General features: G+C 42.4%; 3 protein-coding genes and 1 long non-coding RNA gene across 6 annotated transcripts in view; 2 read left to right on the forward strand and 2 right to left on the reverse strand.

Moving 5' to 3' along the window:
• Window positions 1–507: 507 nt before the first annotated feature.
• Window positions 508–19,081, forward strand: st6galnac6 (ST6 (alpha-N-acetyl-neuraminyl-2,3-beta-galactosyl-1,3)-N-acetylgalactosaminide alpha-2,6-sialyltransferase 6). 3 transcript variants are annotated; one of them, XM_047044896.1, is made up of 8 exons: window positions 509–1,959; window positions 2,046–2,364; window positions 14,929–15,042; window positions 15,530–15,617; window positions 15,783–15,983; window positions 16,862–17,271; window positions 17,516–17,623; window positions 18,010–19,081. In XM_047044896.1, exons 4-8 carry the CDS (start codon window positions 15,594–15,596, stop codon window positions 18,194–18,196), a joined length of 930 nt encoding a protein of 309 aa, XP_046900852.1. In that variant the 5' UTR covers window positions 509–1,959; window positions 2,046–2,364; window positions 14,929–15,042; window positions 15,530–15,593; the 3' UTR covers window positions 18,197–19,081. The 3 variants fall into 3 exon arrangements, with proteins under 3 accessions (XP_046900855.1, XP_046900852.1, XP_046900853.1); XM_047044899.1 differs by having other exon boundaries at window positions 508–2,364; window positions 15,786–15,983; XM_047044897.1 differs by having other exon boundaries at window positions 509–2,364; window positions 14,975–15,042.
• A 138-nt stretch (window positions 19,082–19,219) lies between these two features.
• On the reverse strand, window positions 19,220–33,646 carry spout1 (SPOUT domain containing methyltransferase 1). Its single transcript, XM_047044895.1, has 12 exons — window positions 33,520–33,646; window positions 33,394–33,433; window positions 32,919–33,041; window positions 32,541–32,700; window positions 32,360–32,449; window positions 32,204–32,253; window positions 30,921–31,051; window positions 30,567–30,639; window positions 30,351–30,449; window positions 30,119–30,221; window positions 26,700–26,847; window positions 19,220–19,683 (listed from the first exon to the last, which is right to left on the reverse strand). Exons 1-12 carry the CDS (start codon window positions 33,571–33,573, stop codon window positions 19,615–19,617), a joined length of 1,140 nt encoding a protein of 379 aa, XP_046900851.1. The 5' UTR covers window positions 33,574–33,646; the 3' UTR covers window positions 19,220–19,614.
• A 6,193-nt stretch (window positions 33,647–39,839) lies between these two features.
• On the forward strand, window positions 39,840–42,655 carry LOC124484475. Its single transcript, XR_006957961.1, has 3 exons — window positions 39,840–40,328; window positions 41,969–41,999; window positions 42,483–42,655. It is a non-coding gene; the product is annotated as an uncharacterized LOC124484475 (long non-coding RNA).
• A 22,105-nt stretch (window positions 42,656–64,760) lies between these two features.
• st6galnac4 (ST6 (alpha-N-acetyl-neuraminyl-2,3-beta-galactosyl-1,3)-N-acetylgalactosaminide alpha-2,6-sialyltransferase 4) overlaps window positions 64,761–71,920 on the reverse strand; it is an 11,727-nt gene continuing 4,567 nt past the window's right edge. The window contains exons 2-7 of the mRNA XM_047045791.1: window positions 67,444–67,584; window positions 67,122–67,214; window positions 66,505–66,648; window positions 65,887–66,296; window positions 65,666–65,773; window positions 64,761–65,528 (exon numbers count right to left, since the gene is read on the reverse strand). Coding sequence (XP_046901747.1) covers window positions 65,312–65,528; window positions 65,666–65,773; window positions 65,887–66,296; window positions 66,505–66,648; window positions 67,122–67,133 — 891 coding nt within the window. The 5' untranslated portion in view covers window positions 67,134–67,214; window positions 67,444–67,584 and the 3' untranslated portion in view covers window positions 64,761–65,311. The remainder of the gene's footprint in view (window positions 65,529–65,665; window positions 65,774–65,886; window positions 66,297–66,504; window positions 66,649–67,121; window positions 67,215–67,443; window positions 67,585–71,920) is intronic.

Below are 71,920 nucleotides of genomic sequence, written 5' to 3' on the forward strand. Positions count from 1 at the left end.
TCACACCTTCACAAATTAACAACAACTAACATATCATTTCTGCATTAGGCATGTAGCAACGCTAGTGCTAAACAACTATTTAACTGGTCGGCTCCATGACGCCGGGTAAGTAGCTAGCTCTTGAGACTTCTCACCAAAAGAACGAAGGGGAAACTTCGAGTACTGTAAGTCGCTCTGGATAAGAGCGTCTGCTAAATGGCTAAATGTAAATGTGAGTAAGGTACCTAGCGAAAAGTAGCCTCAACTTTCCTCGACTTTTAGCTACGGCACTAATGCTGAAGGCTCGCTGATATAGCTGTCGGTCTTACTAGAACGGCATATGTATGCATTGTTGCTAACGTGTGCTGACGTTGTGACTGTGTGCATATGTGGGAAAGACGCATGAGTGACAGAGAGACGGAGGGAGAGCAGGGGAAAGGAAATGCAGCTGAACGAATACGCTGCGTGTTTTAACCTAAATAGCGATAAAAAAAATGTTTTACGAAACGCAATGTGTGGCGGCCGGTGTTGATTCTGTGGCGCACCGCCACACATTAGTCTATGTGTGGGAAACACTGCCTATGCCAATGCCACACAGAGTTTCTTCAATGATCCTTGTGATTCTAAACTGCTCAACATTGTCCGTGTTAGTGACATGAGCAGAGCTAGACGTCGACTGATCAGCAAACAGAAGTTGCATCGTAAAGTTGTCTGTCTGCAAGCCAACCCTGGTAAAGCTGACACAGGGTATATTTTGTTTCCCATGCTGCATCATATAGAACGCAAGTAACTGAATTGTAAATATGTAACTAAAACTAATGTTCCTCAGGGCTTTTCTAATAACTATCATTGTCAGGGTGTGCAGGTTGTATACAATTTTTGTTCTGAGTGTGGAGGGGAAAATGCTACCCTTATGTGGATTGAGAGCAATACATTCAGAGAATGACTAAGTTGCCTAAAGTTAGTTTTTGCAGTTGCCTGAATCTCAGCATATTTTGTTCTAGTTGTTGTACAGGTCTCATGATGTGGGTCAGGGCAGTTTGGACAGAGCCAAAGGGAGAAAAAGAGGGAGTCATCCCGAGGTTTGGGTGAAAGATAACATGGTTTACTGGCCAACAGGAGCTAATGTAACCAAACCAGCCGAAGAAATGCGACAACCAGCAAGCAGCTGGCTAAAGTTTCCACTGCTGAAAATCTAAATAAACTCATAAGTTTACATAAATAATTTTAAAGCTAAATCTGAGTTTTTCTACTACTCAAATCAAGTTAGTTATCATAAGCCTGCTTGTTCCATTTACCTTAGAGAAGCGAGAAGAGTGTGAAGCATTCGACCAAACAACAACTGCAGAGCTAAGTGAGGAAGAATGCACTCCTGTTAGGAGGGTGAAGAAGAAAAAATACCCAGGGTTTATCTTAGGTATACAATAACTGCACATAACCCACACAAAGCGCCAGAGATCCCACACACCATGCCAGAGATACCACATACCGCACCAGAGATCCCACACACCGCGCCATAGATCCCACACTCCGCGCCATAGATCCCACACTCCGCCCCATAGATCCCACAGTCCGCGCCATAGATTCCACACTCCGCGCCATAGATCCCACACTCCGCGCCATAGATCCCACACTTCGCGCCAGAGATCCCACAAACCGCGCCAGAAATCCCACACACCATGCCAGAGATCCCACACTCCCCGCCAGAGAACCCCCTCTCCACACCAGAGATCCCACACAATGCGCCAGAGATCCCACACACTGCGCCAGAGATCCCACACACCGCGCCACAGAGCCCACACACCGCGCCAGAGATCCCACACACCGCGCCAGAGATCCCACACACCGCACCAGACATCCCTCTTTCCGCACCACAGTTCTACACACCAGCACTCCCAGTCTACTCATCGGTGGTCCCACATTCCACATGAGGAAACCAGCACAAAGAGGGTGGTGAACCATTCCCATTATATAATGGAAGTTAGTATCCCTCCTTATTTTCATACTAACAGTGGTGTTTTTGCAAATGGGACTAATGTTTATTTTCATTCCGATTTGTCCTTCAGAGTTCCAAAGACGGGTCCTCTATCTGCTGGCCGATATTTGTGAAAAGCTGTCCCAGGTGGGCCAAAACTGTGAGCCCCCAGACTCTCAGTTCCACCTGGTGAAGATGAACAGCAGGCGTGAGCTCAAGAATCTGGAAGGGCAACTGGCTGATAAAGGAAAGAAAAATCAGTTTAACTATGCTAGGCCAATATTAATACTGTTCCTATCGTATTCAATGTTTTCTGTGTTCCTGATAGGTATTTTTTATTATCAGATGTCTCAGTCGGTCAAGATAGGGGGTGCAGATCTTGAGGACTGTGTGAAGAATATGATGAAAAGGTAAATTAATCCATAATATAGTTTCTCTCAGTCACTTTGGTGCCTTTCTCATATCAGAATTTAAAATTTCAAAACTTCACATCTAGTCACATCATAAAAGCTCTGTTAAATAGTCACATTTAGGTATTAAGTATTTGCCTGAGTCATTATTTGAAGTATTGAATAAATTGTCATATGCAGTTTGTCTTTAATAATTTTTCCATTTCTATTACACATTTCTAGAATTAATTGCTGTTTTGTAAATCAGTATACTCTTCTTGTATGACAATTAAGTATATGATCTGCCGACAAACTGCAGTACAAACTTAACTGTAAAATCAACTGTTCATTCAAATGGCACTGACATGTTGATTGGCATAAGTACTTGCTTTTGAGATATAAACTAAGCATTTTACAAAGCATTGTGTGTGGCATTTTGTACTGATTGGATCGAGCAATCTACTTCAGGCCATTGCACCAAAGTGACTGAGAAACTAAGACAGTCCTCCTCTGCTTTTCAAGTCAAGTCTTTTATTTGTCAGATGCACAGAACAACACAAGGTTAGACTGGGCACTGAAATTCTTAAGACAAGACAACGCAAGCACCTGACATAACATATAAGTACACGGAACAAATTTACATCTATGCTGAGCTTAGATAAGTGAACTTCCTGAATATACAGATAGCAATAAATAAACGACTATACTAACCCTAACACTAAAACTTCTAAAATTACAGATAACAATAAATAGTACGCTATACTAACCCTAATGCACAAGAAAAACCCGTTTCAACCCTATAACCTATCTAACCTAAGTGGAGTACAGTGCAATAGTGCAAATTTGCAGATCAGTGACTATGTCAATGACCAAACAGGAGCCTGGTGGCGAGGTACAGTGAGGTACAGTAGTGCAATGTTACTGAAAGAGCAACCAGTAGCTGAAAGTAACAGTGTATAAGTGACTGTGCAGTAAAAATGTCCATATCAGTGTCCATTGAGAAGCCTGATGACCCTTGGGTAGAAACTGTTGTCCAGTCTGCGTGTGCGCGACCGGATGCTGCGGTAACGCCTGCCAGAAGGCAACGGGGTAAAGAGACTGAAGGATGGGTGGGAACAGTCTCTTAGAATCCTGCTGGCTTTCCTTAGGCAACGTGTGTGGTAGGTGTCCTGTAGGGCTGGGAGCTTCCTGCCGATGATGAACTCAGCAGAACGGACCACACTTCGTAGGGCCTTGCGGTCCCGGTCTGTGCAGCTCCCATACCACACTGTGATACAACCAGTCAGAATGCTCTCTATAGTGCATCTGTAAAAGTTAGTGAGGATGACTGAGTCCATACCAAACTTCTTCAGTCTCCTCAGGAAGAAGAGGCGCTTGCGGGCCGCTTTGACCACCTTGTCCATGTGAACAGACCAGGTGAGGTCATTGCTGATGTTCACCCCGAGGAACTTGAAGCAGCTGACCTTCTCCACTTCCGATCCATTGATGAATAGGGGTGCATGCTCCTCCTCCTGCCGCCTCCTATAGTCCACAATCATCTCCTTGGTCTTGCTGATGTTAAGAGAGAAGTTGTTGTCCTGACACCATGATGTCAGGGTGTCAACCTCCTCTCTGTAGGCTGACTCGTCACTGTCAGAGATGAGGCCCACGATTGTTGTGTCGTCAGCAAACTTAACGAGGAGGTTGGAGCTGTGCGTTGCCGCACAGTCGTGGGTGAACAAGGAGAACAGGAGAGGGCTGAGCACACAGCCCTGGGGGGTGCCTGTGTTGGTGATCAGTACAGATGAGGTGCGGTCACCGATTCTCACCACCTGTGGCCTCCCCGTCAGGAAGTGGAAGATCCACTTGCAGAGGGAGGTGCTTAGTCCCAGGTCCACAAGCTTGGAGACCAGTCTGGAGGGGATGATGGTGTTGAATGCAGAGCTGTAGTCAATGAACAGCATCCTCACATATGTATTCCCCTTGTCCAGGTGGGAGAGAGCGGTGTGCATAGTCAGAGCGATGGCATCGTCTGTAGACCTGTTGGACCGGTATGCAAACTGCATAGGGTCCAGTGTGGGAGCAGATGAATGATTTGACTAGCCGCTCAAAGCACTTCATGATGACAGAGGTCAGTGCTATTGGGCGATAGTCGTTCAGACATGTGACCTTGGTGTTCTTGGGCACAGGGATGATGGTGGTCCTCTTGAAGCAGGTGGGGAGTACAGACAGGTTAAGGGAGAGGTTGAAGATGTCACTGAAGACCCCTGCCAGCCGGTCAGCGCAGCCCCTGAGGGCCCTACCTGATATGCCGTCTGGGCCAGGTGCCTTGCGAGGGTTGATCTTCTTAAAGCATAGCCTCACCTCGGCTACAGTTAGTGTAGGCACACCACTGGCTTGGCCTTCAGGTAGCTCCACTGCAGGGGGGTCACTGTCCCTCTCAAAGCGAGCGTAGAAGGAGTTCAGCTCGTATGGCAGTAGGACAGAGGACTGGGTCTCATTGTGGCCTCTCCCTTTGTAGTCTGTAATGGCTTTAAGTCCACTCCACATGCGCCTGGGGTCAGAGCCATGGTAGCTGGACTCCACCTTGGTCCTGTAAGCCCTTTTCGCTGCTTTGATGGCCTTCAGAAGGTCGTATCTGGCCTTCCTGTACTCATCAGGGTCCCCAGAATTAAAGGCGACAGTACGGGCTCTCAGCTTGGCCCGGACCGCGGCATCAACCCAAGGCTTCTGATTTGGGAAAGACCAGACAAACTTCTTGGGGACAACATCGTCAATGCAGTGCTGGATGTAGCTGGAAACAGTGTCTGAGTATTCATTAATGTCCCCATTTGCTGCCTCCTTGAACATCAGCCAGTCAGTGGTGTCAAAGCAGTCCTGGAGGGTCGCCACACACTCGTCACTCCATAGGTGAACTGACCTCTCAACCGGTCTGACCTGTTTGAGCTTTTGTTCATATGCGGGGAGGAGAATAATGGAGGTGTGATCAGCCTTACCAAAAGCAGGGCGGGGGAGGGGTTTGTAACTGCCCTTGAATGTTGTATAACAATGGTCAAGGATCTGGTCTCCACGTGTGAAGAAGTCAATGTGCTGATAGTACTTGGGCAGGACTTTCTTCATGTTAGCTCTGTTGAAATCACCAACAACAATGAAGGCAGCCTCTGGGTGCACATTTTCCAGACCATTGATAATCCCATACAGTTCATCCAAAGCAGCGGCCTTGTCTACCTGGGGGGGATGTAGACTGCACTCATGACGACCGCAGTGAATTCCCGAGGTAGATAGAAGGGTTTGATTTTTACAGTTAGCAGCTCAAGGACCGGAGAGCAGTGAGATGCTAATACCGCTACATCCGTAGCCCAGAGAGAGTTAACCATAACACAGACCCCTCCGCCCCTGCACTTCCCTGAATCAGCTGTTCTGTCCTGGCGGTATATGGTGAATCCCAACGGGTTAACCGCTGCGTCGGAGATCTCCGGAGACAGCCAGGTCTCGACGAAAGCCAGTACACAGCAGTTCCTGATGTCCCGTTGGAATTTGACACGAGCGTTAAGTTCATCCATTTTGTTGTCGATGGACTGAACGTTAGCTAGTAAGATGGTTGGAAGAGCAGGTTTGAAGCACCGTTTCCGAGTTCGAACAAGGACTCCAGCACGCCGGCCACGTTTCTTCTTTCTCCGTCTTGCGGGTAAACAGAGCGGCGAAACAACAAAGGGCCAGCTGTAGTCCGGGCTCGCACTCCGAAAAGTGGAATTAAAGTTTGTAAAATGATCCTTGCCAAGTGACAACTTAATGTCCAGAAGTGTCTGCCGGTCGTACTGACTAAACGACAATACACCGCGTTCCACATTATTATGCAAATTGTATTTAAGGGCCATAAACATTCATTTTTTGTTTTTTCAATTAAACTCATGGATGGTATTGTGTCTCAGGGCTATTTGGATGATTGAAATCAATCCCAGACACCTGTGATAATTAGTTTGCCAGGTGAGCCCAATCAAAGGAAAACTACTTAAGAAGGATGTTCCACATTATTAAGCAAGCTCCATGTTTCAGGCAAAATGGGGAAGAAAAAGGATCTCTCTGCTGCTGAAAAGCGGCAAATAGTGCAATACCTTGGTCAAGGTATCACAACATTGGATATTTCCAAAAGAATTGCGCGTGATCATCAGACGGTGAAGATATTTGTCACCGATTCACAGCACAAGCGGGTTCGTTCAGACAAAGGCAAAATAAGGAAGATTTCTGCTAAACAAATGCGTAGGGTTAAGAGAGCAGCCACTAACATGCCATTAAATAGCAGCAAACAGGTGTTTGAAGCCGCTGGTGCCTCTGGAGTCTCGCGAACTTCAAGATGTAGGATGCTCAAGAGGTTTGCAAGTGTCCTTAAACCTGTTATTCGGCCGCCCCTAAACCAAGCTCACAAGCAAAAAAGGTTGCAGTGGGCTCAGGACTACATGAAGACTAACTTTCAAACTGTTTTGTTTACGGATGAGTGCTGTGTAACCCTTGATGGTCCTGATGGATGGAGTAGTGGATGGTTGGTGAATGGCCACCATGTCCCAACAAGGCTGAGACGTCAAACAAGGAGGTGGCGGAGTCATGTTTTGGGCCTGAATCATGGGGAGACACTGGTAGGCCCCTTCAGGGTCCCTGACGGTGTGAAAATGACCTCGGCAAAGTATGTAGAGTTTCTGACTGACCACTTTCTTCTGTGGTACAAAAAGAAGAACCTTGCCTTCCGTAGCAAAATCATATTCATGCATGACAATGCACCATGTCATGCTGCAAAGAATACCTCTGGGGCATTGGCTGCTATGGGCATAAAAGGAGAGAAACTCATGGTGTGGCCCCCATCTTCCCCTGACCTTAACCCTATTGAGAACCTTTGGAGCATCATCAAGCAAAAGATCTATGTGGGTGGAAGGCAGTTCACATCCAAGCAGGTGCTCTGGGAGGCTATTATGGCATCCTGCAAAGACATTAAAGCAGAAACTATCAAAGAACTCACAAGTTCAATGGATGCAAGAATTGTGAAGTTGATATCAAAGAAGGGGTCCTATGTTAACATGTAACTTGACCTGTTAAGATGTTTTTGATTCAAACTTTTCTTGATTTCAGTAAATATGACCTCCTAATGCTGCAAATTCAACAAATGATTTTTTTTGTTCTTTACAACCTACAGAGTTTCAACAATCTTGAAATTCTGAAATTCTGCATTATAATTTGGAACACTACATTTTAAGTTTTTTATTTTTGAAAAAAATACTGTTATCATTAGGAGGTTTGTTCAATATAATTTGAATTATACTCTAACAGTTGATGACTTGAAAATGATACTGACTGACTGTGCATTACTATTTAGGAAAATCTGAGCAAAGTGTAATTTGCATAATAATGTGGAACGCGGTGTATAACATTGACAAAACAAGTAACGAACACTAAAAAGACAAACAAAAAGCTGGGTTTTTGCGGAGCTCTTGTCGACGCGGCCATCTCTTAGGCTCACCGGAAGCACATCGGGCTTGTAGGCACCGCCACCCTGGTCACTTAATTGTATTGTTCGTTCAGCCAAACAAATATTGGTTTCTGATTTACTTGATTGTTGTTTTTCCTTTTAAAGAGTTCTTACAAACAAGTTGATGGCTTTGATGAACATGGATGGCACAGGGCCAAGGAAAGCCTTTGGCAAAACAAGGCTTTGCCAAGTTATAATAGGTAATTGTGTAATACTTCATCACTTCGAGTATGGTTTTATCTAGATCCGTTCTGTCCAGTCCTCTGAGATGCTCAGCTTGAGTGTATGTACCAGAATCAGAATCAGAAAGGGATTTATTCGCCATGAAAGTTTGCACAGGCAAGGAATTTGCTTTGGCAGGAATGCATACAATAAACATATAGGAATCTTACATTTTAATATATATTTGGTATATATACCGATATTTGGTCTAACTATACTAAGGATACATAAACTAGCAATACTAAGTGGAATTCAATAAAAATAAAATATACAATAAAATAAAATATAAGTTGCCATAAAATAAAATATAAGTTGCCAATTTACAGTATAAAATACAAATATTACACAAATTGTGAAGTAGTGCAAATGCAATTGTTTTAAAACGTAACTGTTTGTGTGGCGTGAGGTTTTGGTCCTGATGGACTGCAGCCTTCTGCCGGAGGGGAGTGACTGAAACAGGGAGTGTCCAGGGTGGGAGGAGTCGGCCACAATCTTCTTCGCTCGCCTCAGGGTCCTCGAGGTGTGCAGATCCTCGAGGGAAGGCAGATTGCAGCCGATCACCTTCTCCGCAGAGTGGATGATACGCTGCAGCCTGCTCTTGTCCTTGGCAGTGGCAGCAGCGCACCAGATGGAGATGGTGAGGATGGACTCAATGATGGCTGTGTAGAAGTGCACCATCATTGACTTTGGCAGGTTGAATTTCTTCAGCTGCCGCAGGAAGTACATCCTCTGTTGTGCTTTCTTGGTGAGGGAGCTGATGTTCAGTTCCCACTTGAGGTCCTGGGAGCGGATAGTGCCCAGGAAGCGGAAGGACTCCAGTGTTGACTGGGGAGTCACACAGGCTGTGTTCTTTGTGAAGTCCACAACCATCTCCACTGTCTTGAGAGCATTGAGCTCTAGGTTGTTCTGGCTGCACCAGGTCACCAGGTTGTCCGCTTCCCACCTATAATCAGACTAGTCTCCACCAAAGATGAGCCCAATGAGGGTGGTGTCGTCCGCAAACTTCAGGAGTTTGACGGACGGATGACTGGAGGTGCAGCCGTTGGTGTACAGGGAGAAGAGCAGAGGAGAAAGGACGCAGCCCTGGGGAGATCCGGTGCTGATGGACCGGGAATCAGAGACTTGTGTTTCCAGCTTAACGCACTGCTTCCTGTCAGACAGGAAGTCTGTGATCCACCTGCAGGTGGAATCAGGCACGTTCAGCTGGGAGAGCTTGTCCTGAAGCAGGGCGGGGATGATGGTATTAAAGGCAGAGCTGAAGTCCACAAACAGGATCCTGGCGTAGGATGCTGGTGAGTCCAGGTGCTGTAGGGTGAAGTGGAGGGCCATATTAACTGCATCGTCCACAGACCTGTTTGCTCTGTAGGCAATAGCACATGGCATGTCTCCAGGGAGGTGTTGAAGATGTAGGTAAACACCGGAGACAGCTAGTCAGCGCAGTTCTTGAGGGTGGCTGGAGAGACAGAGTCTGGCCAAGCTACTTTGCGGGGGTTCTGACTGTTGAACAGTTTGTTCACTTCTCTCTCCTGAATGGAGAGGGTCGTCACTGTAGAGGGGGGAGGGGGAGGGGGGACGCCTCACGGGTGGAAAGGGGTTGTTCAGGACTGTCCAATTGTCTTTCAAATCTACAGTAGAACTCATTCAGGTCGTTGGCCAGGCGGGAGTCCTTAGTGGAGTGGGGAATCTGGCCTTGAAGTTGGTAATCTGCCTTAAGGCCGTTATATGGTACTCCGTACTTCACGATTACGGACACATGGGAAGGGCCTACACATAGATGGAACGCCCTGGAACGCCCTCTCCGTCATCTCCGGGGCCCTCGGAGACCTCTCCCGTGCATCGTTGAAATTCCTGTCGATCCGTCATGCCGTGTTGTACAGCAACGGATACCCCTTGGCCATGATTGGTCCGCTACGACATCATTTCCAAATGACATCATTTCCGACTTCGACAGAAAGGCGTTTTCTCTAAGGTCGTCTTCTTGAAAGACGTCTGTGATGAGAACTTCTTGGAGAGAAAGTTTATTCTGAGGTAGTTTATGCTCTACTCTAGCGAATTCAGAAACGTGAGTTTGTTGTCTGTGCACTGACTGCCACAGTTTAGTGACCTAGAGTAGTACATTGTAGTTTTGACTGTACATACAGTTTGTATGGATCTTTTTGTTTCCAATTATATCAGTCTTTTTGTTTATCATTTTTCACCTTGGATTATACACTTGGTGGTGGAGAAATGAATTCACAAAACCAGAACCTTGTCTATATTGTATCGTCTCGTCACATGATCAAATAGAGACTTGCCATTGCACAACAACATACATATTACCCAGCAATCATCATTGCTAATCACAAAAATACCAAAGAAAATAAGAACGTATTCATTTCATGGAATCGTTTTTTAATAGTTTCTATAGTGTATATAAGATAAGCATATCATTTTGTTATAGAGTGCTACTATTTTCCCCACAAATAATACCTACCATGATAGAGATAAGTTTGCTCTTTCAGGTGGTTATATAGCATTAGACAGTCTTTAATATAATATTATGTGACTGCACCTGCTGCACTCATCGTCTGACTAGTGACAGCTGGTAGGAGGGTCACACGTTTGATGAGAGGTGGGAGATAAACAACGACGATTTCTAACTTACAAAGACGCAACAAAGCAACGTTTTCGACAAAAAAACGCTTCTCCACCTACTGTTCTGGCGGTGAATTGTTTTCAGCACCCCCAGCCTTCGGAGAACCATAAAGGCAACAGAAATGCTAATTAATCCATCCTATCCGGCGGCCCGCCCATCCGTAACGGAGTCTGAGTACCATACTGGCACCTTAAGCCCTCTCCAGACAGAAGCAGAGTTGTTAGCAGAGAATTTATGTTCTAGTCTCTCCGAGTACAGTCGTTTAGCCTCTCTCACCGCCTTGCTAAACCTGTTCTTCGACTCCTTGAATCTGTCCTTGTCCCCACTCCTAAACGCAGCCTCTTTGTCCAGCCTCAGCTTTCTGAGTTTAGCTGTAAACCAGGGTTTGTCATTGTTGTAGCTCACCCTGGTGCGTGTTGGTATACAGCAGTCCTCACAGAAGCTGATGTGAGGTCGGCGTCTACATGCCCCCTCAGGCTAGCGCCAACGAGGCTCAACGTGTACTCGCCAACCAGATATTGTGCGTGGAGCATGAAAATCCAGATTCCTTGGTTATTGTGCTAGGCGACTTTAACAAAGACAATCTCACTCAAGAACTCCCCAAATACAGACAATTCATCAAATGCCCTACCAGAGAAGAGAACACTTTGGATCACTGCTACTCTACTATCAGTAAAGCATACCATGCGGTTCCCCGAGCAGCACTGGGTCACTCAGACCACGCCATGGTCCACCTGATTTCTGCATACAGGCAGAAGCTTAAACGCTGTAAGCCTGCTGTGAGAACATCAAAACAGTGGACCAGTGAGGCTATGGTGGAACTGCGGGCGTGCTTGGACTGTACTGACTGGGACATGTTCATGACTGCTACCAATAGTCTGGATGAGCTCACGGAGGCTGTGACATCATACATCAGCTTCTGTGAGGACTGCTGTATACCAACACGCACCAGGGTGAGCTACAACAACGACAAACCCTGGTTTACAGCTAAACTCAGAAGGCTGAGGCTGGACAAAGAGGCCGCGTTTAGGAGTGGGGACAGGGACAGATTCAAGGAGTCGAAGAACAGGTTTAGCAAAGCGGTGAGAGAGGCTAAACGACTGTACTCGCAGAGACTAGAACATAAATTATCTGCTAACGACTCTGCTTCTGTCTGGAGGGGCCTCAGGCAGATCACCAACTTCAAGCCCAGAGCCCCCCACTCCACTAACGACTCCCGCCTGGCCAACAACCTGAATGAGTTCTACTGTAGATTTGAAAGACAATTGGACAGTCCTGATCAACCCCTTTCCACCCGTGAGGCCTCCTCCCTCCCCCCGTCTACAGTGACGACCCTCTCCATTCAGGAGAGGGAAGTGAACAAACTGTTCAAGAGACAGAACCCCGGCAAAGCAGCTGGGCCGGACTCTGTCTCTCCAGCCACCCTCAAGAACTGCGCTGACCAGCTGTCTCCGGTGTTTACCTACATCTTCAACACCTCCCTGGAGACATGCCATGTGCCAGCCTGTCTCAAGTCCTCCACCATCATCCCTGTGCCCAAAAAGCCCAGGCCAACTGGACATAATGACTACAGACCCGTCGCCCTGACCTCTGTGGTAATTAAGTATTTTGAGCGCCTGGTGCTGGCACACCTTAAATCCATCACAGACCCTCTACTGGACCCCCTGCAGTTTGCCTACAGAGCCAACAGGTCTGTGGACGATGCAGTTAATATGGCTCTCCACTTCACCCTACAGCACCTGGACTCCCCAGCATCCTACGCCAGGATCCTGTTTGTGGACTTTAGCTCTGCCTTTAATACCATCATCCCCGCTCTGCTTCAGGACAAGCTCTCCCAGCTGAACATGCCTGACTCCACCTGCAGGTGGATCAGACTTCCTGTCTGACAGGAAGCAGTGCGTTAAGCTGGGAACACAAGTCTCTGATTCCCGGTCCATCAGCGCCGGATCTCCCCAGAGGTGCGTCCTTTCTCCTCTGCTCCTTTCCCTGTACACCAATAGCTGGTGCAGGGAGAAGAGTCCAGTCATCCGTCCTTCAAACTCCTGAAGTTTGCGGACGACACCACCCTCATTGGGCTCATCTCTGGTGGAGACGAGTCTGATTATAGGTGGGAAGCGGACAACCTGGTGACCTGGTGCAGCCAGAACAACCTAGAGCTCAATACTCACAAGACAGTGGAGATGGTTGTGGACTTCAGGAAGAACACAGCCCCACTCACCCCCATCACCCTGTGTGACTCCCTTATTGTATATTTTATTTTAATTGTATTCCACTTAGTATTGCTAGTTTATGTATCCTTAGTATAGTTAGACCATATATCTAAATTTAAGATTCCTATATGTGTATTGTATGCACCTTCCTGCCAAAGCAAATTCCTTGTCTGTGCAAACTTTCATGGCGAATAAATCCCTTTCTGATTCTGATTCTGGTATGATGTCACAGCCTCCCTGAGTTCATCCAGACTATTGGTAGCAGTCATGAACATGTCCCAGTCAGTACAGCCCAAGCACGCCCGCAGTTCCTCCATAGCCTCACTGGTCCATTGTTTCGATGTCCTCACAGCAGGCTTACAGCGCTTAAGCTTCTGCCTGTATGCAGGAAACTTAGTCTTTTGGTTAGGCTAGTAAAGAGGTGGACTAAAACCCTTTCTTCAACACATTTTTTATTCAATTAAACTCTTTGGTCCGGATTTGAGCGTTGGCGAAACTGGAGGTGTCAGAATAATTAGCTTAAAAGTTGTCGTGTGTGAGTCTGGCCAATAATGAAATAGCTGAAGAAAGGGTTTTACCCCGCCTCTTAACTAATGGAAAGACTACGTTTAATTATAAATAAAGTAAAATCAGCAAACAGTGCTTAAACGGCCGTGACTGACGCCAATGCAGCAAACCACAAGAAGCTGAAATGTCCGACTTCACAGAGCCGTTTTCAACTCCTCCATCGACTGCAGTGGCTACTCTCGCCGGCCGTTTCATGCAGACGCAGTCCATGTCGAACGCACCAACTGTCACGTACCACTCGCTCCACTGTCACGTACCACTCGCTACAGTACAGTACAGTTTTGGTTCTTACCGCTACTGTATGTATGTAGCTGACTATAAAACTTTATTGGCATGTTCCGTGATGTAATTAAACTGTAATTAACCCACCTGTGTCACTGATGCGTTCGCCTCTGGCTCCTCCTTGTTGAATGACTACAGAGAATGCGCCGCACTAAAATCTTTTGCCCGATTATTGTACAGTCGTAAGCAGAATTCTGATGACGATTCAGTGTTTCCCACACATAGACTAATTTGTGGCGGTGCGCCACAGAATCAACACCGGCCGCCACACATTGCGTTTCGTAAAACATTTTTTTATTATCGCTATTTAGGTTAAAACACGCAGCGTATTCGTTCAGCTGCATTTCCTTTCCCCTGCTCTCCCTCCGTCTCTCTGTCACTCATGCATCTTTCCCACATATGCACACAGTCACAACGTCAGCACACGTTAGCAACAATGCATACATATGCCGTTCTAGTAAGACCGACAGCCATATCAGCGAGCCTTCAGCATTAGTGCCGTAGCTAAAAGTCGAGGAAAGTTGAGGCTACTTTTCGCTAGGTACCTTACTCACATTTACATTTAGTCATTTAGCAGACGCTCTTATCCAGAGCGAGTTACAGTACTCGGAAGTTTCCCCTTCGTTCTTTTGGTGAGAAGTCTCAGGAGCTAGCTACTTACTCGGCGTCATGGAGCCGACCAGTTAAATAGTTGTTTAGCACTAGCGTTGCTACATGCATAATGCAGAAATGATATGTTAGTTGTTGTTAATTTGTGAAGGTGTGAATCATTTTGGATTAATATTTAATGTAACAAATTATTAACAAATTAACTGTGTAACGAATTATTAACGAAGCAATTATTACGACCCCCCCCCCCCCCCCCCCCCCCCCCCCCCCCCGCCACAATTAGATTTCTAATCTGTGGGAAACACTGCGATTTGCAGTCGCAGAAAACGATTTGCATCCGTAAAAAAGTGTTGTATTATGCTAATGATTTTTCAAAAACTGCTCCTGCAAATCGTTTTCTGATCCTGCTAATCTTATTCTGCGACTGCAAATTATTGTTGACCCTAATTTGACTCCATAAAAATTCCCTTAAATTTGAGCTTGATAAGTCAAAAAACATAACAAACATAATAGCATCAGGCCACTATAGTTTTTTTTGGCCCACTATGTTTTTTTCACTGCAGTGAGGCTGTTTTGATGACGTAAGCGATTTCCCTCCTACATGACAAGATGGGTGAGCAGCCGACAGATCAGATTTCAAGAATGCGTGGAATACGTACAAATGCATCGCTGAATAGGTAAGCGATGCCATCGATTATGAAGTAACTAGATTTTAAACGTTTTTTTCTTCATACATAGTATAAAGAAATGATAGAATAAATTGAGAATAAAGCTATTAATTCTTAATTGAGCTACATGACCAGCGAGACCGATAGAGAATCTGCGTCAGTGTTCTACTTCAGCAATACAACTACAATCTTTAGCGTTTTGGACCGTTTAAAAAATGCTAAGATTCGGGGAGTTTGGATTTTGTACGCAATACTTAAGAATATGCACGTTTATTTTGTATATCCAATGTGTTAGTCAGCAACGCCAATTTTCTTTTGTCAATCTACTGGCTACTTGGCTGTTCATGGCCTGTTATTGATGTAAAAATGCAGAAAAAGGTTCTGTAATAATATGACATGCCCAATGCCTGCTCAGCACAGTTTCTCAATAATAAATTATTTGATGTTACCCAATGTCTAAACGGGTTTATGTTCATAAGACCATATTTATTTTCAGGTGTGATGACACACTCACATATATTGGGATGTAGCTACATGTGATGTAAGCTTCATTTTCAAATATGGGGCAGAGGCTGGTTGATAAGGTAAGATGGACTTCTGGGAGTAGTTAATAGATCTATGTGTCTTTTTGACAGACAAGTTAAGATACTGTCTATTACTGTAGCCTACTATGAATATGATCAGTTGTGCCTCTGGGATTAAGTTCCTCCTCTGACAGTAATAGTATTTGCAATCGGTTATCTGCTCAGCAGGGGCAGCAGAGCCAGAGGATGGTGATCTTTGGGGCCATCTTCCTCCTGATGACCCTCCTTATCCTCTACAGCTCCAACAGCGGGAGTGAGATAATCTATGGACCCTTCCACGTGGCCACCAACCACCACTCCATCAAGATCACTGATTTGAGGAAATGGGCTGGAAAAGACGGCTATGTGGCCGTGTATGGGAATAAGGTAGGACAGAAAGCAATTTAGTTTTGTCTGTCTCTACTATTATATACTGTGGTGGGCTGCTAAATAACTAATTGAAGCATTGAAAGAGAATGCAACACCGTTGGTTGGGGTTGGAACTATTTTTAGAACATCCACAAGTACCATACTCAATCCTGCTCATGCTGCTGAGGTCAAATTATGTGACTAGTGGATTAGAAAGGGTTAGAAATTACAGAATGTAGACTGATAATGTTAGACCAAGTGGTGGTCTATTTATTTGTTAAATTTTTTGCTTGGTAGTAAAACATTACTACATTACGTAAAAAAAAACTAGTTAAATGTTTGATCATGCAAAAAGAAAATGCGAGAACCACACAAGGTTAATATCAGAGGCTTCTGTTATATTTTACATTTGGGGAATCGGAAACATCATCGGAAACAAATGAATAATTTGCTATTGGATTAGATTTGAGAGGGGTTTCTCCTCTTCCTCACACTTCATCTGGGGTAGACAGTAGACACAGGGGCCCAACCTCCATGTTCATGAGATAACCCTAACCTGCAGTAAGATTGGATAAATATGCCAGCATTTATATCTGATAGGCATGAGTTCTAAAAAAGTGTTGGCATAGTTACTGTGCACATGCCTGAGCTGAATGTGTTATGCAAGGTTATAAAACTGTAGTTTTCTGAGGCAAGAATACCCTACTGTTCCAGGTATGTCCTTATGTGTCCCTTCCAACCCTAATCCAACATACCTGATTCAAATAATTAGCTCTTCGACAAGCATAATTGTTTGATACAACTGGGGTTAGAGCAAAAATCTAAAGGATGAGGGTAGATCTTGGTTGGACCGCTCTGTTCTAAGTCGAGTTGTCCTCCATACCCCCTTTCTGTAGAACATGACCCTACACTGCCACCACTGTGCCCTGGTGACCAGCTCCAGCCACGTCCTCGGCACCCGTTCTGGACCGGAAATTGACCGCACAGAGTGTGTGATCCGCATGAACGACGCCCCTACCTTTGGGTATGAGGCCGACGTAGGGAATCGGACCTCTCTCAGGGTGGTGGCCCACTCTAGCGTGTTCCGAGTGGCCCGGCGGCCAGGAGAGTTCCTGAACCGGATGGGAAACACGGTAGTCATATTCTGGGGTCCGCCTACCAAGATAGGAAAAGAGGCCAAAGGCACCTTGTATCGTCTGATCCAGAGGGTCAGCATGACTTACAGTAACCTATCCAGCTTCGCCATTGCACCCAATAAAATGCGAAAGTTTGACAACTTATTTCAGAAGGAGACGGGACGAGACAGGTGAGGAAAAACAACAAAATAGGGACACTACGAAGATGATAAATCTGTATTAATTTATTTTTTATTAAACACAAATATACTGTATAGATACAATATAAATGCAGAGACAACACTTCTTCTTGTAATGTACTTGAAATCATGTTTTTCATCAAATCAAAATGTTCAGGGTAAAAACAAATATATTCTTCAAAGGAATACATTTAAAACATGAGTCACAGACAGGACTTTCTCTGGACTTTAACAGACAGAAGTCTCAGTCATGGCTAAGCACCGGGTGGTTCACCATGGTGATTGCCATAGAGATCTGTGACAACATTCAAGTCTATGGCATGGTCCCTTCTAGCCACTGTGGGTAAGTACATAGACAAAGGGACTTTTGGTATGCTAATGAGGGATGTTGTATGAATGAGAAGCAATTACAGAGCCATTTTTTGTGTGTGTGTGTAATCATGAGTTTGCTCTCTGAGCAATTGGTTAATCAGCCATACTGATCGTTATAAAATAATCCCGTCATGACAAGCAGCACTTTCATTTTACACTCAGCATAATCAGTCCCAGATTAGTGCTCCAGGCTATACTACATGTATCAATTGAGTGTCACTGGCGGGGGTTTTTGAAAGAACTACATGACAGATGTAGTTCTAGACCACCTCTAGAGGTTGGTGTCTTGAGAAATGCCATAATTGCCTATCTACAGAGTATTACCAATGTGTCAATTTTCTTTCTTTCCCCATCCAGACGGAAACCTCAGCCTAAGAAGATGCCCTACCACTATTACAAACCCAGAGGGCCAGACGAATGTGTAATGTACCTCCAGAATGAAAGGAGTCGGAGGGGCCCCCACCATCGTTTCATCACAGAGAAACACGTGTTCGCTCGCTGGGCTAAGCAGTACAACATCACCTTCACTCACCCCACCTGGTGAGAGGAGCCGGAACAAAGGGATAGGCAGTTATAATCCCCATTATGTAAAATAGCAGAGATGATCACACAAAAGTCTGGACATGCAGCTGTGGACTACTCGTGTTGAATCGAATTAGCTGTATTGCTTCTACCCCACAGCATGGGGGTAAGTGGCCATCTTTGTTGGGAACTACCTCCTGTGTGAGATCCTGTGATAAGAGCGTCTGCGAAATGACTAAATGTGTGAGACAATTAAGGTGTTCTTCCTTTTCAAACTTGTAATGTAAAAGCTCACTGTGTAAACAGATACTTTTAATGTTTTCATTCTCATGAAAGCTATAAAAACAAAGAGTACCAAGTTCAACTATTATTCACTGTATTCAACAAGGTAATGAAAGTTTGAAGAGAAATGAAGTGTTTTTGTAAATAGAATGAACAGGAATTCATACTGTATTTCATTTCAGAATGAATTTATATGTTTTCTAATGTTTTGTTTTTCCTGCCACAAAGCATTCAAAAATATATAAGAAATGATTCCCACTTATCTTGGTGGATTGTATAAACCAAGATGTCAATTTTTTTATAGTTAATGCCAGAGCCCGTCGGGTGTACTAATAGTATAATGTAACTGATATGCCAATCATGTGGAAACACAATGCCTGTTGATTATCAATTAACAATTTGGTGCAATATTAAGGCAGTGTTTAGCTGCAATATATTTAGTCTCACTCAGAAGCCCCATATCACCTTCTCCACTCACATACTGGTCCAAATCTTTCGAATATGGACCATAGATGATGTACTAAGACAAAAATAAGAGTTATGGCACTGTGTTTTATTTGCTCTGTCTCTAGATACTGTTTCAAGTTGTTTTAATTAAAGTTTGGAATGGGGCCTCGGGCATTTACACAACTGAATTTTAATGTTTTATTAGGTATTTGCTGTTTGAAATCACAAAATGGAAGCACAAACATGTTGCCTCATCAGCTTGACTTGTGACTTGCTGTGTAGCATCCCGGGGCATGCAAATATTGAACGGTACAACTGAGTGTTACATTATTTATTGGTGTATATGTGTTGTTATATTCTGTTATTCTTTATAAATGTTATGTACCAATGCATGTAACTTATTTACATATTATCCTTAAAAAGTCTTAAGCATAGTACTATTAATAGCGGGTCTTTCTGTGATACAAAATTCCATCCCCATCCCATGAACAAGAAATACAATGCAACATTTTTGGGCTTTAAGAAATACCACACTTCATGTATGAGATTGTTTTGACATGATAGGTATTCTGGTAATCTACAGGCCAAATGACAGTACATTTCAGAACACAATGTTAGCCAGTGCCCCTGGGGTCAGTTGCCAGTCATGACTCCCTTAGAGGAACTGTGACCAGGTTCATCTTATCGAGGAATTCAGTTGTCACCTTTCTGCTATGAACTGATTGTGAATGCAATGCTGATTTTCTGTCTCAGTCCAGCCATAGAGATTAAGATGGCTTCCTGTGGATACAGACATTGTGGATCAGAACAGCGGGACAGACAAGTTTAGATCACAAGACACAAGATGCCAGACAGACATTGGATCTATGAACTAACTAAAAGGTTTCCATAGTCACACAAAACATGAGAAAGTCAGAGAATTGACAGTGATTTCCAGGCCGGGAAAAGTAATAGAAATGTTAAATCTTGGTCATGGGAATGTCCATGTAAATTCATGAAATAATAACAGCATAGATAATAATCAAACATTGTATGTTATACTCACTTTTAATATGTCTTATAGTAAAGTTATAGAAACTATTTTTTAAGTCATGGATATCCTTTTCTTCCAAAATGTGACTCACTGGGAGTCAATAAAAAGCATTTTTGCAATGTATTCCAGTAGACTCGTCGTTAAAGATGGGGGAAATGACCTGGAAAAAACCTTTCAGAAGCAACAAGCCATTTGAAACAATTGTGTCAAAGTCTCGCTTTTTCAAAGCATTTGATACATCCTCTCCATAGGGACATCTGCTGGTCAGTTCATGGTATGGTGACTATCGAGAGTATGAAGGAATCAAGTGATGTCAAGTCCTCACAATAGTCATTGACAATTTGATTAAAGGTTGTGAGACATGTTTTGATGCATACATGCAGGGTTTTTCGTACATAGAGAAAATGTTGGCGCGCGCCAAAGCCGTTTTCCCGAGCGCCAATGACAAATCCCGAGCGCCAAAGGCAAAAAAAGTCAGTGATGACGAAAATAAAAAAAACCTGTGTTCATCACGCGTGCAATGCATGTCAGCGAATATGTTCTCAATAGTATGTTTCAAGTATGCTACAGCCGAACCCTCATTCTATTTTGATCAATAATAATCAAGTTGATAAGTGTGTGTTCTTGTCTGATCAATACGCAACTGTGAGGTGCGCGAATGGACAGAGCGGCCACTAAACTGTCGTTCCGCTGCGAGGGCCAGCCCGACGTGCACAAATAGTACACTTGTAGCCTACAAATGCAAATTACATTTCCACTCAAAATGCTGACAAAAGCTTGATTTAAGATTTCAAACGCAGCCTCCATTGGTATTCTTAACCTGGAATGATAACATATAGTGCAGTGTTTCCTCTATGGCTACATTTCTGCTGCCACAATATTAGAAATCAGGCTGTACAAAAGTTTAGTCCGTATATCAGCAGTGATTGTGCTTTCACACCTATTAGTCCGTTTGCCTGGTCCAATCAGTGGATGAGTTGCTACTTTGTTGCATTTATCATTGAGTCCGGTTAGTGTTCACACGGTCCTGTTTTAAGCGAACCAACGTTTGTAAAAATTAGTGCTGTCAGATTAACGCATTATTAACGGCGTTAACGCAAACCCAAATTAACGGCGTCAATTTTTTTATTGCGCGATTAACGCTCTTTTTGACCTAGCAAACTTTGTAGTTTTTTTTCACATTCTGTTGCAACAACCACTGACGTAAAAAAAACTACAATACCACACCGGATCTAGCTAGACCGGAAACAAAACAACAGGCACGCCACACCCACTTGTTTGGGCTTGCGAGCCGGCTAAACAGTCGTAGCAGAGCCCATTTACGGATATAAGACATTCTCTGGTAGTAGGCTAACATTATGTTTTGAGTTGATTGCCAGTGCCAGACGCCAAAATGGATGCCAATAAGATTCTGAATGGAAAGTTTACTTTTAAAAGGTTGCCAAATGGTTCCATTTACAAGACCAAAGTGATCAGTGTGTTCCGTCGTTGTGAACTGAGCCGGAGGGAATGAGCTATCATCGCAGCACGTCGTGGAGTCGAAAATATAATTTTGATGGCACACAGCCAAGCACACAGCTGATGCGAATTCTCCGCCTGCTCGTCAAAGCCAGGCGATTGCAATGTTGTTTTCAATTTAAAAAAAAACATTTGCACGAAGCAATCCAAACCACTTTTCCACGTCGATAAGAGCATTACAATTTGAAAAAAGAATGGATGAAAAAGAAATCAAGGGACATTTAAAATAGATACAAATGTGCGATTAATTGAGATTAATCGTGAGTTAACTATGACATTAATGCGATTAATCGCGATTAAATATTTTAATCGTTTGACAGCTCTAGTGAAAATACATTGACGTTTGTAAAAAAAAACAATGACACGCGGTCACACAGGTTGTTAATCTTTTGGACAGAAAATGATTTAGGGAAACTCACTTCCTTGTCACGAAACAACAATGGAGCAACAGCAGCATATTGTTATGACCACGTTTTTTGGGTTGCTCGTTGTTCTTTTACTCAAGATGATATACAGGTCATCAAACCATGGGAATTATTATTTTTCGTCCGCCGAGCTACCACTTTCCATAGAATATCACATACTTCTGTATTGCTGCCTAAGTTTTTTAACTTTCAAACGACATTAGTCCACTGTGCAAAAATAACCCTTTATTTCAGTAGGCCTATATCACTAAATAATTTAAATACCTCGCTATACTTATAATAGTCTCCACAACTATCTCTGCAATATGATCATCAGCCCATATTTGAAGACCTTTCACTTTATCAGTTCCCCACGATTTCCCTCAACTAACTTTGCTGTTAATGAGTGGTGCGGCTGTCTCTGTCAAATGTCGACATCCTTTTTCAACCCACAATGCACTACATTTTGGTTTGCTTCCTGGAATAGGTGAATAATATGTCCGATTACGTTCACAACTAAAGCGAACCGAATCATGGTTCACTTGGAACCGGACCGAGTCCCGTCTTTTTTAGGGGGACCATGGTCCGGTTGTTTGGTCCGTACCAGAGTTTGAATGCGTGTTCTCACCTATCCAAACGAACCGGACTTTCAGAGAAAACGGACCATGGTCCGATTGAAACGGATCAAACATGTCAGGTGTGAAAGCACGAGTGCATGTCGGAGAATAGCACGGACACGCGCTTCACACCGCAGTTGAGATTGCGCGTGTGCGTCCTTGAGAACTGTAAGTCGTATAACTTATGTTGTCAGTTCTTAAGCCCGATATTGTACAAGTCAATAGTTCTTGCAAATTTAAATCAAGTTAACTGGTGATTTTCGTTGTTTGTATTCTTCCCCTGCTAGCTAAATTGCACGTCTGTTGATTTGATAGTGATTGCTGCCCTTTCTCAGGTTTGTATTTTAGGTGCATTATTATGCTGAAGTAGTTTTAATTAATAAAAAGTGGGTATATTGTTAATATTTGCTACAGAATGCTTAGCCTATCAAGATCAAATGAAGCAGGCAGTGTACATGCTTCAGAGTGGCCTACCTTAATCGATAGGCTAGGCTACTGACCATTTACAATAAGTTGTTGCGTCAATTATTAATTGGCAGCATTTATGCCATTTAGAACATACTTTCAGACTTTATTGCTCTAGGGGAAATAGGACGAATATATGGGTGTGTGTGTGTGTGTGGGGGGGGGGGGGGGTGCAAAACACTTGGGAATAAATACATTGATTAGAAACAAGAAAAAAAAGAGGAGGGGAGCACCGAAGACCTATTTTGACCCAGGAAAAACCCTGTACATGTAATACATATGTTTTCATAAATCTTCTATTTTAACAACGTAACGTTTGGTCGGGAAGTTGGGTCTGGGGAAGCTCGGTTGGGGAAAACTATGTCCGAACCAGGGGCGTGTCCAGACATTTTTGATAGGGGTGGCACAAGGGGTGGCCCGCCTCTGACTGGGCATATAGCCTATCATATTTTAAGATATTGGGGTGGCCAATCAGATTTCAGGGGTGGCCCGTGCCACCCTAGGCCACTCGCTTAACACGCCACTGACCAATGAAATTGTCGGGCTTTATAGGATGATGGACAGATGATCAACAGTAACGTAATCAACCACATCACCAAAGAGCGCTTGGGTTGAATTAGTTTTTAACAAACAACAACAAGAGCAATATTACGTTACTCTGATTGGTTGTAGGTCTATCCAATTGAGCGAAGAGGCATTTGTTTTACAAGTTCGGTTGAAACACGCCCCATACTCACAGCCCAACGAGTTGTCAGACTCATATTCTGAGAAGAATTATGAGTATGACAACGTCAGGCTAGTATCGTTTAGTGGCAAGAGTGCTAACTTACAGAGCAAGAGGCTGAGGGATCAATACTACCTCCTTAATACACCTTAGAGCTAGCATTTGCTAAATGAATACATTATTATTGATATTGTAGTCCAGGGGCTGAAATGTTGGGACACTCGTGCAACTGGGAAAAGGATGTCCACATATGACGGCTGGCAAAAAAAAAATACTAGAGAGAGATGTGCTTGCATGAACAATGAAAGGTGTTGATTTCAGAACTGGTCAACTGGGAATGAATCAAAAGATTTTTATTTTAGAAAATAATTATCTACAGTGCTTGCACTCAAGCTATTCTTTTTGCTGACAAACTTACCAGCCTTTGAAAAAAGCATGGCACTGATGTTTCTGGTATTTGTAGTTAGATTTTACATAATTGGAATCGATTTGGGTAAATTGTTTTATGATCCAGTACTGTCATTCTCTCTCTGGCTCTGTCGATTAATGTATTTTATAGCATCCTTAAATACACTTTAATCACAATTAGGAAAGTGAGTATTTCGACCAAATCTTTTTTATGAATATTTTTCAATTCCAAGCTGTTTAAACTTGAATGCTTATTGGATTCAAGCATATCAGATCAACACCCTATAAGAAGTTGTGCATAATTATTAGTTTCTGCACAGCTTTCTGTTTGAAAGCTAACATGTATGAACGTTTCAGCACGCTGCTTCAGATTTCTACACAATGTAGAACACTTGTATTTGAGACAGTTGTACTACCAACGCACACCAAATTGATAGCCAATGAGAAGGGTTGCCGCACTCAGACAAAGAATAGACAAGGAAGTCAGCGATAGTAAATGAAACCTGTGTTTTTAGCTGCATGATTCATTTGTCACAATGCCAGCAACAAAGTTGTCTATGGCTTTACTGCAGCTACAATTCACGATATCTCTTACTAATTAAACGCCGCCCTCAAATAAAGGCCACCCTCAAATTAACACTGCACCAAAAATGAATTTATTTAATACTCAAAGAAATATGGTAACTGACTGAAAAGTCATGTTAATCTTTCAGAGGGATGCAGCACTTTTGAAATTGCTAAGATATTGGGGTGGGATCAGAGAACCAAACGTTTTGTTGGAAATAGTCAACAGGGTCGGAAGAAACGTGTTGAGAGAAAAAGACGCAAATTAACTGCCAGAGATTTGAGAAGAATCAAACGTGAAGCTACCAGGAACCAATTATCCTCCAATGCTGTCATATTCCAGAACTGCAACCTACCTGGAGTGTCCAGAAGTACAAGGTATTCAGTGCTCAGAGACATGAACAAGGTAAGGAAGGCTGAAACCCGACCACCACTGAACAAGACACACAAGTTGAAACGTCAAGACTGGGGCAATCTGAAGACAGATTTTTCAAAGGTTTTATGGACTGATGAGATGAGTGACACTTGACGGACCAGATGGATGGGCCCGTGGCTGGATCCAGTGTTTCCCACAGATTAGAAAACTAATTGTGGCGGGGAGGGGTGGGGGTTGTCAGACCGGGGGGGGGGGGGGGGGGAGCGTATAATTACGACCCCTTCGTTATTCCTTCGTTAATAATTCATTACACAGTTAATTTGTTAATAATTTGGTACATTAAATATTCATCCAAAATGATTCACACCTTCACAAATTAACAACAACTAACATATCATTTCTGCATTATGCATGTAGCAACGCTAGTGCTAAACAACTATTAAACTGGTCGGCTCCATGACGCCGAGTAAGTAGCTAGCTCTTGAGACTTCTCACCAAAAGAATGAAGGGGAAACTTCGAGTACTGTAAATCGCTCTGGATAAGAGCGTCTGCTAAATGACTAAATGTAAATGTGAGTAAGGTACCTAGCGAAAAGTAGCCTCAACTTTCCTCGACTTTTAGCTACGGCACTAATGCTGAAGGCTCGATGATATAGCTGTCGGTCTTACTAGAAAGGCATATGTATGCATTGTTGCTAACGTGTGCTGACGTTGTGTGCATATGTGGGAAAGACGCATGAGTGACAGAGAGACGGAGGGAGAGCAGGGGAAAGGAAATGCAGCTGAACGAATACGCTGCGTGTTTTAACCTAAATAGCGATAAAAAAATGTTTTACGAAACGCAATGTGTGGCGGCCGGTGTTGATTCTGTGGCGCACCGCCACAAATTAGTCTATGTGTGGGAAACACTGGGATCAGTTACGGGCACAGAGCTCTACTCCGACTCAGACACCAGCAAGGTGGGGTACTGGTATTATTAAAGATGAGCTAAGTTGGACCTTTTTGGGTTGAACATGGACTCAAAATCAACTCCCAAACTTACTGACAGTTTTTAGGAGACACTTTCTTCAAGCAGTGGTACAGGAAAAAGTCAGCATCTTTCAAAAAGACTAAAAAGACTCATCCAAGTACTCCACTGCGTGGCTAGTTTGTAAAGGCCTCAAGGATGAAAGAATAATGACATGGCCCCCTTCTCACCTGACCTAAACCCTTTCGAGAACTTGTGGAGCTTACTGAAACAAGATTTACAGTGAAGTAAAACAGTACCCCTCTCTGAACAGTGTCTAGGAGGCTGTGGTTGCTGCTGCACAAAACGTTGATCGTCAACAGATCAAGAAACTGACGGACTCCATGAATGGAAGGCTTATTACTGATATTGAAAAGAAGGGTGGCTATATTGGTCACTGATTTTTGGGGGAAATGTCAGAAATGTTTTTTTGTAAATTTTAGTTGTTTGTTTATCATTCTCACTTTAACAGATGGAAATAAACAAGTTTTTCTTTAGTTGCCCTATAATTGTGCACACAGATATTCTTCTAAGATAGCCAAGACCTCACTTTTACGCTACGCTCGACACGTTTACATCAATACCCATTGTATCGAAAGGTCTATATCGTTTGTGAGCACAGCTTTGAGCTCAACACCACTACTAGTCATCATCTCATCTCACACACACACACACACACACCTCTGTGCGTATGGTCCTACTGCCCTGTGAAGGACAGGTGTTCAGGTAGAGGTCAAACAACAGGCTGGGGTCTGTCACGTCCAGGTTCTGGTCTGCGTCCACACTCGCCTCCAGGCCCTGCAGCCCTCCAAATACCACCAGTAAGTGCCTGGAGGCAAGCAGAATTGTAGACAGCCATCAAAATAGACAAGCATTTCAGAACCAGCCTAAACACAAACCATAACATGTTGTTCGGACATACTTCTGGGGTTAAATGTACAGAGACGCGTACGCATAAAAATGGGCACAGAAACGTGTTCAGGTGTTTCTACACAGTTTCAAATTTATGAAACAAAACAAGGCTAGGAATCATGCTTACGGTAGTCATTTAACAGACGCTCTTATCCAGAGCGACTTACAGTAAGTACAGGGACATTCCCCTGAGGCAAGTAGGGTGAAGTGCCTTGCCCAAGGACACAATGTAATTTGGCATGGCCAGGAATCGAACCAACAACCCTTTGATTAATAGCCTGACTCCCTAACCGCTCAGCTTACCTTTGTGCACTTTAGAACCCATGCGTACGCTATGTTTTGAGATGTGATACGGTGACAAAGTGACTCAAAAAGGTGGAAAGAAAGTGCATGCATTACAAATGCAGGGTTCGTACAGATACTGTATAATGAAATTCCAGTACTTTCAAGGACTTTTCAAGCACTATTTTTTTTTTTTTCATGGACTACAATCAGAGATCTCATTTATCAAACATATATTTATTTACTTTAAATTAATCCTTATTAAAGCAACATATGTTATTTAATCAAGAGCAGTGAGAGATTTTCTGTTTTTATTTCGTTCTTTGATTAACATTAATGAGATGGACAGCAGTGGTTTTATTAGACGTCTGTCTCTTTAAGACCTGATGCACATGTCGTGGATCTGACACAAATCCAGTTGTTTTCTTCCAGCTCTTCACCTACATTTAAGACTTTGAAACTCATTAAAGACTGCTTACGAGGATACTAGCCAAAATGGTCTTTTGACAAATTTCTGTTTCGTCCTCAAGTAGGCCTAATTAATACGGTACTGACGCGCACTGTCTGAGAAGAAGCAGCTTTTCTCAGTGTTTGAGTCTAGTGTTTGTGCAAAGAATGCTGCTTCAGACAGCGCTTCTTCAGAACCGAATTGATCTATTCTTGATTCTACTCTTATCGTGCTTGAAAAACACTTAAATTAATTGAGAACATGATCCTATGCTATAACGCAAACCAAAGAATGCCAGAAAAAACGGATGGTGCTTTAATTAAATTAGCAGGAGGGGGATGGGCTGAGGCGTTAATTTTAAGCAAAAAGACTGTATATATATTAAATTTTTTTAATGAACACTTCCAAATTACTTTGTAAATTCATATATATTGTCTTTAAATAATTCAAGCACTTTTCAAGTACCTCGTCATTAATATGACTGTTTTCAAGGGTTTTCCAGGACTTTACTTTTCTAGCACTTTAAGCACCTTGTACGAACCCTGTAAATGACAGTATTAGTTGATCTACAATGGGAGTAAATTGTACGCCATCTATAAATTATGCCAATGATCTTGCTTTAGCCTATTTAGCCAGAAAGAAAACAATTGAATTTCGCGCCACAAATGAGCTATGCCAAATGTGATATTTGGCATATACAGTAATCAAGGTTCGTACACATTTTGACCAACGGATTTCCATGACTTTTCCATGCCTTTTCAATGACTTTAAAACAAATTTCCATGACCAAACTTTTTGTGAAATCTTGGTGTATACGTTAAAAAGTTGTATTACACGGCTGTTAGTAATAGTACTGTAGAATGCTCCATTCACTTAAATGGGGCTTCCCAACGTTCTGCGGTGAACAATTTTTTTACATTAGAACTTTGCTATGCATATTTGACCGCTGTCAAGGGAAGTGGCCTTTTTCCCTCGGATTCACATCTTTCGTAGTACTCCGCAAGCAGTCCGGTAACTTTTCAACCCCAGCGTACTCCGTTGCTTAGCGACGTCAGCTGATTTGAAGCCTAAAGAATGTTCAACGTCTATGAAGTTTAACGTCGAACTATTTTTCTGCTGATCAACTCTACGAACGGTATCAAATAAATTGTAAAAAGACACACTGTGTTAAGTTATTTTTTTGGCAAGTAGCCGTGTAATAAGCGGCCTAATGTATAGAACGCCTGTCATAGTCGGGAAAATAAGCCCCTTCAGCCCACATTACCTCCGCAGTTAGGACTTCATTTTTTGTCACAGCATTGGTTATCGAGCCCTGCTGCTAGGCGTAGGAGTGGACCTCGCTGTGGTGAGAAAGCCGGTGATGGGTGCTGCTGTAGCTTTGCTAGCAGCCCCATCACCGGGCTGCTGTAGCTTTGCTAGCAGCAGCGCTCTGATGTTTGCTACCTTTGGAATGGCTAGTTAATGCCGCCTCTCCCATGTTTGAAATGTCGAATGATTTTCCACCACACAACCGACATTTTGCTCGTCCCGGGTCTTTGTCTGTTTAATGTATCTTTCCATTTGTAGCCAAGCATCGTTAAAAGCTACACTTTCCTGGCATTTTGAATTATCCCTAGCGCTTCTCTGAGTTACTGTTGCTATGGCCATCTAACTTTTCAGTTAGTATGAGAGCGTATGCCTGCTTATATTTTGAACGTATTTCTTTTAAACGCATGTGAATTATTTAAAACTCAGCGTAAATGAACAACGTGAAAATATGATTATAACAACTTTCCATGACTTTTCCAAAACTTTTGGGATTTAATTTTTTTCAAGCACTTTTCCAGGCCTGGAAATAACCATTTTAAAATTCCATGACTTTTCCAGGTTTTCCATGACCGTACGAACCCTGAGAAATATTGGTGCGTAATTGCTCCTTTAACATTTTTGGAGGACATCGCCAATGGGTGATTAGGGCGAGCAGGAGTTCAGGGATCATGCAGATGTATTGGCCCACAATGATGATTGGTTGATAAATCGTAATAGATATCCTCAGATATCCTTATTATTTTCATATTTATTATTATTTACACATTTTATAGTAAGCGAGAGAGCTTCAACACTGGAATGTTGCACGTTCCCTGCATTAGAAAGGATGGTTGTCAATTCAGGGGGTCAGATGGCTGAGCGGTTAGGGAGTCGACACCGTGATCGGTGATACTGATTTCAGTACACCACACGACCTACTCTGCACCTGCATCATGCGTGCCTTAATTGCATTCACAGAAATCGCTTGAATGGAGTTAACTAAATTGTATGTACAACAGAGAAAATTATTGAAAATATTCTATAAATGTTGCTCAAAATATTGTGATACGTATTGTACACCCAGTATCGTGATACGTATTGAATCGTGAGCTCAGTGTATCGTTACACCCGTAGTCATTTGTAATGCATGCAATTTGATTAGGAAGCTTACTTGAAGGGTTTGATAGAAGCCTGGTCAATGTTGCATCCTTTTTCTGATGTGCCAATGGTCAGGTCATAGCCCTCTTTGTATGGACACTCAGTGAAAACAGTACCTGCAGTTACATTCAAAACAAATAGTGTGAAATGAACATTGTGTTCATACTGAGATAGTATTGCGTGTGTGTGATAAGTTAATCTGTGTTTGAGTGTATTCATTTGCAGTACGCCTGTGTCATACATACTGAGACCCGATGCTAGACGAACACTGTATCCCCAGTACAGCCCTCCTTGTGAGCGTGGTACATGAGGGGCCACTACCACACCTTTGTATATACGGCTCTCTGTTGAATTTATAGAGGAATTAGAACTGTGAGAAACACACACCTCACATAAAATGCTCCTACAAACTTTTTTTTTTTTTTCCTGAGTCTGAAAGTCTGAAAAACTCCAGAGATCACCATTATTCTGGTTCTTGTTCAGGTGGACAGTCACTCGTAGACCGGGCTGCAGCTGCTTGTCGATCTGCACTTCCTACAGAGGAAGACTGGCTTTAGTTCCTTTATCTACTGAGTGAAGACACCAACTAAGTGTGGTTCTCCTTGATGTGAATAACTGATTATGGTCAAATGTTATAATTTGAAATGCTTTCAAATACATTTGAGTTGGGTTGTTTTTTTAAAGACTAGCTCATTGATTATGTCATGGCAGGCAAGATCAGCAACACAGATGTATTGGATGGTTCTTCAGTTATTCATCCCAGGTCTCGTGTATGCTAGCCTACTTGCAGGTAAACTGTAAGGTGCATCCCTAACCTTCCACATTCCACAGTTGACAAAGGAGCCCTTCCCTGGTCTGCTGGGCCTGTCGAGGACCACCCCTTCCCGGTACTCCGACTCCTCATCTATCCTCATATGGTGTGGGCTGTCCAGAGGATTGAGCAAGCCTGGATACACACAGACATTGGCCGGGTTTCCCAGATTCGTTAAGAGGCTCCTAACGCTAAGAGCTTCTTAGGAGCGTTCTAAGAGCGTTCTTACAATGCTCCTAAGAATCTCTTAGCGTTAAGAGCTTCTTAACGAATCTGGGAAACCTGGCCATTAACATTTATTCATTTGGCATATGCTTTTATCTGAAACAAAAGTGGTAAGTGCAGCTTCTGTGCAGTTTTAACAGTAAGAGTTTAACAGTATGCCAAGAGGTCTTGTGACAAGACAGTGCAACAACAATTGATTATTTCAAATAGAACATTGTAAAAAGGTACATCTGCTTATACAAAACATTATCAGATAAGGGCACATGTGGGTTAGAGGCTGCAGTGTTTCCCCTACCATTGTTTTTGAGGGGCAGCCCCCCCCAGCTATTCACACACAAGCAATTTGCTTCTTGCTCGTCACCTCAAATTATTGTGACAAAAGTTTGCGCAACGTTGCCCACTTGCCCTTGTTATTTACACCTGATTGCCTGTCGATGAGTACACTAGACTCACTGGCAGCGACTACATTCGCGTGAATTCGCCTATTTGCTCCTCAAGCGACCCCAAGTGGTGCTTGGAATAGCATTGACTCCTTTGCATATACTGTGCTAGCTGTGTTACGCATGGAACACACTGGCTGCTAAGTGCCACGGTTGGCTGTGAAAACGCAGCCTTTTTCCTTTCGGCGCCCGTGTTATACTATAGCCTATATTGAGTCCCCTAAATAAAGGCTAGCCTATGCCATGTGTATGTACCATGTCAGCTTTAAATGTGAAAAAGGAAAGCTCAGAGGTGAAAGGTGACCGGCAGAGAGAAAATGTCAGAGGGGAGTCAGGTGGCTGAGCGGTTAGGGAATCGGGCTAGTAATCTGAAGGTCGCCAGTTCGATTCCCGGCTCAGCCAAATGACGTTGTGTCCTTGGGCAAGGCACTTCACCCTACTTGCCTCGGGGATATGTCCCTGTACTTACTGTAAGTCGCTCTGGATAAGAGCGTCTGCTAAATAACTAAATGTAAATGTAATGTAAATGTGCATCTAGTGTGAACAGCCTTACGCCATTCGTAGCCGATCGTAGCGCTTCACAGCTTGTGTGTTCCAGGCATAAGGTTGTTGTCAAACTCACCAGCATACTGTAGATCCTGATGTTTTGGGAAAAAACATTTACGTAGATACCTTGTGGGTAAACAAGCAGAAAGAGGGGGGGGGGAAATCCTCTCAAAAATAAATACTCAGACAGCCTTGTATAGATTTGACTGTCATCTAATATGATACTTCTTACTGTGGACATTCCAAGAACTGAAGGATTCTAGCAAGTTGAATGCAGGCTTGGCCCTTCTTCTTAACACCTGTGAATTCTCCTTCCACACTCCTGGTAAGAACAAAAAACACCAGCATTGTTTTACGGTCAAGTTGTCATGACTTATAGGTCTTTAGTGAAATGAATACATCTAAAGATGTACCTGACATCCTCTCCATGCTCGTCAAACACGACAATCTCATCAATACAGAAAACACTGCAGGCTCTAGCAATCTGTCCAGCCAGGTACGTACGGAGTTCCATTGACTGGGCATTGTCCATGACAGACCCAGGCAGGGCTACAGTCACAGTGTATTGTCGCCCTGAGAATATAATAGTATGTATTGACAAGGATTACAGGCAAGACACCAAAAACACTGGTCTGCTACTTTAGCGTCAAAATGAATGGATTTTGAAGAGATGGAAATCCCATGAGAAGAAATTTGCGAGCAACCATAAACCACCATCCACCTGTACCATGTTTATCATTAGTTAGACATGCATGAGCGATAAATAATGGTTTAAACAATTCACAAACTACCTTTGGTTTGTTGCAAGTCTGTCCCCCTGGCCTTCTCGGCTTCCTCCTCCTCCTGCTGCTGCTGCTGCTTCTCGAGCTGTTGGATGAGCTTTAACTCCTTAATACGCTTCTTCGACTCCTTACCTGCCATACAGGACAGTGGAACTTCATTATTGGTTTGCAGTCAGAGTAAGAAGTGTATTGTGTGCATACATTATGGGCTTGCATTCCACATAACACCTGAGCACTAAAGTTCTGTGAGAAAGTAAATACTGCCGTTTACATACTAACAGACCTTAACGGAAGTGAAAGCAGGAGGAGCCATAGTTAATATAACGGGAGGAGCAGATGCTCTTTTCAGACATCGACACACACGCACGCGCACACATGTATATGCTAGGTGGTAGCTAATTAGATATTTAAGCTTCATTCAGAAAACCACTGATTAATCCTTAGCCTTTAGGTAGGTAGAGCTAGCTAACTGGGGGACACTCACGTTCAGCTTTAATTTTTTTCCAGTCAACTTTCTCGTCACCCTGAAAAGACAGATACGTGAATACATTATATGCTATAAGTCTGCTAATAATACATGAACAAAGACCTCAAGTTTTTGTAAACATACCTCAGATGAGGCACGTTTATAAGCTAAATTCTCAGTCATATCTCCACGCGACATTTCGAACTATCTTTTTTGTCGTTTTAGCGACACTGAGGGAGTACTTCCGGGTCAGGATCTTTTCGATAGGTGCGTTCGACATGGGCTGCGGCTGCATGAAACGACCGGCGAGAGTGGCCGCTTGCTGTCGAGGAGGAGTGGAAAACGGCTCTATGAATTCGGACATTTCAGCTTCTCGTGGTTTGCTGCGTTGACGTCAGTCACGGCCGATTAAGCGCTGTTTGCCTGTTTGCTGTTCTTTTTTTGATCGTGCCAGACTGCTTTTGTGGGACAATGAAAGTCCTCAGTGACTATGTTTCACCCCCACTTACATCTAATGGAAACGTCTTGTAGCCTATATGGTTCTGTGAATATGCCCCTTTCAAAGGCAAATGTTCAATAAAGTATATTTTAGACACAGTTATCAAGCTTTTATTTAGTACATTATTTCCAAGTCTTGTTAGATCAGGTTATATCCATCAATAGGTGTTTGGTTTTGTAGGATGAACATATAAAACACAGGCCACATTTCTACACTGATGATAAATTGAAGGCAGTGTGTATTTCGTGGCATTTCGTTTGAATATAAAGTTGACAGTAAGCTATGGTTAAGTCTGCATTATGGAAGATTTCGGTTACCAAAATAACTACTAAGCTTTCTTTGCCTGGCGAGAACAACGACGGAGCTCATGTCAACAGTTTATTTCATCCAATACAATGCGTTGGAAATCATACTCATATCACGAAGAAAAAAAGCAACATATGTGATGAGTTCCATCTAGAATAGCCCTATATTTATCCCTATAGCCTATTTCTAAAAAACAAGTGAAAAGAATGCTATACAGTGACAGAATACATTTCCGTTAAGTTTGTATCATGTGTCTGATTCTTATCGGACTTGTACCCCATTCTGCCCATAGATTCTGCAACTGCAATGCCTTAGCTCACACGCTCGTAACCATATAAATCTATGCTCGCGACTGGTTGTCGCAAAGTAAGACCTGTACAGCTAGTTGCAAGCGTGCACAAGGTCTTTGAGCTAGGGAAAAAAAAAGAGCCACTGTTTAAATCTAGACCGGAAGACACGGAAGTGGAAAGATGGCCGCGTCCACTCTCGCGCCCCCCGCTTGCCACACTGCGCCACTGAGCACTTTTCATAGAAATGAATGGGGACGCCATCTTGGAAGACAAAAGTAGCTTACTCTAACTCTATGGTCCGAATATTACAAAACACGTGTCAAAGTTGTCGTGTGTGAGTCTGGCCAATCATGAAATAGCTGTGTCGTCACTTGAACCCATAGAGTTAGTAGGTGCGTTCGACATGACCCGACTTCATGCGGCGCCGCAGCCGGCTGCAGGCGGCTGACTTGAAACAGTGAATTCTGGGTAGACTTTTTGTCCGACTTGACACGGCGCCGAGGACACGTCACTGTGACGTCGCCATTAAAGTCCCGTGAGATCGATTCAAGAACTGCCGGCTGTGTAGCCGAGCGCATTTTCTCAAGAGCAACTGCACGGGTTCAAGTGACGACACAGCTATTTCATGATTGGCCAGACTCACACACGACAACTTTGACGCGTGTTTTGTAATATTCAGACACCTTCAGTTTCTCCAACGGTCAAAAAAGTTTAATTGAATTAAAAATGTGTTGAAGAAAGGGTTTTAGTCAGCCTCTTCACTTCCGGAAAGACTAAGTTAAATTGTAAATAAAGTAAAGTAAGCAAACAGCGCTTGATCAGCCATGACTGACATCAACGCAGCAAACCACGAGAAGCTGGAATGTCCGACTTCAGAGAGCTGTTTTCAACTCCTCCCCGCCTGCAAGCAGCTACTCTCGCCGGTCGTTTCATGCAGCCGCAGTCCATGTCGAACGCACCTATTATAACTAAAGTAAGCTACTATTGTTGCTTGCTTGAGCTAAGGCAGACTCTATGGGCAGAAAGTCCGGTAAGAATCAGAGACATGATGCAAACTTAACGGAAATGTATTCTGTCACTGTATAGTATATTCCTTCTACTTGTTTTTTAGAAATAGGCTATAGGGCTAAATATAGGGCTATTCTAGATGGAACTCATCACATGTTGCTTTTTTTCTTCGTGATATGAGTATGATTTCCAACGCATTGTATCGGATGAAATAAACTGTTAACGTGAACAGCTCCGTCGTTGTTCTCGCCAGGTAAAGAAAGCTTAGTAGTTATTTTGGTAACCGAAATCTTCCATAATGCAGACTTACCATAGCTTACTGTCAACTTTATATTCAAACGAAATGCCACGTAATTCACACTGCCTTCAATTTCACATCAGTGTCGAAATGCGACCTGTGTTTTATACAGTGCCCTCCAAAAGTATTGGAACAGTGAGGCCAATTCCTTTATTTTTGCTGTAGACTGAAAACATTTGGGCTTGACATCAAACGATGAATGTGAAACCAGAGATCAACGTTTCAGCTTTTATTTCCAGGTATTTACATCAGGATCTGATGCACAAATTAGAAAATATCACCTTTTTGTTCGAACCCACCCATTTGTCACGTGAGCAAAAGTATTGGAACATGTGACTGACAGGTGTGTTTTGTTGCCCAGGTGTGTCCTATTACATACATTATTCAATCAATAAATACCACTGAATGTCTACACTCAGGTTCAGATTGGGTAAGATAGGTTTTGTCTATGCAGACTGTATTCAGAGGTGAAAACAACATGAAAACCAGAGCGCTGTCTTTGGGTGAAAAACAAGCAATTGTGAGTCTTAGAGAAGATGGAAAATCAATCAGAGCCATTGCAGAAACATTGGCCATAGCCAGTACAACCATTTGGAATGTCCTGAAGAAGAAGAAAACTACTGGTGTACTAAGTAACAGACGTCGAACAGGTAGACCAAGGAAAACATCAGCAGTTGATGACAGAAACATTGTGAGAGCTGTAAAGAAAGACCCTAAAACAACTGTTAGTGAGATCAGCAACAACCTCCAGATGGCAGGAGTGAAGGTATCACTATCTACTGTTCGCAGAAGACTTCATGAACAAAAGTACAAGGGCTACACCAGAAGATGCAAACCACTCATTAGCAAGAAGAATAGGAAGGCCAGGCTGGAATTTGCCAAAAAGTACAGAGATGAACCTCAAAAATTCTGGGACAAAGTTTTATGGACTGATGAGACAAAGATTAACTTTTACCAAAGTGATGGAAAGGCTAAAGTTTGGAGAAAGAAAGGAACTGCTCATGATCCCAAACACACAAGCTCATCTGTGAAACACGGTGGAGGTAATGTCATGGCTTGGGCTTGCATGGCTTCTTCTGGGACGGGCTCATTAATCTTCATTGAGGATGTAACACATGATGGCAGCAGCAAAATGAACTCGGAAGTCTACAGAAACATTTTGTCTGCCAATTTAAGGAAAGATGCAACCAAACTGATTGGCAGAGCCTTCATCATGCAGCAAGATAACGACCCAAAACACACTGCCAAAACAACAAAGGAGTTCATCAGGGGCAAGAAATGGAAGGTATTAGACTGGCCAAGTCAATCTCCAGACTTAAACCCTATAGAGCATGCATTTTACCTGCTTAAGAGGAGACTGAAGGGAGGAACCCCACAAAACAAACAACAACTGAAAGAGGCTGCAGTGAAAGCCTGGGAAAGCATCAAAAAGGAAGAATGCAAAAGTTTGGTGACGTCAATGGGTCACAGACTTGCTGCAGTTATTGAAAGCAAAGGATTTGCAACTAAATATTAAGTCTTATTCACTTAAATATGTTTTAAGTATATCTGTTCCAATACTTTTGATCACATGACAAATGGGTGGATTCAAACAAAATGTGATATTTTCTTAGTTGTGCATCAGATCCTGATGTAAATACCTGGAAATAAAAGCTGAAACGTTGATCTCTGGTCTCACGTTCATTATTTGATGTCAAGCCCAAATGTTTTCAGTCTACAGCAAAAATAAAGGAATTCGCCTCACTGTTCCAATACTTTTGGAGGGCACTGTATGTTCAACCTAGAAAACCAAACGTCTATTAATGGATATAACGTGATCTAACAAGACGTGTTAATAATGTAATAAATAAAAGCTAGAGAAGTGTGTCTAAAATATACTTGTTTGAACATTTGCCTTTGAAAGGGGCATATTCATAGAACCATGGTAACTAGACGTTACCATCAGATGTAAGTGGGGGTGAAACATAGTCACTGAGGACCTTCATTGTCCCACAAAAGCAGTCTGGCACGATAAAAAAAAGAATAATGGGTGTGTTTAATGAAAGCTTCTGAAGGCAAGACTAATATTATTTAAATATATATCATTTCCTATTGTGGTTAACAGTTAAAGTATTAATCTTCGTCTTTGCTCCAGATAGACATGTCAACAATCTATGCTCGCGCTTAACATAATATATTTGCCATCATGTCATGAACGTTTTTACGAAAAATCAAATCCGTTTTAAAATAACGGGAATAAACTATATTAACAACATTTCATGTATGTGTGACAACGATTTGCTAAACTTGCTACAACAAGGCAGGCAACTCAAGCCATTTCTCCCTGTGCTTATTCAATATAAGTCTATGGCTCATTCGGCTGAATGTAAATCGGCTATCGGCCAATGTGAACTTTTGTGCTTGTGCCCTGTTAGTATCCGCGAGCACATTTGCAGGCAACTTTTATTGACGTAAGCAAATAAATGGGGTTCTAGTTTACCCATTTCGGGAAAAAAATTATTATATGAAAAAGCTAGTAGTATGAGCCAGGTTCGAGAATCCAACTAAAATTATTGGGGGAGATAGTTTTGTAAATGTTGAGTGGAGTTAATAGAATAAAAACGACCGGAAGAGTCGGAAACCTAACCGTAATGCAATACCACCTACATCCACCGGGGCCGTTGCTTCAAGGCGAGGGGTGGGGGCTTGCTTGAACCCGTGCAGTTGCTCTTGAGAAAATGCACTCGGCTACACAGCCGGCAGTTCTCAAATCGATCTGACGGTACTTTGATGGCGACGTCACAGTGACGTATCCTCGGCGCCGTCTCAAGTCAGACAAAAAGTCTAACCAGAATTCACTGTTTCAAGTCAGCCGCCTGCAGCCGGCTGCGGCGCCGCATGAAGTCGGGTCATGTCGAACGCACCTATTAACTCTATGGCTGTGTCTACTACCGTGCACTTTACGAAGTACACCACAATACAGTGCACTGCAAAACAGTGCACTTACATATTCAGTGCACTCCATCGCTGATAAGTGCTGTCTCAAATGGAACACTTACGTTAAACACTTTGCGGAAGTGACGGCCGCAAATCTGCTCGCGACACCCGCCAAACCTGCCAAAATTAATGCGCTTCTCCATCTCAAGTGGAAAAAGCTGCCGAAAGGGCTCCTCCTCTACGTAGCCAAGATGGCGCCCGTTTAGGGCGAGTAGTGTCCATCGTTGTACACTGTTTTTTGGACCGTTTGCAGTGCGCCATACGGGTAGGCCTACTTTCAGTGCACTGAATTCTGCTGGTTTTGAGAGTGAAGCGCCCTAAGCACTGAAAGTCAGTGCTTGAAGTGCACAAGTGCGCGGTAGTAGACAGTAGACACAGCTTATGTGTCGAACGCACCTACTGATATCCCCGGTAAACCGGAAGTGCATACAACGGAAGGGCGAAAAGATGAGAAAAGTTGGCGGGGTGGAAAAAGGTGAAGCGGAGAAAGCATAGACAGAGCCTGGCTGTTTATCAATCCCATAGAGTTAATATAACTAGAGTAAGCTACTTTTGTCTTCCAAGATGGCGTCCCCATTCATTTCTATGAAAAGTGCTCAGTGGCGCAGTGAGGCAAGCGAGATCACGAGACTGGACGCGGCCATCTTTCCACTTCCGTGTCTTCCTGTCTAACTTTTAAACAGTGGCTCTTTTTTTCCCTAGCTCCGAGAGCTCATGTAAATCGGCTATCGGCCAATGTGAACTTTTGTGCTCGTGCCTTGTTAGTATCCGCCAGCACATTTGCAGGAAACTTTCATTGACTTAGCAAATAAATGGGGTTGCTAGTTTACCCATTTCGGATTGGTTTCAAACTTAGCAAAAATCGGGAAAAAATTTTCTATGAAAAAGCTAGTAGTATGAGCCAGGTTCGAGAATCAAACTAAAATTATTGGGGGAGATAGTTTTGTAAATGTTGAGTGGAGTTAATAGAATAAAAACGACCGGAAGAGTCGGAAACCTAACCGTACATGCAATACCACCTACATCCACCGGGGCCGTTGCTTCAAGCCGAGGGGCGAGGGGTGGGGGCTTGATCAATCCACGTTTTTTTCCGTTCTTGTGTTCTTGCGAACTCGTTTGACGTCATCTTTTATTGCCCAAGTACGGTTCCAATCCAAAGAACTAGGGATGGGAAGATATACCAATTCGCATCGATGCATCAGCATTAAAGCTCAGGATGCGATGGCCCGGATCAAAAAAGTGTGCACCGGATACAATGTGGGATGAAATCCCGATGCATCGTTTCTGACATCTTTCCATCGTTTCTAACATCTTTGCATCGGTATAATACTATGTATTTATATAGAATTATGTGTATGCGAACACCTTTAGTATTTAGAAATTTGACCAATGATTTGTGACCAATAATGTTATATTTAGATAGTTTCTTAAGCACGCTCTTATCTCCACTGCTGTCAGTGGCCGATTCTCGTGAAGTCTCTCTGCAAAGTTTCGCGCGAGTTGCAGGCGTGTTCGGGCGAGTGTTATCATGGCGGAGGAAGAGTTACACGTTCCTACAAATTGCAATAAATCCAAGGTTTGGCAACACTTCGGATTTTACAAGAAAGATAGGCAATTTGACAAGACCCATGCAATTGGCAAGATATATCGTACTGCCTAAAGTACATAGGCAGCACGGCTAATTTAGGCAGTCACCTGAAGAGGCTACATGGTATTTGTGTGGAGACGTCTGCCTCCCCCTCGGATTCAGCTATGGCTACAGTCAGTGGCTAGCTCCACCGGTACCCCTAGCAAGAATAGGAAGCCATTCTCCGACAAAAAAAATCCCTGTTGTGTACGACAAAGTAAGACGAGAGATAGCTGAGTCATTGAGAAAAATCTTTAGTAGGTATGAGTAGGAAAAGTAGGACGTACGAGTTCAATTGTGTGTAGTGTTAAATTACAGTGTTTACAGCAGCTTGTGACTGCCAGTAATAGTTTACCCATTTTTACATTCAGAGATCACATACAACAGGAAAGAAGGACTGGTTTAAGGCAAGGCCAGGCCTGATATTATTGTATCTTTTGTCAGAGACTTTGTTTAATATGTGAAATAACACTTTCACTTGTTTAGTTAATTGATGATTTTCAGTCTGACAAAGAAACAAATCATAGCATAAATGTAAATCATTATGTACCATATTAAATTGTATTGCATAATATTCCCTTTGCATCGCATCTCATTGAATCGTGCCGAATCGCACTGCATCGCAATAGGGGTGAATCGTATCGTATCGCATTAGTAGTTGCTTTTATGTATATTTAATGTATCGGATCGTGGGCAGTGCATCGAGATGTGTATCGTATCATCCTCAGTGATGGAGATGCACATTCCTACAGTACAGTACAACTGTTCCTCAACGACGATGCTGCTGTGTTTGAAACTGATGCTAGCTCGCTCTAGTTCTAACTAGCCTACTGTACAGTACCATGAACGTAAAGGCAATTAATCGACGCAACTCTTTCTCTTCATGACTCTGCATGCAGCTAAATGGTACAAATTGGTATCCAGAGCCTCAACGCGAAAAAGTTACACTTTTTTAGCAAGGTTAGCCAACAAAAACTCTCAAATCTCTGGCTATCTGTTGCGTGTGCAGTCTTTTGTTTACTAAGGTAGTCATAGCAACCCCAGGCATGGAAAGTCCATCTTCAAGTTCAAGTTTATTGTCATTTACTCATAAACAACATTTATCAGTAATGAAATTCTTTGTGCTCAATGTCCGTTCAATTTAGAGAATAAATAAATTGAATACTGGAGAATGGAGAAAAAGGGTAGGAAAAAGAGAAAAATAAAAATTGGAGTGCAAAAATATATTTCAAGGACAGTTCAGCATCCTGATGGCATGTGGGTAAAAACTATCCCTGTATCTGCTGATACGGGACCTTATCAACCAATGGGGTTAACGTGACACCGTGATATACATTGATTGACAGCTTACCTCATTAGCTTAAGGACAAGGAAATACAGAAATAAATGTACACAGAAATAAATAAATACAGAAATAAATGTACACAGAAATAAATACATTCAGAAATAAATGGCCATGTAAATATATAAATACGTAATTAATATTTTTTCATACATTTTTTTATATATTTACATTTTTTTATGTATAAATACATTTATTTATTCATTTATTATTATGTATTTATTTATTTATTTTTTAATTTTGGCAGGTTTGGTCCTCCATACAAGACTGCATGTTCTGTAAGTCATAATAGATTGAAATAAGGATAATTATTCAACTGAAATGTAAGCAATGTGACACCCGAGGTTATGCGTTTGTGCTGAATAGCACATGGTTGTGATATTGCATTGTGATATTACTGGATGTACCCTTAGAAAAACTTGTAAAAAATGTAAAGGTCATTGTGTTCAAGCTTAATCAGTAGGACACAGTGTTTCCCATAGGATTTTTTTAAGCAGTGGGGGCAGGTCAGGTCTAACACCCCCCCCCCCCCCCTCCCGAATTTGATAGGGTTATTAAGAGGTTAACAAAGTAACAACAGATGTTTTTTAATTTATTATCATTGGCAACACAATAATTCCCCAACTCCGCTAGACTGTTGTCAAGCAACACAAACATTTACCGATCAGAGTTATTTTGTATGTCTAGTAGTGCATGTAAGGTCAGCTACTTTGTATCATTTGCATTAATTGGTATGTAAATAGGTCCCTTATCTGTTTCAGATGCTGTACAGAAGTTATTTCCTGGCAAAACTCATTCTGAGTTTTCTGACACCGTAAAGCGCTGGCTGCGGTATGCGCCAGAGCGAGACGGGGGGAAAGGACGAAAACGCGCTGGAGAGACAAATTAAACATGGGTCTACTTAAATAAAGTCGACATTCTATTGAATATCAAACATTTTTTTTATTTTTATTGTATACTTCAATGGTAGATTAGTTTTAATATGAGTAAGCCCAGCTGTACCAGTATCGTTGCCTCGATAGGCGCAGCCAGTAGCTGAAACTAATGTAGGCCTATTACCAAAGAACAGTAGACCTAATGTGAAGCTGCTCCTGCTGGGAAACAGCCTATTAACTTTCTATGTAGCCTGTAAGCATACACTCAATTGATTTAAGTGGTAAACCACAAAACAACCATAAAACCCAGTTTTGCTAACTGGGGCTTAACAGGGAATGGCAATGGCTCTCCTTAAACAGGGGCTGTTTATCAATCCGAAGAACGCTGAGAACGCAAGTACATTCTTTTGAAGAACCTTCTTGCAAGCGTCCTTGCAAGAATAGTCTTGCAAGGACGCAAGGACGGAGAATGAATTGAGATGGTTAGGGTTTTCCTGGACTCGCAGCATTATGATAACACTGAGTAACTACAAAGACTAGATAACAAAGCTTAAAAATGGTCCGTCTACCTGTAATTTTACGTTTTCTGTAGCCCTTGCTAACTTACAGTACCTAGTGTCTGCACTGCACTGAGATGCTAGCTAGGTTATCGACAAGTCGGAGCAAATTTACAAATTAGCCGTTTCATCAATAAATTAAGAACATTTTCAGCGACTGAACTGCTTATTTCTCGTCACATTTTAATTCAGATGCTGATTTACACGTACCGTTTAGCTGAAATATGAAAAGTAAAAAATTACAGTTGTGAGGTTTGTCCGCCTCGCTTGACATCTTGCAATGACTTCTGGGAAATCAGAAGCGTTCTCGCTGGTCAAGTCACCATCCGATGCATCCTCGATAAAAGGGACGGATCAGGAACATTTCCGGGTATTTTTGGCGTTCTTGGTGACTTGTGTTCTTTCAAAGTACAGTGTACTGTATGATGGAGCTGTGCCAAGGTAAGAATGTGTAAGTTCTTGGCCCATTTTCTGGCATCTAGTACATTTAACATTTCAGTATCTTAAAGTGCCGAGATTTTTTGATGCTAGCTAGAAATGTAGAAGCCCGAACGTAGCAAAAACTATGTGCTACGAAGTGAGTTTATGCAATGTTAAGTGTAGCTAGCTAATTTAGTGCACTATTTATATTTATTGAGAAACTAATGCCTACAAACAAGTTTGTGTGAGAGGAAAGCTGTATTTAATTATTAATCCATAACTGTGGTCGCTTATTTGCACCAAAGTCTGGGCGTTGGTACAGTAAGAAATTGGATGATATTATACAGTGTCAGGGAACCATCAAAGACCAGAGTACAACATGGTTAATCTATTCATAAAGTGAATGTTTACTAGGCAAACTATGAGTTAGAGACCATTGTAACATTCAGTCCATCATGTGATTATCATTACAGCTTACTGTCTGTTTATGTGTGTGTGTGTGTCTATGGCCCTTGCAGTCTTGCATTGCTACTGAGTTTGATGGGAGCTGAAAAGGAGGCCCAGTGCCTTGGAGGTGGATGTCAGACCACTGGACGAAGGAGCGCTGGATGGGAGACCACTAGTTGAAGGAGCGCTGGATGGGAGAACACTGGATGAGAGAGAGCTGGATGAGGGAAAATGTGATGGAGTGGGCTGTCTTATATTTAAACCACAGTATTTTTGTCATTACTATGCTTTTAATTGTGGTCGTTATTGAGTTAAATTGAGTTTGCTCCTGTTGACTTTAGCAAACCACCTCTTTCTCCTCTCACTATCAGCTGGGAAGCTGTAGCCTACATCACAACTCCCTATTTGGAGCATGCAATACATCCCCATGCATTACACCCAACCATTATGAAATCCAAGATGCTAGGTGCAAGACCAAGACAGCGCAGTGTAGACAAAAGTGTTACCTTTATTGTGTCACCCTTTACACTCTTTTCATAGCAGAGACTACAATAATATGTGTACATATTTGAATAGTCATGTTGACTATCGTGTAGTTGTACTGTAGCCTTTCACAACCAAGTCCTTGAGGTTTATTCATTGTGCACTACACATGCATAAAATGTTATTAAACTGTTTCCCATTTCTATCAGTACATGGTCATAATCACCTTGTGTGCTGTCAGTTATTGATGATTCAATAAAAAGGAATAAGTAGGGCAAGATTTAATAAAGATGCAAAACAAACTACTTGTTTGCAAGTTACATTTAATGAAAACACATGCAGGGTAGGAAGAGATTCTTAAATTGGAGTACAGCTCCTATTGCATCGGTTTATTTTCCAGATCCTGTTGATAATGACATGTGCAGCACACTCCCTTACAAATGCACTCCTTGAACTATGAATATCGGTGTACCTCAGTAAATTAGAATATCGTGGAAAAGTTTGTTTATTTTGATTAGTAAATTCAAAAGTTGAAACTCATATATTATACAGATGCATTACACACACAGTGAAATACTTCAAGTGTTCATTTTAATTTGGATGATTCTGTCTTTCATCTAATGAAATCCCCAAATTCAGTATCTCAGAAAACTAGAATATGAAGAGACCAATAAAACGAAGGATTTTTAATACAGAAATATCAGCCGGCTGGAAATTATGTTCATATATGCCCTCAATACGTGGTCTGGGTTCTTTTTGCATGAATTACTGCATCAATTTGGCATGGAGGCCATCAGCCTGTGGCACTGCTGATGTGTTATGGAAGCCCATGTTGCTATGATAGCGGCCTTCAGCTAGTCTGCACTGTTGGGTCTGGTGTCTCTCATCTTCCTCTTGACAATACTCATATATTCTCTATAGGTTCAGGTCAGGCAAGTTTGCCGACCAATCAAGTGATACTGTGGTCATTAAACCAGGTTCTCTTACTTCTGACAGTGTGGGCAGGTGCCAAGTCTTGCTGGAAAATGAAATCAGCATCTCCATAAAGCTTGTCAATGGAAGGAGGCATGAAGTGCTCTAAAGTTTCCTGGTAGACGGCTGCATTGACTTTGGACTTGATAAAACAGTGGACCTACACCAGCCGATTACATGGCTCTGCAAATCATCACGTGGAAACTTAAAACTGGACTTCAAGCAACTTGTATTCTGTGCCTCTCCACTTTTCCTCCAGACTCTGGGACTTTTATTTCCAAGTGAAATGCAACTTTTACTTTGATCTGAAAAGAGGATCTTGGACCACTGAGCAAGTCCTTTCGCTTTTCTCCTTCACCTGGGTAAGACGCTTATGACGTTGTCTCTGGTTCAGGAGTGGCTTGACACGAGGAATGCGACAGTTGTAGCCAATGTCCTGGATACATCTGTGCGTGGTGGCTTTTGATGCACTGACTCCAGCCTCAGTCCAATCCTTGTGAATTTCCCCCAAATGGTCTTGTAGGTTAGTTATAACAGATTTACCTCTTGTACTCGCTGTGACATATTTTTACTGTTGATTGTTCTTCTATAGGTAAAGTCTTGCACTTTTTGGGGTTCATGTTGTTTTTAATTTGTAGCTTGTATAACTCCATGCTCTTGTGGGTCTTCCCTTTGGCACTTGTTTAGTTTTTCACAATGTATGCTTCATGTTTTGGCTGCTTGCAATGCTTGGGACTACCTCGTTGCTTTGATCAGTGACCTATGCTCTTTTGTAAATGCATAAAAATAAATGTAAATGTAAATTCTTGAATGACTGTTGCTTCACAATCCTTTCAAGGCTGCAGTTATCCCTGTTGCTTGTGCACCTTTTTCTACCACAATTTTCCCTTCCACTCAACTTTCGATTAATATGCTTGGATACAGCACTTTGGGATAAGCCAGCATCTTTAGTACCCACCTATTAGGGGGGGGGTACCTTTGGTGGCTTACCCTCCTTGTGAAGGGTGTCAATGATTGTCTTCAGGACAGCAGTCTTCCCCATGACTCTGTTGCCTACTGAACCAGCCTAAGAGGCCATTAAAGGCGTAGGAAACCTTTACAGGAGATAATCAGCTGATTACAGTAGGACATCATGAGTCTACAATATTTAACTTTTTCAGTCAAATGTTCTAGGATACTGAAATGTGGGTTTTCATTAGCTGTAAGCCATAATCATCCAAATTTAAAGAAATAAACACTTTCACTCTGTGTGTAATGCCTCTGTTTCTTATATAGCCTACTAGTGTAATAATTGGACTAATACGCTGTTCCTATTGGTCCAGAAGACATTCTCAAAAGTTAATAATAACTACTTACTAACCGAGAGTGAGGTCATGCCAGGAAATATCAAACTGAGGCTGAAATGTATCAACCGAGCGATAGCGAGATAGCAGATCGGCGCTGTAAATGCGTGATCTACATGACTTGAAGATGTGACCATAATTACACGTGTGCATTCAATCCACAAAGTTAAACTTTTGTTGCTGTATTATTTTAGTGGCAAACGATCGTGGGAGCAAATAAAAAATAAATATAAAACCATAATTCAAAACGGTAAGTAGCAGTAGCCAATACTTGCACATATTTTAAGGCCAACAAGTACAAGGCTGAATTGCCTGAATTAGTTCCTTTTGTAGGATATTGTATAGCTACAAAAGGCCTATAGAACAATGAAATTGCTTGCAGCCAATAGGAAGAAAAATTGTCCCTCTCCAGCAATCAGGGTCACTCCATGATGGAAGGAGTGGAAGGGGGCATTTCTTCAGACCCTGGTGGCAGCAGGTTGGAAGCCCAGGCATATGTATGTTTCAAGTAATCAAGTAATGTAACCATGTTCATTCAACAATTATTTATGAATATTGTAGGAGTGAAATGTATTACTGTTCTCTGCAGTGACAGGAAATACAGTGGTGTTGCTGCCACCAACCACTGTCGTCCCACTGTGTCATACAGAGGTAACAGTGAAACTAATAGTCATACGCCAGTATGTATGCCATATGTGGTTGCTGAATATTGATCAAATATACCATTTACTTTCTCAAGTGGAGGTCTTAGATGATCAGGAAACTGTGGCTGCCTGCTCATTTTGGGGGTACTTTTTAGTTTTATTTACCACTTGCAACACAGATGGTGAGAGTGTGTGAACGTGTGGTTGAAGTGTCTGTAATGACTTACTAATGGTGGTGGTCTCAACATAAGACACAAGTCCTTAAAGTGCTCATTTCAAATATGACTCATTGATTACATTGCTATGGTGTTAAACTCAGCAGGAAGAGGAACTTCTTCCTCCCCCTGAGCCTAGGGCCTCCACTTCAAGGCCAAGACAAAGACACAAGGTATAAGCAATGAACCACAGTACATTTTGTCTTTTTTTAGACAGTAGTCAAATGGACACCATCAACTTTATCCAAGTGTGCCTTGGAAAGGGACAATGTTCTTTATTTGTTTCAGGTTGGAGCAGACAATGTGAGGGCCTTGTATAAAAAAAACCTGGAGCTCGATTATAAGAGGTTTTTAATAATAAATTAAAAAAACAAGGCTGGAGACAGAAAAACTGGAATATGAGAAGAGATAGTACATGTCTGAATGAATGACACTAAACTTAGTTACACTGACATATTTTTCTGTGTTCCTAGGTAAGGGAGAACACATGAGGATGTATTTGTTAAACTTTTTTCTACGATTTGGTCTTTTTATACCTTTTTGTGGCTTTCTTGTTGTGCCTTTTGAATCTTTTCTGGGGGGTTTCATCACTTATCTCTTTCAATGTCCTATTTATAATTTTTGAAAAATGCTATAAAAGTGAATGAAACATCAAAATTCAATGAAAGAAGTGAAATGATCATTTATGTATCACTTGTGAAGAGCTTTGTACAGATGCCCATTGTTCTTTTTGGTTTGAAAGGTTTTGGTTGAAAAAAAAAAACTATATTTCTGATATGGACATGATTAGAAAATGGCTCAAAGCAACCCAAGGACAAAAGAATGGGTTAAGGGGAGACACCCCAGTGAATAGGATATATCAACATGAAACCTCCCCAGTTGATAACTAATAGGCCTAGTAGGTCAAATATTGTTTTCATTACTAGTTTCCTGTAGCAGAATGTATGTTTAAATGAGCAAATGATTAAGTTGTAAAATATGATATCATTTGCATACATTTCCAGAACGGAAATCGGAACATTGAGTGAAAAACCTTGTTTCATTTTGTCAACATATTAGAGTCCAAAGTTTTTAGAAAGGGCACTTTTGGATATCTCTTTTTCATCATTCCATTAATCAGAATATGGTGGCAACGGCCATTAAAGAAAATCCGTTGCAAATTGCGCGGCAGACCGTGTTCTTGATCAGGTTCTCTGCATCACCCACACTATAGACAAGTTTACGCGCCAAAACTAGGGGGCCGCCATAACTCTACAAATATGCAATTCATTTCTGCCGGAAGTGGTTAGCACAGCGTCTGCCGGTATAAACACAGCGATTTGTCTATGCTAGCTTGGGATCACGGTTCTACTACTTTGACATACTTGTCGTTTGACATTTACTACTGGATAAGTTGCCAACGTTGTGGCATGTACTTGTGGATAACGTCGTCGCCATACTTTTAAGTACATTTAGAATAGATTTATTGTTATAAAGCTTTTGCCAGTCCATCATTTTGGAGCTTTTAACATGGAGCAAAGGCAATGTCAGTAGGTGACTTTTAGTCGGTGATTCATTAGAACATTTGTTGTCTAGCTCTTCAATCTCTCAGCAAAATGTAGGCTAATTATTTGGCTAAAGGATGCCACACGTATCAGACAGAAGTTGTTTAATAAATTTGTAGCCCGACATTAAAAACATTTATAGTCGGTTGACTGATCGCGTTGTTGTACCCAGTCAAAGGAATAAACACACAGGAACATCATGAACATTCAATGGTCTTGCCAGTTATCCTGGCAAAACATGAAGTATAATGTTCTTTATTTATTGCCAGGACACGGTACAAGTAGCCTAGGCATACGTAAAATTGAAAGCTAACGCTAATTTGTTTAGAATTTCTAGGCTATACTTGATGTTACATGTTGATGTTCAGCCTATTCAATTTAACAACTTCAGAAGGACAAGACAGGCAGTACACTGCTATCCTTATTTATGTGGCTTGTCACTGCCTGAAGTGCCTACGTATCTATTCTTCCTATGAACCCGGTTATGACTGCTTTAAACAAGCATCGGTTGGCTACACACCTCATGCCGGGCTTATATAGATGTGTGTATTGGCACTTTGAAAGGTTTGAATTATTATATCAACATATCAATGTATAATTATTAAATCCACTGCAACAATAGGACAAAGGAACACCAACAAAATGTGAATAGCCTACAAACAATACTGTAGTATAGCCTAACAGTAACAGGCTCGAGGCGATTCTAGGTTTTAAAACTGGTCGTAGCACTCTATCTAACCACTCGTTCAGGTGCTTTCTCGAGTGTTTGCAACCAACTACCGCACATGTCGTTCCCGAACCACTTTTCTTCATGTTGTAAATGCTATATCCTCTTTGTCACTGCGATATCAGTGCTTTGTCGGCACAACCGATCTAGCTAGCAAAACAAACCCAGCCCGCCAGAACGGAAGTGGATTGCATATAGGGGAGCAATTCAGGAAGTAGAGCGGAAACGGCTCATGAACTTGTCTCATAGAGTTAATATAACTAGAGTAAGCTACTTTTGTCTTCCAAGATGGCGTCCCCATTCATTTCTATGAAAAGTGCTCAGTGGCGTAGTGAGGCAAGCGAGAGCGCGAGACTGGACGCGGGCATCTTTCCACTTCCGTGTCTTCCTGTCTAGCTTTAAACAGTGGCTCTTTTTTTCCCTAGCTCCGAGAGCTCATGTAAATTGGCTATCGGCCAATGTGAACTTTTGTGCTCGTTCCCTGTTAGTATCCGCCAGCACATTTGCAGGCAACTTTCATTGACTAAGCAAATAAATGGGTTGCTAGTTTACCCATTTCGGATTGGTTTCAAACTTAGCAAAAATCGGGAAAAAAAATATTCTATGAAAAAGCTAGTAGTATGAGCCAGGTTCGAGAATCAAACAAAAATTATTGGGGGAGATAGTTTTGTAAATGTTGAATGGAGTTAATAGAAGAAAAACGACCGGAAGAGTCGGAAACCTAACCGTACATGCAATACCACCTACATTCACCGGGGCCGTTGCTTCAAGCCGAGGGGCGAGGGGTGGGGGCTTGACTTGTCTATAAAAGTACCCACAGCGAAATAACGAAACGCTATGCATACAGTCTGTGGGACTGTGAGTGCACAGCTTCAATGTGTCGCATTGGCAACATACGGCTCAAGAAGCTGGCAATATACGTAATTCCCTTTGCTAAGAACCTATAACTTTCAGAAAGATACTCATGAGGGAATGCGAAAGGGGTCTCTAAATATTCTGGTTCTTCTGAGCGCACCGCTCTCACTATCCGCGCACCAAGCTCCACATGATCTTCTATGAACGGTGACGACATTATCGTCAATAATTAGTTAGTGGGCGGGGTTTTAATACCGGTTGATCTCTGATCTCCAATTTAACAACTCCTGTGGATTTATTTCCCACTTTTCTGCTCCCAGTGGCAAATTTAGTGGGAATTATAGTCAAAGCCACCCTCGGCTTTGTCCTAGCAGCGAAGAATCGCAGGAGAGGTAAACGGGCCGGTGCTTTGGTGCGACTTCGTCGGTGCGGAGTGCGCACAGCGTTACCGGGGATATTTCTCTCCAACGTTCGTTCGCTGAGTAACAAACTGGACAAACTTCAGCTACTGGTATGGAAAAACAGAGACTTTCGTTCATCTTCCGTTTGGTGCTTTACGGAAACATGGCTGAGTGAAATGATCCCAGACTCTGCAGTAGGGGAGACCGGGGTTGGTTGGCTACAGGGGTTGGTTGGCACACAGCATTTTTGGGTCGTTTTGAAGGTCACAGAAACAAAATTGTAACATCAAAATGTTTGTTTTCTCGACCTGCACTCATCTACTATGTTAAAACATCTGAAAATCACAAACTGTTTTGGTGAGGGTAACATTTCACTTTTATAGTATCAAAAGTAAAAAAGTGGTCTGTGGACTGAATTTATTATAAAACTGTGTCAGCTAAAGATATTTAAAACATGTTACATGTAGTTAATAGACATAGGAATCAGCTACATTTTCATTTAAAATTTGAAAGTTTGTGATGAGTGATGGTAGATAGCCAACATAATTTAATCACAAAATTGGGTTAAATTTGAGCGGGGTTGGTTGGCACAGTGATTTTGAAGATATAGGAATTTAATCAAAAAGTGCTAAAACATGTATTATAAGTTTGATGGGGGAGAGGGGCTACTAAGAGGGCTACTGTTAGGCTACTGTTGGGGTTATTATCCCTTTTAAATGTTGTCTAATAAGAATGTTGTTGTCAACATTCCGTTCTTCAGTCTTTTTGCCTGATTCTGAGGATTAAGCATAGGTTTAGGTTTAATACATACATTCCTTCTAATAAATTGCATAAAACATGTTATAGAATGATTAATTGGTTACACTATTTTCTTAAATGTTCAAATTGTTTCTATTGCTTGCTTCATTTTGTGTAACTATAGCATTTTAACATTGTGCCAACCAACCCCATATTGTGTGCCAACCAACCCCCGTTAAATCTCAAATCACCACATTTAAAACAAATATTTGTGTACTTGTAAACATATTTAATTATGGCTTAGACCATAACGTTTCATTTGCTGCTGGTTAGAATATTCTATCATAAATGATGCCAGAGAAATATGGCAGTCAGTGAAAAGTGTGCCAACCAACCCCGGTCTCCCCTACAGCTAGCAGGTTTCAAATTGCTGAGAGCGGATCGTGACTCCCTGCTTTCTGGCAAAACGAAAGGCGGTGGTTTTTGTTTTTTTTATTAACAGTGGGTGTGAATATGTGACAGTGATTCGGCAGCATTGTTCTCCTGATCTGGATTTTTTTTAAATTAACTGTAAACTTTTTTACTCGCCACGTGAGTTTGCTTCATTCATACTGGTCGGTGTAATATTCTTGGACTGTTCTTACACTGTTAATATATCCATAACAGCTAAAGATGACGGAGACCAATTTACACACGTCTGCTTCTCTTTATTACCACTCTCGGACTAACACACGCAGGCAACATACGGGGATTACCACATAACTAGAAGGCACTGTTTAACTACCAATAAGATAGCAGGGTCTAGCTACACAGTTATAGTATCAATATACTATACTCCTCCCCCTTAAACTATGAAGTCCCATTAACAATAACTCCCTCGCTTATTTAATTTTACTACTCTTAGCTTTACACATCCTTGCTATGTGTCCAACTTTTGAACAATTGTGACATGTCTCTGTTCTGTACCTGCATACCTGCGCTGCATGACTGCTACCCCCACATCGGTAACACGTCTGGTGCGTTTCTGTTCTCTGTGGTCTGGAACCGTTACTTGTGACCTTACTTGTCCACTCGCTGGTGGCTGGTCTACTTTTCCACGCACCCTTGCTTGCCCTGTTCTATGTTGTTCACCGCGGCAGCTCCTTTCATTTTGCTGGCAAACTCCATCGTATTCTTCGATGCCATTTCCATTGATAAAGACAATTCACATGCTTTTGCAAATGTTAGCTTTTGTTCAGTAAGCAACTTTCTCTGAATAGCCTCCACCCCAGAGCCGGATCCAGGGGGGGGCTGGGGTGGGCTGCGCCCCCCCAGATTTCTGCCGCGCCCCCCCAGATTTCTAGCCTGGCTGCCAGCCCAACTTCTCCCCGCCCCCAAAAAAATTTGGTCGGGAAGTTGGGTCTGGAGGGTCTCGTATTGGGGACCAACTACAGAAAACCTGAATCTGGGCGAACCAATTAGAAGCCAGGGCGGGCTTTATACGATGATGGACAGATGATCAACAGTATAGTAATCACCCACGTCACAAAAGAGCGCTTAAGTTGAATTCGTTTTGAACAAACATGGCTACCGCTGGAGATCTGTGATGTTATGATACTGCCATCGAGTCTGTTTTAGAAGACATCGACAGCGCATTAATTTTGAAAGAGGAACATAGAGACGCAATCAAGGCATTTGTCGATGGAAAATATGTTTTTGCCGTCCTTCCTACGGGATTCGGTAAAAGTTTAATTTATCAGCTGGCACCGATGGAGTTGTAATCCTAAACGGAGAACTTCGTATATGCATTGCCGTTTATTGTTTCGCTCAAAAAGGTTGACCGTGTGAACAAGTACTCTCCCTACCCTTAAATTAATTTTACAACACCGGCAAAAATCGTTTGTATTCATTCTTCAAGCATACTTCAAGTCTGCTTGTAGTTTAGTTCTGTTGACAACAACTATGCGGTGCTTAACATACGTCACATACTCTGTTGCTCTGATTGGTTGTAGATCTATCCAATTGAGCGAAGAGGCATTTGTTTTCCAGGCTCGTTTGAAACACGCCCTGTAGTCAAAGCCCAACGGAGAGTTCTCAGACTCATATTCTGACTAGAATTATGAGTATGACAACGTCAGGCTACCAGATTTCAGCCCCAAGCTCCTTCTGACTTCAGCCTAAATAGTTACATGTTGAAGCTATGAAAAAGTCTGTTAGTGCTTTCAGTAATATGCTGTTTTTTCAACCAATCTTTTTAAAAGATTCCCCAGTGATTGTCTGGTTGATAATGGGCAACGTAGGTTAGAGCTCCGCATCCACGTTTACCGATAAAAATGAAATCAACCTTGAATCTCTTACCACTCACTTGGTCTCGAAGTTACTGTATATCGGTCTTCTGTGGAGGGCTTTTGATAAATAGTAAAGTGCAGCATTGGAATTTCATACTTCTGTTTCAGTTGTAATCTGTATTTGTTTTCATAGAAGATACACGGGTTAAACACATTAACAGTCTTTTAGCTTTGTTAGCCATGGATTGTTCTTTGCGTGCATGTTTGTACCTACAAAGAAAAACCTTTTATCATGCATCGATTTCTGATCCCCAAACCATCCACTACAGCCCCTGCGACAAGGGATATTTAACTCATACTTCAGAGCAGGCAGAGCGTGATGGTCCCAGTGGAAGCACTTCCCTGTCTCTCGGTACCAACGTTACCGCTGCTGTGGGTGAAGGCGAGCATGGTTTGAATGACAGCAATGCAGCCTGTTCTGCAAACGTACCCCATGCGCATTTTCAGCCAAGGGCCTATGCATCGCTCTCAAACTTGGTTGGACAAGTTTTAGACTACCTTCATAGACAAGGTTTTTTACCAATTGGAAAACGGCGGCGGTTTATTTTGCACACAAATGAATGCCCAAAAATTTCGCTCGCTCGCGCACTGCGCGCGCTCGCACTGTGGAGGATCCTCAGCATCACATAAAATCCAGGATATGTCATGGGTTTGGGTTAAGCCCCGAATGTGTATAGCGCCAACGAGGCTCAACGTGTTCTCGCCAACCAGATATTTTGCGTGGAGCATGAAAATCCAGTTTCCTTGGTTATTGTGCTAGGCGACTTTAACAAAGGCAATCTTACTCAAGAACTCCCTAAATACAGACAATTCATCAAACGCCCTACCAGAGAAGAGAACACTTTGGATCACTGCTACTCTACTATCAGTAAAGCATACCATGCGGTTCCCCGAGCAGCACTGGGTCACTCAGACCACGCCATGGTCCACCTGATTCCTGCATACAGGCAGAAGCTTAAACGCTGTAAGCCTGCTGTGAGGACATCAAAACAGTGGACCAGTGAGGCTATGGAGGAACTGCGGGCGTGCTTGGACTGTTCTGACTGGGACATGTTCATGACTGCTACCAATAGTCTGGATGAGCTCACGGAGGCTGTGACATCGTACATCAGCTTCTGTAAGGACTGCTGTATACCAACACGCACCAGGGTGAGCTACAACAACGACAAACCCTGGTTTACAGGTAAACTCAGAAGGCTGAGGCTGGACAAGGAGGCCGCGTTTAGGAGTGGGGACGGGGACAGATTCAAGGAGTCGAAGAACAGGATTAGCAAGGCGGTGAGAGAGGCTAAACGACTGTACTCGCAGAGAATGGAATGTCATTCTCTGCTAACGACTCTGCTTCTGTCTGGAGAGGCCTCAAGGCCGATTTATACTTCTGCGTTTTTACGCACACGGGGAACGCCCTCTCCGTCAAGAAACGCCTTCTGCGTGTCCTCTCCGAGCCCCTCGCAGAGCTCTGCGTGCACCTCCTGATTTTCCTGACTATCCGTCTGTCCGTCCGTCATTTTACGGATACCCCTTGGCTGTGATTGGTCCATATAAAGAACCACTCGCGTCAGGGGTGGGGGCGGGGTTGCCGTGACCAACAAGAGAACAGAATCCTTTGACCGCCATTGTTGTAAGTTGTTACAACTCTTATTTCAGCTAAACAGTACATGTAAATCAGCATCTGAATTAAAATGTGACGAGAAATTGGCAGTGTAGTTGCTGAAAAGTTGCTTATTTTATTGATGAAACGGCTCATTTGTAAATTTGCTCCGACTTTTCGATAACCTAGCTAGCATTGCAGTGCAGCGCTATCTACTGTACTGGCGGTGAATTGCTTTCAGCACGCAGAGACGTCGGAGTAGTATAAATTCAACCAATCCGTCCGACTCCGTGCGTGCGTCTGTCCGTTAATGGAGATGCAGAAGTATAAATCGGCCTTCAGGCCGATCACCAACTTCAAGCCCAGAGCCCCCCTCTCCACTAACGACTCCCGCCTGGCCAACGACCTGAATGAGTTCTACTGTAGATTTGAAAGACAATTGGACAGTCCTGAACAACCCCTTTCCACCCGTGAGGCCTCCCCCTCCCCCACCCCTACTGTGACGACCCTCTCCATTCAGGAGGGTGAAGTTAACAGACTTTTCAAGAGACAGAACCCCCGCAAAGCAGCCGGGCCGGACTCTATCTCTCCTGCCACCCTCAAACACTGCGCTGACCAAGCTGTCTCCTGTGTTTACAAACATCTTCAACACCTCCCTGGAGACATGCCATGTGCCAGCCTGTCTCAAGTCCTCCACCATCATCCCTGTGCCAAAATAGCCAAGGCCAACAGGACTTAATGACTACAGACCCGTCGCCCTGACCTCTGTGGTAATGAAGTCTTTTGAGCGCCTTGTGCTGGCACACCTCAAATCCATCACAGACCCCTTCCTGGACCCACTGCAGTTTGCCTACAGAGCCAACAGGTCGGTGGATGATGCCGTTAACATGGCCCTCCACTTTACCCTACAGCATCTGGACTCCCCAGCATCCTATGCCAGGATCCTGTTTGTGGACTTCAGCTCTGCCTTCAACACCATCATCCCTGCCCTGCTCCAGGACAAGCTCTCCCAGCTGAACGTGCCTGACTCCACCAGCAGGTGGATCACAGACTTCCTGTCTGACAGGAAGCAGTGCGTTAAGCTGGGAACACAAGTCTCTGACTCCCAGTCCATCAGCACCGGATCTCCTCAGGGCTGCGTCCTTTCTCCTCTGCTCTTCTCCCTGTACACCAACAGCTGCACCTCGAGTCATCCTTCTGTCAAACTCTTGAAGTTTGCGGACGACACCACCCTTATTGGGCTCATCTCTGACGGGGACGAGTCTGACTACAGGTGGGAAGCGGACAACCTGGTGACCTGGTGTAGCCAGAACAACTTAGAGCTCAATGCTCTTAAGACAGTGGAGATGGTTGTGGACTTCAGGAAGAACACAGCCCCACTCACCCCCATCACCCTGAGTGACTCCCCAGTCAGCACTGTGGAGTCCTTCCGCTTCCTGGGCGCCATCCTCTCCCAGGACCTCAAGTGGGAACTGAACATCAGCTCCCTCACCAAAAAAGCACAACAGAGGATGTACTTCCTACGGCAGCTGAAGAAATTCAACCTGCCAAAGACAATGATGGTGCACTTCTACACAGCCATCATTGAGTCCATCCTCACTTCTTCTATCATTACATTACATTTACATTACATTTAGTCATTTAGCAGACGCTCTTATCCAGAGCGACTTACAGTAAGTACAGGGACATTCCCCCCGTGGCAAGTTGGGTGAAGTGCCTTACCCAAGGACACAACTTCATTTGGCATGGCGGGGAATCGATCCGGTAACCTTCTGATTACTAGCCCGACTCTCTCACCGCTCAGCCACCTGACCCATCTGATCACCATCTGGTACGCTGCTGCCACTGCCAAGGACAAGAGCAGACTGCAGCGTATCATCCACACTGCTGAGAAGGTGATCGGCTGCAATATGCCTTCCCTCGAGGATGGGCACACCTCAAGGTCCCTGAGGCGAGCGAGGAAGATTGTGGCCGACCCCTCCCACCCTGGACACTCCCTGTTCCAGCTACTCCCCTCCGGCAGAAGGCTGCGGTCCATCAAGACCAAAACTTCACGCCACAAGAACAGTTTCTTCCCATCCGCTGTTGGCCTCTTTAACAAGGCCAAGGACTCACACTGACTTTAAATCACAATCTGCACAATGACACCCTGCACATTTAAATTTGCACTATTGTATTGTTTGCACTCTATGTATTTTAGATTTTTGAAGGTTAGATTGTAAATTAGGGCTACTTATATTTTATATTTAATTTTGTATTCCCCTTAGTATTAGCTAGACCCCCCTTAGTATTAGCTAGACTTTGCTCCTTTTGTATAGTTAGTCCACATATTTAAGTTTCAATATTCCTATATGTTTAATGTATGCACCTCCCTGCCAAAGTAAATTCCTTGTTTGTGCAAACATTCATGGCAAATAAAAAAAAAAAAAATCCTTCTGAACCTGCTCCCGACCAGGTTAGCCGTTCAGCATGTGTTACCATGGCGATCTACCCCGGTAACAAGTGATCCACCCAGGGGCGGCCTTAAGCATCTGGGGGCCCGTTTCAATAACTAATATGGGGCCCTACCCACATACAACATAAACATAATAGAGCAGAAAAAGCAAGGATTCCTGTCCCATCAATGGTATATTATTTTATTACGTGCACTTTCATCTTAATGAACAGGGCAGCTCAACATTAAAACAATCCAACCTTATTTGATTAAAACGATATATAACAGCGTTTTATGTTGGAATAGGCCACGACCGCACGGCACGGCAACTTCACTGCTTACTGTAATTGATTAGCGCAGTATATTTTCAGCTGTCCGGGCTGACTTAAAAAAAAACTGCTCAAACATCCCCTCAACTTGAGTTATTTAACCAAAGCGAAGAAGAAAAAAGTCTGACGTGACACTAAACCGAATTTATCTTAAATAGCTCTACAACGAGCAGCTCACCGGGCGCACCGCTGCTGTCGCCCTAGCTCTACAGATGCTGGACAGAAGAAACAGGTCACTTTTGGTGGACTGAAAAAAGCTTTTCTTTTGTTGTCCAATATCTTTAATTTTTCATCACCACTGGCATGTGTACGTTTAATTTATTTTCCTGATCAAACAAACATTTTAACCTTGGTCGCGGGGGCGTTAAACGTCGCCATGGTTACCGCGAGTTCGACCAATCAGATATCAGTCAGTGTTGTTTTGCTTAGGATTGTGGGTAGTGTAGTATTTCAACAGAAGATCGCAAATAACAAGGTTGATTTCATACAGACTTGTGGCTTTATAGGAGCAGAAACTTTAGTTTCACAACCTCGTAGCTCTTGATCAGTCTACCTTGGATGGTTTAGACATTATGGCAGACAATTAATATCTTGCTGAGAAAATTAATGGGATTTTTGGCTGTCTGTTGGGGGCAAGCCCCCACCCCTCGCCCCTCGGCTTGAACCAACGGCCCCGGTGGATGTAGGTGGTATTGCATGTACGCCGAGGCGGCCTTACCTATGTTTCACCCGTTTCAATTGAAACGGGCCCCGCCCTCCAAGGGGGCCCCCCAACAGACTGCCAAAAATCCCATTCATTTTCTCTGAAAGATATTGATTGTCTGCGAGGTTGTGAAACGAAAGTTTCTGCTCCTATAAAAGCCAAGTCCGTGTGAAATCAACCTTGTTACTTGTTAATCTTCTGTTGAAATACTACAATACCCACAATCCTAAACAAAACAACACTGACTGATATCTGATTGGTCGAACTCACGGTTACCATGGCGACGTTTACCGCCCCCGCGACCAAGGTTATAATGTTTGTTTTGAGCAGGAAAATAAATTCAACGTAGGCTACATATGCCAGTGGTGCTGAAAAACTAAAGATATCGGACAACAAAAGAAAAGCTTTATTCAGTCTACCAAAAGGGACCTCTTTCTTTGGTCCAGCATCTGTAGAGTTAGTACGAGTAGCGTTAGCTTAACCCTACCAGCGACATCAGAGGTGCGCCCCGTGAGCTGTTCGTTGTAGAACTATAGACCAATTATTTGTTTGTAAACAATCAGGATGCGCACGCACTGTGGCTGCAGAAAACCGGGAAAGGATAGCATTTTAAATGGCAAAAGGACCACACGAATACAAATAGTTAGATTTAAAAAGACCAAAAGCGTCGAGGAGGACATGCCTGTAGGAGAGAAAGCGATTACCCAATGATCTGTCGCATCAGAATTTTTATTTGGGTCCCGAAAGTCTTGAAATTTGAGTGAGAATGTCGCCCGGTACAGACCGCATAGTCGAGCGGCAACCATGTCTTCACGTCATGTCACATAGTTCATAATTTTACACTTTTACAGTCAATTCTACATTTAAAAAGTCGAGCAGGGCAGCTTTCAAGAGATATGGGAATTCTGCTTTTATAGTCAGCTGGTCATATTATTTTTCTGATTTGTTTAAACTGGCAATCTGAGTGAAAATACATCCCAGTTACACTATTTTGACGTTAGCCTCAGTCAGACTCGCTCACTGGCAGTGTGCACAATGTTGTATTTCACTCCATCCTACACCAGAAACGTCAGGGAGGACTGCCTAATGTAGATACGAGTCTGGTGAAGATGGCCAGAATATCGGATTTCTTTAACCTGTCTGTTTCATTCGTAATTTGCCTGAGAAAGCTACCTCCGTTAGCCAGGCTAGTTTTGCCCGATCACTTGGACAGGTTATTTAAGGGTATCGGGGTCAAGTGACTTTTGTGCATAGAAAAGTGAAACGTTAATTTATTTGTCCAAAGGCCAAGAGCCTCAAAAAGTTAATATCAAGCCCTGCAATCCAGTGGCCAGAGATATATGATGACCTGAACGACACTCCAAGAGTAATAGAACGGGGAGAAGTTCGTCTTTTGCAACCCACATGCGCAGTTGAGCCTTCTTGACAGTTGTGTGACGTAGGGTGATAATTGGTCTATTAGCTAGATAAGTTCGGTTTAGTGTCACGTCAGACCCTTTTTCTTCTTTGCTTTTGTTAGCTAGCTATATAATTGAAGTTGAGGGGATGTTTGAGCTGTTTTTTCAGCCCAGACAACTGAAAATATACTACTGCGTTACATTTAGTCATTTAGCAGACGCTCTTATCCAGCGCTAATCAATTAAGCTGTGAAGTTCCCGTGCGTGAAAGGGCGAGGCCTATTCCAATGTAAAACGCTGTATAATTACATATTGTTTTAATCAAATAAGGTTGGATTATTTCAATGTTGAGCTGTCCTGTTCATTAAGCTGGAATTGCTTGCAATACAATAATATACCATTGATGCAAACCAACAGGAATCCTATAGCTTTTTCTGCTCCATTATGTTTGTTTCATGTGGGTAGGGCCCCATATTAGTTATTGAAACGGGCCCCCAGATGCTTAAGGCCGCCCCTGTAGCCAGGGCAACCAGCCAGGTCGCGTGCTCTCGTTGTCCAGGTCTCGTTCCATTATGAATGACATAGTTGACATCTTCTCAATCTTTCCTCGGTTATTGCTTAAGTCCTTTCTTGGTTACAAATGGGAAGATCGGTTGAATACGGGTGGTAAAGGATACGTAAAAGCACGGATCATTGGTTAAGTAGGCTTTAATAGGTTAGGCTATTATTCCAATAAATGTAATATATTTTTTGTAATAGACTAGCAAGTAGCCTATGTTTAGTATAGTTAGATCTCATGTTTAAATTTTTAAGATTCCAATGTTGATGCACCTCTGCCAAAGCAAATTCCTTGGCCGCGTTTCCCAGATTCGTTAAGGAACTCTTAAGCGCTAAGAGCTTCTTAAGAGCGCTCTTAAGAGTGCTGTTAAAGAAGTTTCCCAGAGTCGTTCTTAGCTTAAGAAGATCTTTCACTAAGAAGGAAATGTAAGATCAGCCTGACCCACTTATAGCGACCAAACGCTCACTGCAGCCGCGTCAGGGAAAGTTATATCTGACACTCAAAGGAATACTAAAACCATGCATGATGATAAATGTGCGCCCACAGCTGCAGAACACTAACACAAGAAAAATAATAGCATACGAAGAAAAATTACGATATAAAAATGAATAATTGCCCATGTGTTCCTGTAGCTACATAAATAAAATGAATCATCATTACTATCACTCATTAACTCACAAACATTCACAAACACTCACAAACATTCGGCATCTGCATGACTTTACATTAGATATAAAAACATCAACAACCCTGTGGTATTTCACAGATATCAGGGAAACTGATAGGTGTAATTGAACTCGGCTGGAACCTCATCAAGAGATCGAGGCTCCACCTCAGTCGGCGTTGCTGAAATCCACGCGAAGGAGGCACCATGGCTGCAATACAGCATATTCTCGCTGCTAATTAACAGCGTCGCCGTGCTCGAAGCCAGAGAGTTTATATAAATGCCTATGTGCGTCAGCACTTCTCCCCACTGAATGTGCTGTTGGACTGGGCTGTCCAGTCCAAGTACCGGCTTCCCCATATGGAGATCCAACGCCTCGTCACGCTAGTGTCACCACACATCCGGAGGGCAACCCGCTGCAATTTTGCCCTCAGCCCGGAGGTGCAGCTCCTGGCCTTGCTGCGTTTGTACGCAGTGGGGAGCCATCCTCAGCAAGGCATCGGTTTCACGGGGTGTGGCAGCCATGACACCGATCCTCCTGCGCCATGCCCGGACACATCCAAATGCCCACCACACGGGACGAGGTCCGCCAGGTCCACAGTGGATTTCATGCCATGGCTGGGATCCCCCGGGTAATCGGTGTCGTGGATGGCACACTGATCCCAATCCACTACTCCCAACAATAAACCCACTACCATCACACAACCCATATCAATTATCATAGGGCTCAAGGCCGTAGCCATGGAGTCAACATTGGGGGGTACGAATTACATATTTTATGATAATTTCGGACAGCGTGCGTGGTTGCCTGTCGTAGCGTAGCACATTTATATTTTTATATCAATATATTGGGGGAAACATTTTGACCAGATTTGAATAGTGGGGGGGATGTGTCCCCCCCCAATATGTATTATGATTAGGCTACGGCCTTACACGGTGTTGTGTGTGATTCGTGCGCTGATAAAGTGGTGGTTGATCGATTTTCCTGGCATCGATTGATTTAGTTTCAACACCACGGCGGTGGACAGCTCCCACTAAGAGCTTCTTAAGAAGCTTCTTTGGCGGGATCTTAAGAAGGCAGTTAAGAACGCGTCTGGGAAACACCCCTATCTTAGCCGAACCCTTCTTAAGAGCCTTCTTTAAATCCTTAAGAATGATCTAATCTGGGAAACGCGGCCCTTGTCTGTGCAAACTATCATGGCGATTAAAACCCTTTCTGATTTCTGATTCAAGTAAAGTGTGAGGGAGTGGTAAACTGTCAGGAAAATCTCCGAGATGTAGTGGTGTGGAGTTCATAATAATTAACTATAGGCTACGTAGCCTATTTCACCTACCTCTTAAAAAAAGAACACGGCAAGTTATTTTATGAACTAGGATTTTATCGCTAAAAAATATGAACAAAACCTTAAATGAACACGAAAAAATGTCCCCATTGTGTTGCTCAATTGAAATGAATTGGTTAATTAAAACGTGCCGAGGTCACGAAATATTCTGTCCATTGAAATGCACTGGTTGAAAAAATGTGGCATAGTCACGAAAAAAGTGCCAATTTCGTGAACCTGTCACGAAATATTACATTCTTTTTCGTGACTGGTTCACGAAATTATGTGATACTGGGTTGTGTGTGCAGTCTTTTGTTTACTAAGGTAGTCATAGTAACCCCAGTCATGGAAAGTCCATCTTCGCACTCTGATACCAATCAACCAATGGGGTTAAGGTGACACCGTGACAAACATTGATTGACAGCTTACCTCATTAGCTTAAGGTCAAGGAAAAACTGAAATTAATGTACACAGAAATAAATACAGAAATAAATAAAAAATACAAAATACAAAAATAAATAAATAAATGGCAACTTAAATAAATAAATAATATTTTTCATTCATTTATTTTTATTTATTTATTTTAAATTTTGTATGTATAAATACATGTATTTATAAATGTATTTTAAATTTTGGCAGGTTTGGTCCTCTACTTCTGGACCCAATTTTGACATGGCAAAAGATTTGCAGTCGCAGAACAAGATTTGCAGTCGCAGAACAAGATTAGCAGGAGCAGAACACGATTTGCAGGAGCAGAAATTGTTTTTTAACCGTAAAAAAGTGTTGTATTATGCAAATTATTTTTGACAAACACTTTTTCTGCTCCTGTAAATCTTATTCTGCTCCCGCGAATCTTTTTCTGCCACTGCAAATTATCATTTGACCCTAATTTAATAAGATACTTGGCTTTGTAAAAACGTAAAGCTATATTTAAAATGTACCACATTTTACTTTATTAAGATACATACTTTTTTTCTCCAGTATTTTGAGTCACTATGTAAACATCTTACAACACTAATCTTTGGAATCAACCATAAATTTCAAACGAAATGTTTAGAGAACATTGTAATTTTCTATAAGAGTAATTTCTGCAGCAACACATTCTAAATTCTTTGAAACTTTGAAAGTTCAGACACAAAGTATTCTTTGAAATGGACTGTGGCATCTTAAAACACTGATCACATCAGAGACGAGATAGATTAGGCATAACACCAAACATGAGATGTTTCATTTCTGTGTATAGAATCAATCTTTGTAACAAGATTTATAAAGACAAGACATGATCTTCAGTCAAGGTTAAAACTATGATGTAAAATAAAATGAACAAAAAGGCACAAACACCACCATGTGTGGTTTAAAAATCTCATCAATAAAAAATTCAAAATGTTCAAGTAGTAATTACCCTATGTAGCGCTGGACCATGTCTTGCAGTTAATCAGTTAACAGGACTGCAGTTTTTTGTGAATCACACAAACAAGAGTATGACATTCAGTTCATTTTAGACAAAGTTTAAAGACATTTTGCATTCATAAGACAATATACATAAAAATGTCTGGTGCAACCAACTATAAGCTTCAGTCCAAAGAAAATAAGTTAGCAGAGTACAGTGTGAAATACAGTTGTCAATGGATGGCCACTGAGTCATTGAGCAAGGTAGCACTACAAAGACAAAAATAGAAAAAGACGATAAAGGCACCATCGACTTTTTGAAAATATTAAAATGTAGTTCACCCTTATTGTAATGTCCAATAATGGGGTTGAAATAGTGGTTAAGATGCCATTATGAGGCTTTAAAAAGGACACAAGTCAATCACCAAAATACTGACCTCTTGAAATGTTGCCAGTGAAATCGTCTATGAGCCATAGATGCAAGTTCTATGGAACAACATCATTAAGATGCCAAGCAGGTTAGCAAGATACTCATGGACACCAATACAGTTATGTCAACAACAAAAAACAAAGGGCCAATCTAACTAAATTATTACCAGTACACCATCAAACTGTACTCTCCTGTATGTCAAAGGTGAGGATCAACTGACACATTTAGTCACCCCATCCTCTGTGCGCCTCGTCCTGTGGTCTCCAAGATGGATGTTTGAACGCCATCTTGTGGTGCAATGCCCACCTGGCATAGATGGTCTTCTCTGTGATGAAGCGATGGCCACCGTGGCGTGCACGTTCGTGCACCCGGTACATTCGGCACTCGTCTACCCGACTCCGCTCGTAGTAGTGGTATGGTACAACACTATGATTGGCACGGCTACACAGTGACAAGGGGAAAAGGGAGGCGTTATGGTGAACACTTAGTCTTTGATATTTCCTGTAGCTAAATAAATATAGGCCTACAGTATTTGTGCATTAGTTTGAATTAGATTTGATGACACACAAATGTGTCACCTGCAGTAATTGTCGTCTATCATGCCGTAAACATGGATACTGTCGCACACATCCATGGCCAGGATTATGGTGAAGAAACCTGTGCTGAGAAAAGCCCCCGACTTCATCCTGAAAGAGAACCAACATGACAGCAATTGTCAGAGTTTGGAACAAACACCTGAGAGCAATAGTCATATAAAGTGAGAGAGTTGTAAATTATAAAGTGCATGGTCTCACTCTACCTGTTTTTACCAGTCTCATTCTGAAATATACTGTCACAGTACTGGATCTTTTCCCTGGTCACTACGTACAGCTTCGCCTTTGGATACTTCCTGGCAACCTTCTGTAGGATGTTGAAGATGCGTCCCTTTCCATCCTGCTTCATGTTCCTCTCAGGACCCCAGAATACATAGGTGGTGTCAGCCAAATGCTTGAAATAGTAGGACTCATTTTTAAGTAGCAGGGGCACACTGGTATGGGACACTACACGCAGGCTGGTCCGGCTGCCAACATCCCTCTCGTAACCGGATGTGGGTGCGTTGTTCATGCGGATGACACATTCTGTCTTGTCAATCTCCTCGCCAATAACAGCACCCAGCATCTGCCCTGAGCTTGACACCAAGGCACATTGGCTACAGTGCATGTTAAGGAACTAAAGAAAAAGTCACAGATAGGATAGCTATTACACAGATTTACAATAACAATACGAAATTACATTTGAGGACAGTCATAATAATATTGTATGTCATAATCTGGCAACTTTCTGAAATGGAATTACCCTTCACCCTTCAAGTGACACACTTGTGATATTGAACAATGAATGTTGTTGCTTCTTAATCAGCCCCTTGCCATGTGCCCACCTGGTGCATCAAGCCAGGACTGATCTTAGTGTACCCCTGGAGTCCCGTGTTGGGCATTATAGTGGAGCCTTCTGAGTGGATCAGATGGCCATACCAAAACAACAGAGAAAGGCTGATGACGACGAGACAAAGCCAACGGATCCTCTGTGAGAGGGATCAGAGAAGTAGTTACCTGAATGAAAATTTCCTTTAGGCTGGAAATAATAGCAACAAATAAAAAATAAGTCAGGGCAACATTTCACATTAATGTTAAATAAACTGCCATGTACATTGCAATCCCTTTTGTAAAAACAAGGAGCTGCTTCGTAATTCAAAGGGATTAAGTGTTTGTGGTATAAAATATTATTATTACTAACTGTACTATTTTACGATTAAGTGTATAAGGGTATGGGGGGGGGGGCAGTAGGGATAAGTGGATGTTAAAATGGGGCAGTTAAAAGTTATGGAATCAACATTTTAACACCCACTTACCCAATATCTCCCATACCAAGTCTCACTTGTGCAATAACTTGTACCACTAAACCTTAGTTAAGTGTAACTAGCGGTTTCTACTGTGTTGTTACTAAAGGTAGTTAATATAACCTAACGCAAAGTGTTGCCAAAAGCTGTTCTCTCACCATATACTTCATATCCTTTTAAGACAAGGCAAGGTCCCGAGGCTGACACTCATCACCACCCTCACAGATAGAGATGAGAGCAAAAAAAATCACCTGTTGGGGAAAAATTGCCGTTTAGTCAAATAGATGGATAAAGTTTGGCCAAAAGAAAGTTGTCCAGAGATGAGCCGCACCACAAATAGGCTACAGCTGCTAGCCGGCCACCAAACCACTCGCATCTTTCTTTAACATTTGCCAGATCATTTAAGATGGCTAGTCATGATAGAAACAACAACAAACAAGTGAATATTTTAAAAACACTCAAAATAAATATGTTTCCAACCTCATCTCTTAGGCCGTGTGGTTTGTCTGTTTGTTATGGGGGTGCAACGCACAACCTAATCCGTCGGCGAACCCCGAGAATACAATGGTTCCCATGTGCATTGTGCAGTAGTAAGACAAGTAGGCCACACCTAACACACACCTAAGTAGGAAATACATAAAACATCAAGGGGACACGTGTATGGCATTTGAATATATTTTATATATATCAATTGCATCCCCAACAAAACAATGACAATATATTTCTAAAAATGGGAGCAATTCAACTTTAAAGGTCACATGACATGAAAACTTCACTTTAGGAGGTAATTTAACATTAATATAAGTTCCCCTAGCCTGCCTTTGGTCCCCCAGTGGTTAGAATTTTTGAAAGGTGTAAAGCAAGCCCTGGGTGTTCTTCTGTGCCTTTGAGAAAATAAAGGCTCAAACACTCGGTTTGAAAATCTGCACAACCAGTATCTTAATTTTATTTATTATTTTCTCTGTAAATGCGACACAACCTCTCAAGGTTTTGCATGTCTGCGCCAAACATTTCAGCCACCACTGTTTCCTTAACTTGAGCCAATACAAAGTTGGCCTTGCTGGCCGTCTGAAAATAATTCTGGATCAGTAGGCCTACTCCTTGGTCCAGCTACAAACCTCGGACAAGTAAGTCAACTAATGCTATATCATTTTGTCGCTTAGGCCTACTATATGGTTACCTAGCTTGCTAACCTTAGAATCTGGCTGTAACATTAACTCTGCAGCTATCAGCTGAGGTAGGCCTACTGTCGCTAATGTAAATGTAGATAAATAGCATCATGTGTGTGGATACACATTCTGTAAGGCAGTGTTGTAAGCTTCGTTGTTATGTGGATAACGTTCTGCTGTTGGTGTTATGGCGCGCGCGATATCCGCCTTTCCCCACATTGAAATGACTGAGTGTGCAGCTCTGCAAACCAGGGTTATCAGATAAGAATGGGCAAATTCGAGGCATCTTACAGCAACGGGTCTACGAGCCATTGCCATACATCCACTGTAAACATGAGTGCCGCCTCTCTCCTCATTTAGCATTTAAAGCTACAGACTCTACAGAAACAGCGCATTCTGAGGAAAGCTCATTGTGGGACTACTCGTAGTGGCTATAATTCTGCACCAAGGCTAAATTTCGGGAAAGAGACTTCAGATACAGTATTAGGGGACCACCAAGGCCTATATTAAAGCATCCAAAAACAGCATTTCATGTGAGTAGTTCAGTGAAGTCTGAACTACTGTTGTTATTCAAGAGAACGGAATAAGCTGCCATTGAGAAGGCTTAATATAAACATACAAAGGCACAACATACAAATATGTTATTAGGAGAACTCTTAGTAGTAAGATACAATTTTGTGTTAATACAGCCCCTGAACAACAAACCTAACAGACACTTGTGTAGAACCATCCAATTGATGAAACGATGATTGTGATGCTGTAGGAGGACATGAAGGATGTTCAGCATCATGGTGAACTGAATAAAGAGCACTACCCTATCTCTCTGAGAGAGATAGAGAGAGAAATATTAGGGGACGAGGGTAACAGTAAGAGTGATTATAATTGAGAACTGTGGGACATGCAGGGGTCAAGGAGTGCAAGGATGACTGGTTTTATGGGCAGAGAAGAGAGACCTAGGGAAGAGGAGGTAGAAGGATAGGGAGAAGCCTTGGGTAGAAACAGTCAAATAAATTATTCGCTGTTGATTTTGTGTCTGTGCATGTGCCTACATTCAGTACTCATACTTTGCTTTTATGTGAGGCTAGTTGCTCAGTAAGCTGGTTGAGTTTGCAAGAGTCCAGGAGACTGTGTTCATCTGATAATCCTTTATGGACTGATGCAGCTCAAAGGCTGTCATGACCTCCATGTCTTCCTGGATCAGTGCTGGGTTGACGCTCCTGTATAGGTCAGGGGTCAAACCAAAGTTTTGAATAAAGCCTCATCTGTTACAAGTATCTGTTCCTTCTTCTAATGAATCACGACCAATCATGGTCATCAGCCCTTCTTACGAATGTCTTATGAGTCTTATGAGTTGACTCATTGCTGCCAGTTTGATGGTAGTGTAATGTTGCCAGTGCATCACAGGTTGATTGGCCATCCTTCTCAACTGCATCATCACATTGGTCATTTCCTACTCTGAACAAAACACCCACAAGAAAGGATTATTAATAATGATGTTAATCCAACAATTTCTGGATTTGTTAATGTCCTAGTTATGTAGTATTTTAGGTATGATTTTTTCCACCATTTAATGTAATCATTTTATAAATGTATTAATTATCTATTGCAACGACAACAACAAATATATCTATATAAGACACACTTTTTTCATTATTTTTGATCATTAAAAAAACTATACAGAGCCAAAATATCAATGTGTTACTGATGTGTATATAAGTCTCAACAGTTCCTTCTTTAAACTTATCGACCCCCAACCTCACATCCCGTAGCCAAACATACTCTCTGCATTGATGGATCCTTTGAGCTTCTGAAGCAAGTTGTTTATACAGCTGCTGGTGCTTCTCACTGAATCAATGAAGTTGCTCTCTGTTTAAAAGCCAAATAGTAACAAATCTAGAAATCTGTTTCATTCAAGGGCGTAGGTTTGGTCTCAGCTTTGGTAGGGACACTGAACACTGAAGGCCAAAAAAATAAATATATATATATATATATATATATATATGTAGGTAACTGGTTCAGGTTTTATGGAGCTGTACTAGGCCTACATCATCTGTAATGGACTTCTAAGCAATGAAATAATGATTTATATTAATACCTTTTCACTACCTACAAATATAAGTGTGAATGATAACATTCATGGATAACCTTGTCTAAACATCCCTTAAAAAACTGCAATTTCAACTTCTCACCTGAACCCCTGATGCTGATTCATCACCAACCTGCTCTACATCTGTAGCTTCAGGATGCAGTTTTTCCTGTACAATAATTCATCAATTTAATACAGACACTAACCATGCTTAGTTGACTGCTGAAATTGATCGAGATTATAGGGATATTACTACCTAAGGGATCATATAGGCCTACTTATTACCAGTTAATATCACTTTTGAGTTGCTACTAGCCTGCTGGTACTACTAGGCTAAACTAGCACGGTCCCATTATGTGGGTAGATTAGCTTTATCCTTCTGGCTTCAACAAGACCAGCTGCTGCTAACACACTGGTCGAAAGATTGCAAACGCTAGGGATAGATTTAATTAAGCAAAAGTTACATGCTCTACTACAACTTTCAAAACATGTTTCCATTGTAGAATGGGTGGCGATGTAAGGATAGCAGGTTTGCGATGTGTGGGTAGTTTTCCTAGCCTGGCTGCCAGCCCAACTTCTCCCCGCCCAAAAGAAATTTGTTCGGAAAATTGGGTCTGGAGGGTCTCGTATTGGGGACCAACTACAGAAAACCAGAATCTGGGCGAACCAATGAAATTGCCAGGGCGGGCTTTATACGATGATGGACCGATGATCAACAGTAACGTAATCACCCACGTCACAAAAGAGCGCTTAAGTTGAATTTGTTTTGAACAAACATGGACAGAGATCTGGGATGTTGTGATTCTGCCATCGAGTCTGTTTTAGAAGACATCGACAGTGCATTAATTTTGAAAGAGGAACAGAGAGACGCAATCAAGGCATTTGTCGATGGAAAATATGTTTTTGCCGTCCTTCCTACGGGATTCGGTAAAAGTTTAATTTATCAGCTGGCCCCGATGGAGTTGTAATCCTAAACGGAGAACTTCCTATATGCATTGCCCTTTATTGTTTCGCTCAAAAAGGTTGACCGTGTGAACAAGTACTCTCCCTACCCTTAAATTAATTTTACAACACCGGCAAAAATCGTTTGTATTCATTCTTCAAGCATACTTCAAGTCTGCTTGTAGTTTAGTTCTGTTGACAACAACTATGCGGTGCTTAACATATGTCACATACTCTGTTGCTCTGATTGGTTGTAGATCTATCCAATTGAGCGAAGAGGCATTTGTTTTCCAGGCTCGTTTGAAACACGCCCTGTAGTCAAAGCCCAACGGAGAGTTCTCAGACTCATATTCTGACTAGAATTATGAGTATGACAACGTCAGGCTATAGTTTTCCTACTAGCTAACTAACAACGACCTTGCTAGCTACTCTCTGGGTGGTGAAAACACTTCTGATAGGCTACATCTCTTATTTTTGGGTGACATTATCCTATCTACAAAGCACAAAAGGGTCCAAAATATCAATGCTGAGACCAAACCAAATACTAATATGAGGCTTTATTATTTCCTGGCGTATTTAGTAGTTTACCGTGTCAGACTACTGACAGCTCTCTTTCTGGAAGTCAATTGATTCACGGAGTGTTTCTGACTCTGCCACTTCAGCTAATTAAATGACAGAATCTTGTCTCGTAGGCTCGAGGATGCATTGGTTAAGTTTTTTCACTTTTCTGGGCGACGGACAATAATACGAAATGCATTTT

Source organism: Hypomesus transpacificus, chromosome 22 (assembly GCF_021917145.1).
Source record: "Hypomesus transpacificus isolate Combined female chromosome 22, fHypTra1, whole genome shotgun sequence".
NCBI classification, from domain to species: Eukaryota; Metazoa; Chordata; class Actinopteri; order Osmeriformes; family Osmeridae; genus Hypomesus; species Hypomesus transpacificus.

Excerpts from the sequence above, each read along its gene's own strand:
- spout1 (XM_047044895.1), bottom strand. The coding sequence starts at position 33,573 with ATGTCGCGTGGAGATATGACTGAGAATTTAGCTTATAAACGTGCCTCA. Across the intron at positions 33,042-33,393 it reads GAAAAAAATTAAAGCTGAAC|GTAAGGAGTCGAAGAAGCGT; the intron begins GTGAGTGTCCCC and ends CCTGTATGGCAG. Across the intron at positions 30,222-30,350 it reads TCGTCTAGCATCGGGTCTCA|GTACTGTTTTCACTGAGTGT; the intron begins GTATGTATGACA and ends ATGTAACTGCAG.
- st6galnac6 (XM_047044897.1), top strand. The coding sequence starts at position 15,594 with ATGGGGCAGAGGCTGGTTGATAAG. Across the intron at positions 15,618-15,782 it reads GGCAGAGGCTGGTTGATAAG|CAGGGGCAGCAGAGCCAGAG; the intron begins GTAAGATGGACT and ends TTATCTGCTCAG. Across the intron at positions 17,624-18,009 it reads GTCCCTTCTAGCCACTGTGG|ACGGAAACCTCAGCCTAAGA; the intron begins GTAAGTACATAG and ends TTCCCCATCCAG.